Source organism: Tachypleus tridentatus, chromosome 6, assembly GCF_004210375.1.
Source record: "Tachypleus tridentatus isolate NWPU-2018 chromosome 6, ASM421037v1, whole genome shotgun sequence".
Taxonomy (NCBI): domain Eukaryota; kingdom Metazoa; phylum Arthropoda; class Merostomata; order Xiphosura; family Limulidae; genus Tachypleus; species Tachypleus tridentatus.
In genome coordinates this window covers 146,667,180-146,719,623 of record NC_134830.1, presented here as the reverse complement: position 1 = coordinate 146,719,623, position 52,444 = coordinate 146,667,180, and the positions used below count along the sequence as shown (strand labels likewise).

At 33.9% G+C, this 52,444-nt stretch overlaps 1 protein-coding gene and 1 long non-coding RNA gene across 9 annotated transcripts; one reads left to right on the top strand and one right to left on the bottom strand.

Annotated features, from left to right (window-relative positions):
- Positions 1-8,347: 8,347 nt before the first annotated feature.
- Positions 8,348-31,496, bottom strand: LOC143253974 (uncharacterized). 8 transcript variants are annotated; one of them, XM_076508648.1, is made up of 6 exons: positions 31,165-31,333; positions 30,474-30,537; positions 27,244-27,290; positions 24,033-24,152; positions 16,216-16,281; positions 8,348-8,484 (listed from the first exon to the last, which is right to left on the bottom strand). In XM_076508648.1, exons 3-6 carry the CDS (start codon positions 27,284-27,286, stop codon positions 8,348-8,350), a joined length of 366 nt encoding a protein of 121 aa, XP_076364763.1. In that variant the 5' UTR covers positions 27,287-27,290; positions 30,474-30,537; positions 31,165-31,333. The 8 variants fall into 8 exon arrangements, with proteins under 8 accessions (XP_076364763.1, XP_076364764.1, XP_076364765.1 ...); XM_076508649.1 differs by having other exon boundaries at positions 31,238-31,304; XM_076508650.1 differs by lacking the exons at positions 30,474-30,537; positions 31,165-31,333 and adding an exon at positions 31,363-31,496.
- Positions 31,497-41,071: 9,575 nt separating this feature from the next.
- Positions 41,072-49,743, top strand: LOC143253973 (uncharacterized). The gene is made up of 3 exons (XR_013029923.1): positions 41,072-41,230; positions 47,801-47,908; positions 49,314-49,743. It is a non-coding gene; the product is annotated as an uncharacterized LOC143253973 (long non-coding RNA).
- Positions 49,744-52,444: the final 2,701 nt, after the last annotated feature.

The following is a 52,444-nucleotide window of genomic DNA, read 5'->3' as shown; positions in this document are numbered from 1 at the left end:
ATTTTATATGATCCATCACCAAATCTTCCATACACTATATGCTAAGGGAAGAGAGTTTGCAAAGGACAGACTCAAAGAATGTGCCCAGAGATCCACTGACATTTCCATCTGGAAAGGTCCTTTACTGGAAAGAATGCAATGAGTGACCACAAAACCCTGTTCTTAAAAGTCAGCATGCACTAGCCTGAAAAGTGGACAGAGACACTGCTCTAGCATTGCTTTTATCATGACAGTCAACATAATGGGTATAGTCTGAATCAGATGTGAAACGTAGTGTGTATACATTATACATACACCCCAAGGAAACCTCAAGTTGTCTTGCTGAACACCCCATCTTACAGTATGCACAAGTAGAGCAAACACTGATTGTATGAGTACTTTCCATTATCTTTACTCAATGAAGAATTTTGGTAAGTATATTATAGGAGGCAACACTAGCACCTAGTAGTACCCTATTGAATGAAAGTAGAGCCCTGAAAGGGAAATGGTGTACATTGTAATCAAAGTTGGTAAAGTGAGGAAAGAATGGTGACCTGTGGTAGCCAAGAATCATCAGGAAATAAAACACTTAGAAGTTACAGAGACTGATGTGTAAAGAAAGTTCACATTATTTGTGTACAAGATAATATAGTAAGATTTTATTAAAGATCATAAGTAAGTTAGCAATAAGTCCATGTAAAGCATACAGAACTGGCTGACATAACATATTAGTCATGTCCAAATAATCCAGTAGAACATGGAAGGAAGGGAGATAGGAAAAATGTGGTTTACCTCAAGTTTGATGGAAAAGATGCAAGAAGCATCTAGAGGATAGACATTATAAATATGTTAACTGTATGATATTAGTAGGAGGAAACAAGTCAGAAGAGAAAACTAACAAAGAGAAAGAAGACTATAGCTTGAATGAGGCATGCACAAAATTGAACAAAACCCCAATATGGATTTAGACAGGAAAGGAAGCAGAACAAGTAGGAAAGAGGAAAGGAACAGAACAAAAAACATAGGGTAAGAAAAATATCTTCATAGAGAAAATAGAAAAGCTATGGATATGACTGCCTGACAACTGGGAAGAGCAGTAGCCAAGAACCCTTTGGTGTACAGCTTTGTAAGAAAGAAAAGCAGATGGAACACAGAATTATCATTTAGAGGAAACTAGAGCTGAATGAGGAAGAACAGTAAACTGTAACAAACAAGATTACTAGCAGAAGTAACACATAAATGCAAAAAAAGATTGTGTAAATAAAAAGAACCAGATGAATAATACACACATGACAAGGGAGAGGTACAGTACAAAGAAATGCACCTTGATCCAATGAGTCCCCACAGCAGGATAACAAAGCAGAATAAGGGGAACAAGTAAAATAATGAAAGAAATGAACATCTTTACACACTACCAGAAGAAAGAAGCATCACAGATAAAAGGTGGAAGTAAGAGAAAGAATATAAAAGTTCAGAGATCAAAAGACAAAAAACACAAAGATAGGAAACTAGAAAGTAAGGATCCCATGCCCAAAACTGATAAGATAAAAACCAATGACAGAGAATCAGAAAAAGAAAGACAGTTAAAGTATTAACAAAAGTAGCCACAAACATGGTGGGGACAAAGTACTCATCATGAGAAAGAAAACAGTGTAAATCCTAATGACAAGCAAAGAGAAAAAATGAAAAACCCAAGAAACAAGTTACTAACTAGGAAAATGAAAAATAATGCATAACACAGGAAAAAAGAAAAAGAACACACTTAAAAATGATATTCTGTAACAGCATAAAAAGATTAAGGTAATTTATTGAATAGTAGAGTATTACCTGAAACAGAGAGTAAGGTGAAGTACATAATAATAAATATATAATAGTGAAGTACATAATAAATCACCCCCAGTTGAGGTGATGTTAGTTTAGCACATGTACAGACATTCTTTAAACTCCTTTCTGCACATCACAATGTTTTAATGAGCTAAATTCAAATTTTAACCATTTTGACTATCAATGGATTTTAACAAAATTAGCATTATCGTGTATGCTGTAATACAAAGTTTTATAGTATACAAGTTTTAATCCCTTTATTTCAAAAGAAACCTTTAAAAAATACTTGAACTTCAGTTTTGTTGTAACATGACATACAAGCATTTAAGAATCTTAATATATTATCCAAACTGTATGAATAACAACATGTATAACAGTGTAAGGGTATTTCTAGACTGAATTCTACTTCTTTGGCCTTATTTACCTATTCAACTATCAAGTTCATTCAGGTCAATTTAGAACATAATAACATACATCTTCTCATGCCCTAATAAGTAGTCACACCCACTTTCTCTTACAAGATGCAAGTAAATATTTTAATACATGTTTATATCCACCAGAAAAAGCTAATTTTGAACCTAAACCTCTCAACAGTTATTTTAAAACTGGCACACAGTAATTCTTAAGAAATGCTTCTAACTACTCTTAGCATTTTGCAGTTTGGCTCTTGCTAGCACTCAGCTTTTTTTCCTCACCCTGAAATATATTAGTTTGATAGACTGCTAAATATGTATGTTTTAAAAATGCATATTTGAAAAGTTTAAGCTTTTTTTAATATAACCCAAACTTCACCTAAGTTTGTAAGGGTTAACTTATTACACAAATGTAAACATAGCTATTTTGTGTAAATATTAATTCCAGAATTTTTATTCTGGTTCAATCAATACAATATAGAAAATTTAACAAAATTATTTTCATAACACCATGTCCTTTTCAAACTTGAAATACCAAAATTGGCCATATCATTTGTTTGTCATGCTTTCAATGAAACATTTTGCACACAAAATCTGGTTTCTGTAAAGAGCCATAAATAGTAACTAAAAATGAAACCAGTTAATTTGATGGGTAAAACTGTTTCATACAATTTTTTTAACACAGGAATTTACAAAAAGTAGTGGCAGCATTGGGGTTTACAGGAAAAGAGGAAAAAACTACTTAGAACACAAACTACTGGAAAAATGGCAGACAGGGTATTGGTTCTAAATACAAGTAAGACTGTTTGAAAATAATTCTCAACAACACTAAACCACATGCTAATTACTAGACCATTCTGAAATCTATCCCTTGCTCTCCTTAAAGCTTTTTTTTTTAATTAATGAAAATCTTATACTTTGTCTTTTACTGCTATTATTCAGTACTTCTGATTATTATTTCTGCTGAAATAATGGTGTTTTTACAAAGTTTTTAGCAAATATGGCAACTAATCATTATCAAAGTACATTAACATGAAGAACCAGTTCAGAAATTGTATCAAAATCTGTTTAATTTTTTTGTTGTCTTGAGACTAAAAATTAGTACTACTTGACCTAATATGAATATTTATCACTATATGTTAGAGATCTTGGTATGATTATATGGTTAAGTCACATATTAATAGTGGAAAAAAGCCATTCTTGTAATATCTGGGATGACTTATCAGTATTCACACTCAGAACAGCTGAAAATGTTCTTTTCAGATTTCAAACAAACTGACATTTACTTAAGTTTAACAACAAGGAAAACAGCTTTGTGCTTTACACTGGAGCAATTTCTTGTTCTAGTATACTTCACTAAAGAATAAATTTTGATTACATATTCACAGTTGTAAATAACCTTTTTTACTTTGATATTTTATTTGAGAAGTGTATAGCCATTATATTTCAAATATGTTCAAATCTTCACATTTAAAGTAAGCAATTCTCTAACACAAAGAAATTAAATTTAAAAAAAAGTTAAATTATGTGCAAAACACCAACACAAATTTAAAATCTAAAGTTTAGAAATAACTAGCTACATGAATTTTTTTTTGTGAAAGGAACAGAGGTGTGCATACTTAATTACCCTGGCTATTTTGAAACCAGCTGAAATAAAAAACTTCAATTAATTATCAATACAAAGCTACAATTTTTCAATCAATGTTATAATTTTTCTATAGTGAAAATGTATTTTTGAAAGGTACTTCCCTCTATTCATGAGTAGCTTTTCCCATTTTGTGTTGCCTTCTATAAATTTTTTTTTTTAAATAATGCTCCCCACAAGCCTTCCAAATCATACATCATCTATTCACAAATGGTGCATGTTACTTCCTCTATGTGCCACTACCAAACAATCATTTTGAAGTTTGGCAGAAGATATAAGCACCAGAAGATTGTAAGGAGGAGGGTGGGAAGTGTGAGCAGAAGGAAGTATCTATTGGGCATTTTCAACATAGAAAATTATAACTTTCAGTACAGTACTTCTCTGTCTTTGCAAGATTAGCTGGAATCCCACTTTGAAAAAGAGGAGGGACCAGCACAAGGAAAGAACAAACATATACCCTGAAAGTGTTTGAAGGGTACTTCTGTAGAAGAGAGAAACACATTAAGAATTAGAGGAGAGGTACAGCAACACCTCTGAACCAGGTATCTCCTCACCACAACCAGCTAGAAGCAAACATGGTGAAAAAGGAAAGGAACACATCCAAATGGGAGAGAACAAGTTAGGAATGTGATTCCCACCAAGTAAATATGGACACTCAATCCCACAGACATAAAGTAGGTAACGTAGGTTGTATCCCATGGAGTAGAATGGCTAGTGAATTACAGACCATACTTGGGAAGTCAACTGCACTCAAACCTCATCACTGAGTACCAACATCTGAGCAAGGATAGGATGAGGATCATAGTAGCTTCACCTAAAGCTCTAAAATCATGAATGTAAGGAAAATTCTGACTCCAAAACATAACACAGGATTATTGTTGAGCCAGGGATTCAGAAATATGCCATCCAATATCCAAGGAAAGTCCATCATGTGCAATCGACTCCTGCAATTGTAAGACTGGTCTGAAATGTCTGAAGGTCAATAACAACCCAATTGCAAGAGAGAACAAGAAAGTACCAAGAAGAGAAACAGAAATATACCACTTATACCTTAAATGACCCATAATATAGAAGGAATAAAGTTGATTGGTTCACTCAATACCCAAAACCAGCTTGTTGAGTACTGACATCTGTATGAAAGTAGGATGAGAACACCCAATCAAAAGGATGAACTTCACCAAGACATCTCACAATATGACACGTCATTCAATCTGAAGAAGCCAAGTGTGCAATGTAATAACAAATGGCACACACTGGGCATAGAAGTTTATCTGGATCAAGAAGAGAATAGAGATGAGAATTAGAGAAAGTAAACCTATAGGGATAGATGAAACCAATAGCATGAGGAAATGTACTCAAACAAAGGTTAAGTAAGATGATGGATTACCATGTTAATATCCCAATCTGAAAGTACCAAACACCTAGTAAATCAACATATCTGCAAATACAAATCAAAACAGCAAGAACAGGGAGGGAAAAAAAAAAGAACCTGTGGTAACTAGAAAAACAAAATATGGTACAGGGCCGTCAGATAACCCAATATCGAGAAGACCAAGGACCCCTTTTCAAAAAAGACATATGAGAAACTTGGAGATACCAGTAACCATAAAACAGGAAGCTGGGATACCTCAAGCTTGGGCCCAAGTGTGAAAAACATTCCATTTCCACTGATACACAGATATGGATGAAGGACAAACAGAACGAGCTAAATGAAATGGTAAGAACAAAAGCCAAGTGTGAAGATGAAGGATATGAAGTGCAGAATGTAGAACTGACAACTGTGGTTGATAAAGAAGGTCAGGATAAAAAAGAAGAATAAGAACAATTGTAACTGAGGTAATTGAGGAAATCACAGATGAGCAGCCAGTAAGTAGTGGTATGGAAGTGGGAGACTATCTGATGAAGTAATCAAACAGGAAGATAAATGTAAAGGAACTTGATCAACCAATCCTGACTGAAGGCATTTATAACCAAAGCCCAAGGATGGGGAACTGGGGACAAAAATGCCAGCTGTCCGTGTAAAAATGTAAACTCAGGGCATGAAAGTGTAGAGTGAAGGTTTGCACCACCTGAACAGAAAACGTAAAGTGCTAAAAGCCAGTCTGAATGAACAAGTTGTAGATAAGGATGAGAATGCTCCAGTATGCAGATATAAGCACTAGAGAAGTTTATCTTGGTTATCCAAAGATCAAAAGAAAAAGGTCAGTTGAAGAGTATGGCAAGATTCCATGGTGAAGTGTGGGGGTGAACATATCAATTAAGATGGAACATGTCTTGTTGGGAACTTCAAACAGGCAGGAGTAAAACCCCTGAACCGTGTGGAGCATCTTCAATAGACCACTACATAAGGAGGCCTTGCACCTCCTTGATTAAATGCTGAGTGATGAAGAATCCAGAGGAGGATGAAAATAAAGTCACATGGAACAAGAAAAGAAGAGTAAAAAAAAAAGTATGGTGTATCCAACTGACAAAATCCAGTGAACCCAAACATCAAAGATGAAAAGACTCCATCAAAGAATGAAGGTTGCCAGATGAGCTCCCAACAGACCTGAGCTCATCAGGTAGTCAACAGAACCATTGTTGGTATAACAAGTGTCATTGTGAAAAATGATGAACAATGGCTTTACATGAAGGAGGAACAAGCAAAGGCTGGAAAGGGGAGGATCAAGAGACAGGAATAAGTGCTACACTCAAAGACAGGAATACTGGGCATTAGAAGTTTGAAAGGGAAATTTATGTTCTGCACAGATAAGTAAAGTTTGCCCTCCAATAAGAGAAAGTGGGCCAATCTGAAGCCTGCAGAAAATGAGGCAAACTAACATCTTCACCTAACTCAAATGCAAAACACCCAATGTTATCCCACATATCAGGGCACAAGGGAAAAAGAAAATAAGGTTGGGAACATAATCATGCAAGAGGAAAGGTTGTGGGTCATAAAAAACAGGAGAAACAAACAAAATATCACATACCCAAAAAATGGAATCCAACAAGGGCTTAACAGAATCCTCAGGTAGGATGTGGAAGAGTGAATGACAAGTGAAGAATACCTGAACACTCACCTACTGTTAAATTAACCTTCCACTTCATAATATCATAATTACTAAAAATAAATATACTCCAAGTTTTGAAAGTATTTCTACAGAACACTTTATGTAAAAGAATGCTTAACACATAACTTGATACAGTTACATATAACACACCTTTTTATATTAAATTAACTGGAGTACCAATAAAATAAAAACTCATTTGTAACAAAAGACATGAAATTCTGCTTTTTTCTTAACATAATAAATGTTAAAAGTGCAACAAAAATACACAAAGATACCAACAGTGAAAAGAAAGACTTTAAGAACAAACAATGGTGGTTACACAGTTCATTCTAATACTGAGGAACATACAGCATTAGGAATTTTTCTGAAAGTAAAGGAGGATCCCCATGTTCAAACCTTGCCAAGTTTGGCAGTTACTGGTCAAATTGTGCACAATGAGATAACAGACAGACAAACATACACTTGTCTTTTATTTATGTAGGTAGATGGAGCACCTAACCATTGCAGGGGTGAAATAACTTGTTTGTAAACAAAGAATAAAAAATTGTACATCAATTTTTTAATAATCATTAAGAGTGAAATAAAAATACATAAAGGTCTCAATACTTAAAAGAAAAACATTTTTCAAGAATCCTTTATTGCTGTGTTAAGTTTTGTTGGTTTGGTAGTTTTCCAAAATTAGTGCTGACTGATCAAGAAATGTGGATATGCATAAAGAACAGATATGAAATGATAAATGATATATGACTATTTTTTTCCCCATACCCACAGACTGCTTCATGTAGATAACACCAGACATAGAAGAAAATAATTAGATTATACCACATTTAGAGTATTTTGTTCAATCTTGGGCTCCTTACCTTCAGGAAAGACATTGAAATGTTGAAAAGGATTCAGAGGAGTGTTTACTAAAATAGTAACTGGAATGGATGGATTGCCATATGAGAGATTAAGATCCTTAAAACTATCCTCTCTTCGAAAACGAAATTAGGAGGAATCAGACTGAAGTCTTTAACATTGTAGAAAGGAACAATATTTTTCATACTTAATAGCAGAAGTATAGAACTAGGGAACACAAATATAAACTTAGGTTAGGAGGATGCCATCTTCAGCTACAAAAATTTTATTTTTCGAATAGGGTGATTTGGTCTGTGGAATGGGTTGCTTTCAGATGTTGTAGAAGCAGTAAATTTGAGTGAGTTTAAAAGAAAGCTTGATAGATATATGAATGATAAGGGCAGACTTTAAATTTTTTGAAAATAGTTTTAATTTGGCTTAGAGGATAGAACAGCCAAGATAGACTAACAGATCCCATATTGCCCTAAATACTATATTTTTAATTATTATCTTATTAGAAACTAAACATCATACACACACAGGGGAGAGCAAGATGAATGCCACATTTTGTGAGGCATGCTAAAATTTGGCATAAACTGTCAAGACAGCATTTTAAAAATTATACAACTTACATCAAGTTCCACTTTAGATTCTGGAAATCGTTCTTTGTCAAATGCATCAACCAGAAAAACAATTGCATCAACAGCAGGAAAATAATCCCTCCAAACTCTCCTGGCTACAATAACAAAAAAATGAGAAAGTTTAATAATATTGTATATTTATGACAAAAAATAAACAATAATGTGACACACTGCATAATCCATTGCTTACCACACACATTAAGCCATAACATCAACATATGTGCTGTAATACCTAATCTTACTGAAGATAAATGAAAATATATTTAACATTTACTAATATCAGCAGATTAAACCTTCACAACTAGGCCAAACATTTAGCAGTGTTACATTCAAAGTTTTAAAAAACAAATTATGAATACATGTCAATAAACCTTTCAATTTATAATCCAAATTTTTATATTATATTATTTCAAAAAACAAATACTTAGGAAATTCCCAATTCTTATTCTTCTGCATCACATGGTGCATTGGTTTCAATAATAGTCTTCTGCAGTATTCAACCAATTAGAAACATGAGCCATACATAATTACAGACTATAATCTAAAATTTGTACCTCCAACCTTCTTTATTTGCTTAGATACAATAAATCTGCAAAAAACAATCAGAATTTCATCCACTAACTCTCCTTCTAGATAGTTTGATAACTGATCTTACAAGACTGAAAAACATGTTTATTACTAACAAAAATAACAGATTTTCCTCTATGTAAATCTCAACAGTCCTCCTTTAGTTTCTTCACCACAAAGCAATAAACAACAAAACTATTTGGTGTTCATATCCAAGTACTCCAAGCACTTTAGATTTTTTATACTTTTTTAGTTTACTTAGAAAATGATAAACTGTACCATGTTTGGAATATTCCAGTCTTGTTATTGATATGTGTTGCATATTAAAATGCAAATTTCATGACATGAATTATTTATCAAACCTTCAAATCTGTTAGACTGCATAAGGCTTATAAAAGAATATTCACTCATATGCAAAATGCATCCAGTATGCAGCAAGTACAATAAATCCTTTTTTCTTATTATTTATTGTTATATATTTTTTAACAAATGTAACCAAAATGCAAAATGTATAACACTTCTCAGCTTAACTAAAATTAAACAGTTAAAATTACACTGGCTCCAGTGCTGGTGTGAAATATCACATGACAATATCAATAATTGTACATTAACTCCACTGGAAACAGCTAATGGGCTCCCGCAGCAGTCCCACAGTAGTCATTTCAGTGTACAGAAATAAGATAATAAATTTAAGAAAACCAGATAAGAAAATAAATTAAAACTGTTATGATAATTTGATTCTTTTGGATCAATAAGTCAGAGCAAAGGGCAAAATGGTATTATTAATTTCATTTCATATTATGGAACTTTAACTGCACTGAACATTGATGATTTTACTACAACTGATGTTATGGTTGAGAAAACAACATTTACTAAAATAAACTTTTGATATTCAATTAGAAGATCCAACAGGCTGAAAAAATGAAAAATTATATCTGTATGGTAAAAAGTAGAATTTTTGCTTTGAGCATTGAAAGGCTTCAGATTTTATACAAGTCATGAAAAATGAAACACTTTAGCTAAAATAAATAAATGGATTTCTGTGCACTTTTCATCTCCTTAACTCTTTACCCACTACCCACTGTATCCTTATACTCTGAGAACATAACAGAGCCGAAGTTAAATTTTGATTCACAAATACAATTAGCAGATAAAAATGTCTGAAACTTGACAGGAAATTTTCTAAAAGGTATGTAGTTTCAGAAAAATAAAATATCTTATTTTTGATACATTTAGTTTTTATGCATTATCAGTTTCAAAATACAGGAAAATTGCATGAGGAATGTTTTTTTCTTACACCTACTGGTGATCATGATGTCTGTTCGAGCATTCATCTGTGCTGTGCAGGCAAATTATAAGTTTAGAATGGGAAATGTTAGTCAAACCATGAAGGAGGAAAGTTTTTGAAAACCATTCAAGGTAAGTTTCTTCAACTATTAGTCAATGAGCCTACTAGAAACAATGTTGTTTGAAATTTCAAATGTTAACTTCAAATACTGAAATGATCAAGAGAGTGGAAACTGGGAATGTATTGGTGTTCGTGATCACTGCTCTATTGGTGCATCACTCCCAGATAAACGAAATTGATGAGTTAAAAAACTGTGACCAATGCATAGTCTAATTAGAACAATTTCCTCTTTCTGATCCTTATGAAAGCAAGATGGCCAAAGTCCAATAGAGGGTTTTATTTGAAAAAGCTTGTTTCCACATAGCTCACGTTGAATACAGGACCATAGTCTATGCATGGAACAGGCAGAGCAGAGATAGTGCCAGAGTAGACAGATTTAGCTGAGGTATCAGTGAGCTCATTCCAACAAATACCAATGTGGCCTAGTATCCAGAAAAACAGGATAGAAATAGAGTTTAAAGAAAAATGTGCCAGTTGGTTTTGAATATCGGCAAGAACTAACATGAAGTGATTTCAAGGCCAGTAGAGGACTAAGCAAGTCAGTATAAATAGTGCAATTTGAGTACTGCTTAGCTTCTATGTGATCCAGGTCAAGAAAAATGGTGTACAGTTCAGCAGTGAACACAGAAGCTGTAGAGAGGATTCTGTGCAGAACTGCCAAACCACAACAATCCATGGAAGAGCCCACACAGTCACACAATTTCGAACCATCTCCACAAATCAAAATGGAAGGATGGTTCGAAAGATGTTCAGCAAATAACATATAGTATTTCCAATCGTGAGTATCTGATTTTCTCAGGTGACTTAAAGATAGATCACATTTGAGGACTGTAAGAAGCCATAGTGGGATAGGCTGACCAGTGGATACAGCAATGTTACCCAAGGACAGACCCAATTCATTCAACTGCACCTGGATCCAAAGACCAAAAGAAGCAATGGTAGATAGTCTGCTCTGAAAAAGTATGGCCCACTGAGGAAGAAAAAAAAAACACAACCCCAAGTGGGATGCTTTGGTAAGGAATAAAGTTTTAAAGCACACAGTAAAGACAGTTGCAAATACCAGATGTGCAAATAAGGTTTATGAGACTATGTATAAGCTCTGAACTGGGGAAGTGCAAAAGATCCCAGTGCAAAGCCGAAGTCCTTGATGATGAACGAGGTCCAGCATCTTTAAGGGTGAGGTTCTGGAAGAGCCATAGACAAGTGATCCATAGTTGAGTTTCCATCGAATAAGAGCCGATATATCTTTAGCACAGAACATCAATTGCCCACCAAGTGGTGGAAGAGAGGGCATGGAAAATGTTCAGTGCTCTTGTACATTTGACCGTAGCTGTTTGATGTGTGGTGTAAACTTTGTCATACAGGCCCACAGGAGGCACAACTTCACTGAGACAGAGTTCAGGATCAGGGTAAATACCCGCTTGCAGCAAAAGTGCATGCAAATGGTTTTAGAGAGAGAGAAGTTCAAGCCATTTGTTGTGGTCCACTTCAGAAAACAACTGAGAGCAATCTGTAGCTGCTTTTCAATGAGCCTTATGTTCGATGGCTGACACAAGATGTGAAAGTTGTCGACATAGAGCCTGTTTGCAACAGTGAAAGGTAGTTGTTCAGTGATGACATTAATCTTTATATAGAAAAGTGTGACACTCAAAACACAGCCCTGAGGGACTCAAAGTTCCTGTAGAAAAGAATGGGAAAGTGTTGAACCTACACAGCCTTGGAATTTCCTGTCCCTTAAAGAAATTTTAATGGAAATGGGCAAATGGCCACACCTCCATGCTGTATCATAAGCCTTCTCAATGTCCAAAGAATATTGATACAAGATGTCATTTGAGTAAGGCTTCTCTGACGTTTCAATTCAAATCAGGTGGTCCATGGTAAAGCACTGTCGCCAGAACCCACACTGGTTGAGAGGATGTTGTTTGATTTAAGGGACCAAACAAGAAAAGCATTAACTATCTTCTCTAAGGTCTTAGAGACAGCTCATCAAAGCAATTGGGCAGTAGTTTGAAGGAATCTTGGCATCCTTCTATGCTTAGAGAAAGGTAGGACAACAGCCTGGTACCAGGCATCAAAAAAAATATACTCCTGCCAGATCCGGTTAAAAAAAATCAGAAGAATAACAAGAGAAGCAGGAGATAGATGGCACAGTATTTCATAGCATACATCATCAGGTCCAACTGCCAGACTGATGAAAGGCCAATTTAAGTTCCACCAGTGTAAAGGGATGATTGTAGTCATAGATATAATCAGCTCTAACGAAAAGAGGTGATTGCTCTGCCCAAGTCTTGATGGATAAGAAGCTGGAAGAAGAAGCAGAAGTGCTAGATACTTAGCAAAAGCTTTCACCTAGAGTATTGGCAATGCTCTGGGTATAAGCTACTTCCTGACCATCAAAAAACAAGATTGAGAGGGGGGGACAAAATTATATTGCCCACTGACCTTTCAAATTTTGTTCCATATGACTTTGGAATTGATGGTAGAAGATATGCCAGTTGTGAACTTAATCCAAGATTCCTTCTGGCTTTAACGTCTTACTCACTGAGCATGTGCACAAGCCTGCTGGGAAGTGATGCAGTTTGAGAGTGTGGGATATCTACAGAAAGTATCCCAGGTCCGTTTTTGAGCTTACCGTGCCATGTAGCAGGCAGGATTCCATCAAGGACAATAATATCGTGGAAAATGTGTTGAGGTTTTAGGAATACATTGAACAGATGCTTGTATAATACAGTCAGTTACTGCTGCCACATAATCGTCTATTGATGGCTTACAGCTGATGGCAGGAACAAGTTCTGTGACAGTAGTGAAAGAGGGCCAGTTTGCTTGATCCAGCTTCCACTGGAGCATGTGGGTTGGGTGACATCGACCACAGCCAGTTTCTCTCAAAATTATAGGAAAATGATCATTGTCTCATGGATTACTGTCAACCCTCCATGAAAAATAGAAGAATAATGAAGGGTAGCAAATTGAGAGATCAATAGCAGTAAAGGACTGACTAGGTACATGGAAATAAGTAAAAGAATCAGTATTGAAAATAGAAAAGTTGTGAATGAGAGAGCATACGCTCTACAGAATGACCCCTCCCGAACAATATCAGCACTTCCCCAGAGGAGATGATGTCCATTAAAGTCCCCCAGGATAAAAAAGGGAGACAGCAACTGTTCAATGAAAGCATCAAAATCTGATTGATAATACGTCGTTCCAGGCGACAGGTAGAGAGAACAAACAGTGATGGTATGACCCAAGGAAACATGGATGGCTACGGTCTCCAAGGGTGTGTCAAGTGGCAAAGATAGGGTGAGCACATGCTGATCAACCAGCAGTGCTACCCTTCCATGCACTAATCCATCACACAGCCTGTCATTTCTGTACAAAGAAAACATCTGAAAGGTGACTGTATTGGCAGGTTTCAGAAATGTTTCCTGTAAGGAAAAACATACAGGATGGTAGGAAGCAATCAGTGTTTTGATGTCATCCAGATTAGAACATAAACCTCGACAGTTCCAATGTATCAGGGTGGCCATTTTTATTTACATGTAGGCAAATTGGGTGGAGAACCCTTCTTTTTTTGACCACGTTTTATTTCTCCTTTACTGTTCTTATTCAAGGGAGGTCTATCGACCGCCATGGATTCCAATGACTGAGGACGTGAACGAATGATTGTTTTGCATCTTGGGATGGAAGAAGAAAATGTATCCGAGGAAATGCCTGTACCTGGAACCAAAGGATGTGGATCTTGGGGTTTGTTGGAATGAATGTAAGGGACAGAGATGGATGTTGAAGTTGATTCATCAACTTTTTTAACAATGGAAGTCAAGACGTTTCATTTGTTTGGAGAACAATTCTTTTGAAGACAAAGAGAGATCCGTCTCCACTCCCACTCTAGTTGTGGAACAAAGTGCAGCAGCAAACGTCCGAGATGAGGTGCTAGACAGCAATTTTCAAGCCTCAGGATAAGTAATGTTATGAATCATTTTCAAACACTGCACCTCTTTTTCTTCCAACCATTTAGGGCATAAACAAAAGTAGGATGGGTGAGAGCCATTGCAATTGATGCAATGAGGGTCTGTTTGACATTCGCAGGCATCATGGTCCTTGCCACTGCAACAAGCACACATCAAGGAACCACAACGTGACGTCTTTGAGTGACTGAATCGCTGACACTGGAAACATTGGAGAAGGTTTGGAATGAATTGTCATATTCTGCAATTAAGATAACCTGCCTTGATGGTGGCAGGCGGACGTGGTGACGTAAATATGAGAAATAGAGACATTAGTTGGCACTATAATTCCATCTTTGTGAGTAGATATATGCCTCACTGCCTTACAGCTGTACTAGTAGGGAGCAGTTTGAATATAATCTACAATTTGATTGCAAACTTCTTAACATAAATTCATAAAATAGTACTTCAATAAAATTTTCAATGCAAGTCAATAAACATAATAAAATGGCTTTTGAACTCTGACCTATTTTGAAAAGGTTAAAGTAACTCTTCTAGAATAGGCACCATCTACACTTGCAGATCATCAGTTTCAACTGCAAGTTTACATTATGTTTCCAGAAACATTATCACTATTTCTCAAAAAATGACAAGACACTATTGGAAATTATACTGTACTACAGTTTAAAACCAAAATAGTCTTAATGTTTTCTTTATGTATATTTTAAATTTCAAATAATGACTATTATTTTCTTATTATTTAATTAAAAATTCAAGTATAACTTCAATACTAATCTAAGAAAAGAACAGACACGTACTGCTACATTGAAAAATAGGTCACATTTCCAGCATCAACGTTTTTAATTCAATTTCTGCCACACCTACCTACCATTTAAACACATTTAGAAAAAAATTAGTTATTGAACATGCTCACCTTATTTAACTCTGCATTATGAAATTTGCATCTTCACATAATTTGCATAGCCCATACTTTTGTATGTCTATTAATGGGATATGTATAAAAAAAGTATATTTGTACCAAATCTCACATAAGTTGGTCAAATTGTAGAGTAATTGAGCAAAAATCCCAAAATTATGCTTTTTTGTGAGCTAAAACACAAACAGCTCAAATGGGTAAATCCAACCTTCTTTACATTAATGTATTTAGTGCATGAAAATTTATCCTGTTGCCAATTTTAATATTTAATACTGTAAATGTGACCTCATAGGAGCCAAAAATAATCATTCTTGGGTTTTACTTTTGACCCCATAAAAACATTAAAAAATGCCTAAATAAAAAAAAGAAAGATTTGGACTAATTGATTTAAAATGTTTGGAAGAAGAAAAAAAAAACAGTATGTCTCTACTTGTGTAACAATATTATGTCTGGTTATTTAAACAAATTAGGTAATTGATTCTTTAATACTATTACTGTTTTTTTGCACTGCCAAATACTTTGAAATATATGTAATTCAGTTTTGATACCTGCCAAGGTTGACTGACATTTTTTGCATTCTTCAAAATTCATAAATTTATTTATTTATTCAAAATATTTCTGTTTTAGAAATTAACCATATGACCTATTCTAATCTAAATATTACCATTAACTAATAGCTCCTGATTTTCCCACTTCTTTAAAATCAAATTTGAACTATTGCCAGTTGCATTAAATGCTGCTGTAAAACAGCAGCGAAAGCAATTTATATAGCAAATGCTAAACGTTTGTCAATATATTTTACCAAACACACAGTTACATAACTTCTTCATGCTGATTTTTCTTTAATTTTTAACAATAAAGTTAAAAATATCTAATGAATTACAAATGCTAACAAAGTATTATTTTTCTGTCAGAAAGTTTACTTCAAACTCTTCAGTCTTTATTATCATTAATTAAACCCATAAAAAATTACCTTGATGATGACCTCCTAAATCAAAAGTCGTAAACCGCATGTTTCCTATACTAAGTTCCTCAGATGCTAGGAAAAAAATAAAATAAATAAATAAAAATATCTTCAGTTTTATTATGAAAAATTCAAATTTACAGAAAAACAAAAACTTTTTTTTTATAACTGCACAATATCTAAGTAAAATTACATGAATGAAAAATAAAATTCAATCTCTTACAATGAGAGCTTGAACTTTTCAAAATGTTCAGGTACTACAGTAGTGAATCAAAAAATTTATTTGCTCTAAGGAATTTCCTGACCAAGCTAACCTGCTCAAGTGTACAACTGTCATCCATCTCCGTAGATTTTTTGTATCTTAATGGCAAATAGCTGGATGAATTATGAGAAATAAATTTGACTTGTAATTATTTTATATACAGAAACACACCAGCCACACTAGTTTCTATATGAAAGACAACCTCATGTGTTTATAACTCATGAAATTTACGTTTATAAAAACTTAAGGAACTTAAATTGAAATCTAAGACTTGTATACAACAACCACAGACTAAAATTACTTATATAAAATAAAAAATATACAAGCCATATAAAAATATCTATAAAACCTTATCTACATACATTATGATATATATGGATACAAGTCAATAAATATATAAACCTACAAATGGCATATTACTACTTTACAGTGGTACCTCGGTTCTCAAACGACTCCCTCTCGAACAATTTGGGTTTTGAACATATTGTTTGATAAAAAATGTCTCGGTTGTTGAACATAAACTCGGTTCCCAAACCAAGCTGTCGTGGCCTGAACCCCCGAAAGACCCTTCAATCATTTTCAGCCCACGCCAAGCTTGCCCAAAACATTTTACCCGCACCTGTCACTCAGTCCACACCCCCGCTAAAATCTTATGAATGTTCTCATTTTTCTTTTTTTGTTGTTGTTGTTTTTCTAAATATTCTGATTAAATAAGCCACCATGGGGTCAAAGAAGGATAAAGAAAGCAGCAAACCAAAAAGAAAATTTGTTAGAGCCACAATAGAGGTGAAAAAAGATCTCAGTGAAGTATGAGAGTAGTGTTTGTGTGTCTGACCTTGCTATGCAGTTTAGTATGGCAAAGTCTACAGTCTGTACCATACTGAAAAATTAAGAAGTCGTCAAAAAAGCTGATGATGCTAAAGGAGTGACAGTGCTTATGAAACAAAGATCACAAACAATGGAAGAGGTAGAAAAACTGTTGATTTGGGTAAATGAAAAACAGTTAGAGAGGACCTACATCACCAAGGAGGAGAAGTCACTGCTAGAACACAAGCCAATGAAGGACAGGCTAACTCAAGCCTGTCTTAAAAAACTTAAGGCCAAAACTTAAGCCTTTGATTGTGTACCATTCTGAGAACCCAAGGGTTTTAAGAAAAATAATGTCCTGAAAAGTAAACTAAATGTCATGTGGAGGGCAAATAGTAAAGCATGGGTAACCAGGCAATTTTTTTTATGGAGTGGGTCCATAAACTGTTTGCCCCAAGTGTAAAGAATTACCTCATGGAAAAACAGCTGCCACTCAAGGCCCTTCTTGTGATGGACAATGCACCTGCTCACCCACCAGGCTTGGAGGACGGGTTGCTGGAGGAGTACAGTTTCATTACGGTGAAGCTCTTGCCCCTAACACAACTCCTCTCATTCAGCCCATGGACCAGCTGGTCATATCAAACTTTAAGAAACTCTACACCAAAACACTGTTTCAAAGATGCTTTGAAGTGACCTCTGACACAGAGTTAACCCTCAGAGAGTTCTGGAAAAATCACTTTAATATCCTCCATTGCTTGAGGATCACAGACAAAGCCTGGAGGGAAGAGTCTTTGAGGACCATGAACTTAGTCTGGAAGAAATTGTGGCCAGACTCAGTAGCAGATAGAGCAGGGGTTCCCAACCTTTTGACACTCGCAACTTGAAAATGTAATTGATGAAATAAAATTAATGTTATCCCAAGCTACTTCTAACAAGGCTCTGCGACTCCCCTGCTAAGGCTTTGCGACCCCTGCCAAAGCTTCGCGAACCCCTTGGGGGTCGCGACCCACCGGTTGGGAACCCCTGAGATAAAGACTTTGAAGGCTTTGAGGCTGAGCCTGTTGTCGAGGATGTTGTCTCACTAGGCAAGTGTATGGGCTTGAATGTGAGTGGTGATGATGTGGAGGAGTTGGTAGAAGATCACAACACTGAGCTCACCATGGAAGAACTCCAAGACCTTCAGAAGGAGCAGCAACAGAAGGCAACTGAGGAAGTGTCTTCAGATGAGGAGAAGGGAAGGAAGGATGTTCCTAGTTCACTAATCAAGGAAATGTGTGGAAAATGGGGAGAGTTACAAAGTTTTGTGGAAAAATTTCACCCTGACAAAGCTGTAGCAAACTGCAGCATAAACCTTTTCAGTGACAATGTCTTACTTCAAAAACATTTTAAAATGCAGGCAGAAACAAACCTCATTAGACAAGTTTTTAGTGAGAAATAGGTCCAATGAGTCTCAAGCAGATTGCAGTAGTGCAAAGAAACAGAAAAGAAAAAACACCAGAAGGAGAGTTACCCAACATTTTTATGGAAGGTGACTCCCCTTCCAAACAATCATAACCCTCCTATACTCTCCACGTTCCTCACCACCTTTCACTTATGCCATCAGCTCTCCTCAGCACAGGTAGAGTGCAGTTAAGTTTTCATTTATTGTGTTTATAGTTTTTGTGGTTGACTTTATGCATGTAAGTATTATTATAGAGGTATAAATAAGCAATATTTTTACTTAAAATGCTTCATAATGCATATTTTTTGGAGCTCTGTAACGGATTAATTTAATTTACAGTATTTCTTATGGGAAAAATTGGTTCGGTTTCCGAACAGCCTTCTGGAACAGATTAAGTTCGAGAACCGAGGTACCACTGCACACACATTTATGTATATCCATTAAATGTTGTCAGAATTGTTTACATTTCTTCTTTTCTTGCATTTTTAGGATATTTTATAAAAAATGATACAAAATTTTGTATACAATTGTAAGAACTTACGATTGAAAGTAAAGAGGAATGTATAATGAAACCCACACTATCAGCTATACTGAATGCCAACAAGGCCCTTTGGCTATATACCTCATCAGGTCAGTTGGAATATGTAAGCACAATAATGCTTGGGATACTATATATATTATCAAACTGCAAAAACAGCTACTGTTACAGTGCAAAATAGATTAAGTATGAAATTAGAATACTTCAAGAAATTTATGCATGTATTTGTTAAAAAACATTAAAAACCTGTGCTAATGTCCCAGACATTAACAGAAATATACTTTTTACAAAGGACCCAGAAAATGACAAAAAAATCAACTGAGAATATTTCCAAAATAAGATTTTCAAAATGGTACTAGTAGAACTGAAAATTTAGATTTTGTGGTTATAGTAATAACTTCAGAGGTTTATTTCTCAATTTGAACCCTGAACAGCCTATCAAGAGATAAAATGATATCCCCCAAAATTACAAATCAATGTCCAGTATGTCATATCAATTTAATCCAGATGTGTAAATATGAATTGTATTGCTATGTTTGCAACATCACCACCCATGCTGAGTACAAAGGCAAGAAAATTCCATTTCAATCAAACAACAACAATTTCTGTACAAATCAAATATTCATAATCAACAGAATAAACTCTTTTAAAGTTATGAAAAGTACAAAGAATAACCAACATCAAACAGCAGCTATTATAGCAGGACAGGCACAAGTGTGTTTCAATATCATGACAGATTATCTTTATAGGAAGGGTTACGGTGGCAGAGAAGCTAGCTGTAAGCCACTTCTCTCTCTGCAAGCAGTATTATATGTTGACAGAAGTGGACATTACAGATGCTATCACACTGTCTATAAAAGACCATTTCTTCCTCACCAGTCCAAATTGACTCAATTTTCAAATAATTCAGAATTATAAGAAGGAAAGCAAAAATGCAGTGAACCAAATGTAAAATTAAATTTATTCTTCAAAGGACATTTTGCTAATCCAGATCAAAATATGATTTATGATGTATTGTTTACAAGTTAATGCCAATTAGAATTATGGGCAATTCAACAAGATTCAGACAGTGACTACTTAAGAATTAAATCACAAGTTACTACTATATTTAGATTAAAAAAAGAAGCAAAGAGTAACAATTTTGTATAATAACTCAGTAATGGATTTTAATATGGATAAAACTCAGTTACCTGAAGTATTAAATTATGTTAGTATTCAAATCAGCAAGAAATATTTAATTATCAACATGCACATAATAAGTGATTTTAAATAAACACTCAACTACTAATTATAATATTTATATGAAATATGTTTAAATAACAACCTTCTTAAGAGTCACAGAGAAAGTATTTTACCAATGTGGATAAGGTTGTTTTCTAAGTTAATAGTGACTTTACAACACTTACTAATGTGAGAAAATAATAGTTGAGATAACACTGGAATGTGACACACTCATAAAAAAAATCTGGTAATTACAACATAGTCACAACTGGTCTTTCATCATATTAAAAGGTGAAAAAAACAGTTAAATATAGAGTAGTGAAGCAATTATAAGGATACAATATGACAAATGTCTAAAAACGTAGGGCAGATAAAAGGAATTATTTAAAGCAACAGAACAAGAGAAACATGTATACAAAAGTTCATGTAAATAGTAATATTTGCATACCTTGCTCAGTTTTTCACAAGATAACCAACTCGCCATTCTATTCTCATGAGCAAAGTAGAAGTGCTGACAAGATGCTGATAAAGAAGCATATATGTATATTTGGATAACCCATAATACAGACATGGGCAGAACATTATAGGCCTTTATAAGAAATGTGATATGCTTCCATTATTCATAAGTTGTGGACACAGCTTCGACCAATATTAGAAACCCTCTATCAGGGTTTTGGTGAGACAAAAATGGTAAACAGTGACATTAGCTAATGATCCAACATGACATAGACAACAGCAAGACCCTTGTCCTAGTTACTAGGATTACCCTAGTTACTTGAATCTGAGATGTTGAAAAAAGATGAAATCCTGCTACATTATTTTTGTTCTTTGAAAATACTCGTGTAGTAAAACAATGTCAGGCAATTTACCAAAGAATGAAAATGGCCTGAAGACAACATATACATATGTATCCAAGTTACATTTGCAAAGATACTAGAATATTTGAAACTGAAAAATATCTACAGCTTTTCTAGAAAGCCAAGCTAGTTTAGTTCCAGATATCCAAGTAAATTTTGATAACTTATTCTTACTTGTAACAAATAATGAAATATTTCACAGTACCTAAATTGCATACATACAAGTATGTACTATAGCTCTCAAAGTTAATCATCTATTGATGAGAGAAAAGAAAATAGCACAAAATTGTCCCTCAGCATAATAGTAAGCAAAAAAAGAACAGTAAGAAAGTTAAAATATACAACAGGATATACAATACTCTCTATCTTATTATCCATGATATAGTTTTGTAATGCTATGTAGAATTACTTTTAAAAATATTTTCATAAATTCTCTGGTCAATGTGTAAAAATATGTGAAATTTCAAATTAAAATCATTCATATTTGAAATTAACTTTTGAAATCATTTCACACATAAGATCAAAGTTTTTCATACAAAACTGTAACAAACTGGAACTGAGAATTTAGCTTTTTCATAATCAAATTTGAAAAACATTTTTTCCCACATTTTTCTTCACTGGTACAAGCAATTACCCTTTCAACATGAATTTACCTTAATCTCAAGTAACCACTTTCATCCTGTACTTGGGCCAACTAAACTGTTCGTCCTGTAACAAAATAGCATATACTTTCTACATGCTGCCAGAACCTTCTACTTTTATGCCCATAGCTTTAATTATAAGCTTATAGCAGCATATTAAAATATGTTGACAAAGAAAGTAAGAAAAAAAATATTAATTTTGTTCTGAAGGTTAATAATTACTCATATAGTGAAATATAGTAAGTATCATACAAAACCACTGCCACAAGTATAATGGCACTAATGGCTGAAAATGTTTGATGAGAATATAAAGGAAAAATATCAGGAATATCCATAAAAAATTATCTATTTTAGACCAAAATATAGTGATTTAGGGAAAGATTAAAAACTAAAAGGCAATAGAGCTGGTGGCAAGTAAGCCAATTATCTGCACTCATTGTAATAAAAATCAAATTAAACCAATATATACACACAAAAAAGTTCTAATTTATCATAACTATAATGAATTTGTAATCTTATGGATGAATTACAACATCAGTAAAAAAGTTTCAGATCTCAGTCTCAAAGTATTGTTATTACTGTATTTTTTGTTATTTTCCTTTTTCCATTTGCTTGACAAGCTTCCTAAATCCTTAGGTGTAAACCTTTTATAATATTTATATGAACAACAAAGCAATTACAGCTTTCAAGCATTCTAGGTGAAAAGCTCGGGCATATTTATGATAGAATGTAGCAAAGCGACAAAGCTGTGGATCCAGCCACATCTGACGAAACATTTCTTTTTTGTTTGTATGGTAGTAGTATAATTAGAGATCATTAAATATGATTAACAATTATGAAAAATGAGAGCTTGTAATACAAACCTTTTATTGAATGTATAAAACTACATTCAATATAAAAAATGACAGTCATTAAATATAAAATACAGATTATCTAGCAGGTACTGCTCTGATAAATTCATTAAACATTTTTATTATTAAAGTATTTTAATGAAAAAAGAATCTTTCCAGTTGTTCACAAGCATACCTCATGAAAATGTTTTTATTATTATTTACTTTCTCTAAGTTAACCTAAAAAGTTTATAACATTTACATTTCACTTACTTTTATAATAATAAAGAATACACATGAAAACTAGAAATTATATACCTGAATCTTTTGACATTTTTTTATACTAATGGTACCATTGCACTAAATTTATTTAATTCAATAATGCACCAAATGTAATTCATAATTCAAATATTTTATACAATCCAAGTCTTATTTTTTTTACTTCAATTTTCATTTCACTGTCACATGATGCACCTTACTTATTAATTTTCCCCTATAGGGTTTCCTTGTACTCTAACGAGTTTCAGTACCTTCAGCCAATTACAACCTATATACACAAGGTGGCCCATAAGTCCCGACCCATCCATATGTTATGTTATATTCAATTATGCATGTATTATAAATTTGTTTCTTTTTTGTTTTTCAGAGAAATATGGCCAATGTAAGCCCATTTACACTTGAAGAGTGTATTGTGACAAGTACATGGGTACATGAGTGCAAAAATACTGGTGACACCCTGGATACACAAGATATATGGATGGGTAGTGACTTACGGGCCACCCTGTATATAGTAGCAAGCCAGCATGCAAAATTTGAACTTCTTACATGCATAATTTCTCAAGATATCAATAAATTTATTAGACTACCATAGAAGTTCCTCCCACTTTATTATAGTTTTAGGGTAATTGTCCAAAACGTGTGTATTTATTTAATGGATATCTTTACAACCAATATAAAAAAGCACATTGTACTGTACAGTATACTCTTATGGTTGTTTGTTTGTTGTTAACTGTCAGAGTCAGCAGTTCACAAGCAAAGCTTGTCATCTGAGGAAATTTTGCTCACAACGATAACAGAATTTTAACCTCATCATATAATCATCAGATTAAATGGATTAATGAAACTTCTAGTGAAACAGATAAAAATTTTCAGCACTAGTCTTATCAAACAAGTGTCAGCTTAAACATTATTCCTCAAAGATGTATATCTAGGCTGAAAGGTACACTTACTTGGATGAAGGGTGGGCACAGGCTGAGCCATTCTATCATCTTTAAGCATGTGCAGTAGTGTTGTTTTACCAGCATTATCCAGACCAAGAAACAAAAGCTTTCCACTTTTCTTCCATAATCCTGGTTTCCAAAAAAAAGATACAACTTTCCATCAATACCAGCTAAAGCTCACTCAAAAATACTAATATTATGAATCCTCATGATGTTACTAAAACAAGTAGGTTTAAAAAGTCTTGACAGAAATGAATAAAAACCCTATAACCTGAGCACTATTCAAAGGTGGACCTTTTTTACTCATTACTTTTATGAATCTATCACTGATTTAATTAAAACAAAAGTACAAGGACATCATTTATGATTATTTGTGTTACATTTTAGTTACAGTAGTTGAGTTTATCACTTCTCAGCCAATACATTACTCAAATATCATGATACTACTGTCAAAATATCGAATTTGTTTCTAAAAATTAATTTTAATTACTTCATAGAATTTCCAATCTAAATTTTTACTTGAAAAACAACCTCCAAAATAATTTTGAATCTCAATACATCAAATATTTACATACAACTATGAATTTATAATTTATGTCAAATTTAACTTTTCTTACTAAATCAGTTCTAAGTTTTCATGAAACAACACAATTTAATATGTGAAAACTAAAATTAACTTCAGTCATACTTTATACATAACCAAATCACACATTTTCTTGAAAAAAAATAATACTAACCTCATAGCTTTTAGGGATCCTATATCTACTACCCTATAATTTTGACTTTACAATTTCTTCATAACTATACATAAACTCAAGACACAAACACCACACCGATTAAATTTCTATAGCTCTAGAACATACAAAATCTACCAAAGTCTAAGATAATTTATCTTGCTCTTGAAAGACAAACTTCAAAAGTTTTAAAAATGTTATCGCTCATGGACCAGATGAAATTTTCTCAAAAGTTGAAAAGGAAATTACAAGTTTTATATGCGAGCTACTTACTACTACTTTTTGCAAGTCCTTGAATACTAAGCTAAGTGCAAGAGGATTGAAAGTTTGCTAATGTTGTTCTTCGCTACAAAATCAGTGATAAAAATTGCTATAGTAATTACAAGCCTAACAGTGAATTGACAATGATTTATCAGTATAATGAAGTTTTATTTTGGAGGGGAACTTAAGTTGATAAGTATTTAAATTATAAGGTCTGGTATGGAGTTTTTTGTTGCTGTTTATTTAAATTTAGTTTAGTGGATGAGACAGGATAGATGAATGAAGAGGTCCATTCCCATTAATTATTATTACAATGACCACATAAAAGATACAAATGCTTTCTTCATACAGAGCTATACATAGGCATTACATTCTGTTTACAACAGGTAATCAAACTGTATTTTTGAACTGTAAGTCTGTTGACTTACAACTGTCCCTCCATAAGACAGGAAACAAATTTAACTTTTAGAATGAAGCATTTATCAAATTTGGTTTAAAATGATACAATGAGGAATAACCATGAGAATTTGGTTATACTATTTACATGTCATTTTAAATTACTTTGAAATAAGTTATTACTGCTGTTTTAAAAGCAACTGAATTTAATTATGACTATACTGAATATTTTCAGTGTAATAATTTTCACTGTGATATTCTTCCTCCCTAAGAATGATTAGCTTGTCAAAAATTAATCATAAGTATTATACTTAAGTCAACAAAAAAAAATTGCATACATCATAGTTTTATTCTAGAGTATGGTAACATTACTGTGAGACACACTCTTAAGATAAAGTAAATTTTAATATCTTATATGCTGACAACTTTTTGGCAAATAATGTCACTTGTAGTGATACTGGTTTAAAAAGGTGAATTATACTTGCAATAAATATAGGCCTGTTCTCTAAGCTATTATCTATCAACTTGGAAATACAATACACTAATATTACAAAATATTGACAATTGGTAAGACAACAAAAGTAAAAGTTTATAAACCTATGGTTACGATCTTTTTTTGCCGTGATTTGACTTTGGTCAGCTATTAGGTCTAGTGGCAATTATCTCACCAGTGAATTGAGAGTGCTTATGTGGCTCTTAAATAAATGATTTCAGTGAAGTATCCAAAACATAGTATTTCTCATTTTTATAAATTTTATTTTTTTTTCAAGTGATCTCAATATTCCTTTAAATATGTCTATATGCCAATTACTAATTACAAAATAAAGTATGATAAATGCATTTACATTTATCACTTTTGTACCATTTTTTCCAATCAACTTACAAAATGCAAGACATCATTCATACTCATTTTCTGTATGCTTTATGACCCCAAATACAAAAACATATAAATACTTAATCTATTATTTATGATGCTTTCCTTTTTTTTTTTTCTCTAGAGGAAATTCTAATAATTGAGGATCACATTTGTATTTCTTAATTTAAAATAAATCATATTATGAAACCTAATAAGTGTACAGGCAGTGTATGCAGCTCTGTTCCTTGATCAGTCTACTATATTTACATATACAACACAAGATCTTAATGTTACTACAAAAACACACACCAATAACTGGATCAACAAATAAATCTCATTCTTTAGACCTGAAAACATGTCAATGTTTGTTGAAATATATAGTGTCTTCTCCCATAAATAATCACTTCAATACTACACATCAAAATGCCCACTTTTGTTTTTTTTAGAAAATTACTGAATCTTACTGAATTACTGAAAATTACTTTTCAACAATTATAAAGTTCTTTTATAAATTTTCTTTACGTCTGTTGAAATATATTGTATCTTCTCCCATAAATAATCACTTCATCATGTATATATATCATTTTTCTCAACATATTACATTAACATAATGTCGTTCCATACTTAAGTCTAACTGTATTCTGAAAAGTAAAAAATAAGTTATTGGACTCAGATAAATGCAAAGATGTAAAATATTTGTATCATTGTAAAAAATGTTTGACAAAAAATAAAACACATCTATACTCCATATTGTTGTACATACTAACCCTAATAAAGTTGCAAAGGCAAAATGATGGATAAAATAACATTTCAAAAATGTATCACCAGTGTTATTGGTACATTAACTACATTAGTTACAGTTCTGATCAATGAAAGTAGCTTGCTTTGACAGGAAGATACTGATAACTGATAAACTAATTACTAAAATAGTATCCAGATAAAATGCAATAGAGAAACATAATAAAAAACTTACCTAAGAAACTAAGTACATTTGTCATCCATTCCAGTAGAAACATTTTTCTGAAAAATTACACAAATGGTAACTATGAAACAATTTGGTTCTTCAAGACTATCACTGCATGCCCACTTTTGTTGTTTTTTAGAAAATTTTCTGAATAACCTTTTCAACAATTATAAAGTTCTTTACTAAATTTTATTTATATTTTCCATGTATATATGTGCATTATATAAATAAATATAGGCATCTTTAAAATTTTAAAACTAATTTGAAAGATACATTTAAAAGTTTTAGAAACCTGGTAAAACTTAAAAATATTAACAAAATATAATGACAACAAAAGATCACTAAGTCCTTCAAAAAAGACTGTTCCCACACAGTCACCTCCAAATGGTCCCCTTTAAGTAGGAAACATGACTTGCAAAAAACTATTAGGGAATGTCAGTTTTATTTCTCAAAACAATGGTCATAGTTAATATAGGAAATAGCTCCCCCCCCTTAAATTCAATACAGTCCCACCACCTATTTGTTTTACACATACTCTATCTCTCACAATAACAGTGATATACATCATACATATACAGTAATTCTGATATTTTTATATATAACATCTGAACATGTGTATACACGGTATTTATAGCACAGTGATGAGAACTGCCTTGAAAAATATAAGCTATTTAAGTTTTAATTATATAATAAGGAAAAGTATAGCCTAATTAAAAATAATTTATAAAACTGTTTAACACAATGCAATATAGAAAACAGCCAATATGAATTCATTAAATTAAATCTTTACTTATTAACCTATCAGCAAATAAAATCTTGAAAGTTATCTGGGTGATGAAAATTGCCCATATTTGGCTAAGAAAACTACATCAGTATGGATTAAAGAAAGACTATCAATTTAATTGCAGAGTAGCAGACTGAGCTAAAGCAAAACGTTATTAATGTAATCTAGTCAAAACAGACCCAAGTACTAGAGGGGTGCCTCTAGAATCAATGCTTTGGTTTTTTGATATTTATTATTTAATCACATTTACAAAAGCATCACTTGTAAATGAGTAATGTTTTCTGATACTTTTTGGTTACTTACCTGTACTAAAAATGTTAAAATACTACAGAGTGATAAAGACTAAGACAAATTGCTTGCAAATGGGCTTCAATTATAACAAGTGTAAGATAATGCATTTAGATTCTCATAATTCTGGTTACATATTTAACATGCATGTGGGCCAGATTAATACCATAAACACTGAAAAGATTATGGTGTCCCATCTATGTAATTTAAAATAATAGCAATTCTAAACCATAAAATACATTTTTATCTTTCAAAATGAAACAAACTTAGAAGTATGTTGAAATCAAAATAGCTTCTTTCTTGATTTTCTAATTGTAAAATTTTGGATAATTTCATCAAAGCTGAGTCAACGAAACACATCTGCTTCTACACACAGTAAGGAAAGTGAATCAAGTCTGTCCTGACACACTGTTGTTCTCTAAGGGTTGTTTATTCTTTACAGATGAGAAAAAGTGCAGTTAGTAATCATCAGTGTAAGCAAAATACATAGTGCGATATCTGTGTTTGTAAATGTACGTTGTACCGTCTATCACTAGGATGTCATGAAGATCAGGTTGATTGAATTTTCTTTTTCCTGTTTCATTAAACTTTGCATGCATTTCACAGTGAAACTGACGTAGAGAACAAAAATGGGGAAAGTGTGCGTTGTGGAGTATAAGAAAGCCTAACAAAGTTTTGATTTTTCCCATGATGACTACTTCCATGCTTTCTTTCAAATATCAAATTCTTTCAAAAAAACAAAAAGATTTCTCATTTTTTGGTGCTTGTTCTTTGCTCATGCTCCACACACGTTTAGTGTGCTCACTAGATAATCCAGGACTGCATACACAGAACCCAGTTACTAGCATGACTGGAGAAAAGGATATTGGCACAGTGGTAAATTAGTCACTTAAACCATTGAGGCAGTGTTTTATTGTTATTAGTAAAGCTAATAAAAATTTAGATTTTATTGATAAACATACTGACTACAAATAAAAAGAGGTAATTTTCTTAATATCACAAGTTAGGCCTCACTTGGAATGCTGTATTATTTCCTTGTCCAAAAATGGATATTGAATATTAGGGTAAAGTTCTGGAAAGGGCTACAGCATGATTCCAGAGATCAAAAAGTTATCTTTTAGAGACAAGATCTCTTAACATATTTTCTTTTGAGAAAAGGAGGTAAGAGTGATCTTAAATTCAGAAAATTATACTGGAAATCAAAAGGATTAAAGTCCCCAATTTCTTTCTTTCTACTTTATTTTTAAAAGAATAAAGCAAAATGACATACATTTAAATATTGTAAACTGTAAGGCAGACTTCAGTTATGAGTTTTATTTTTCTAACAGGATGATTGACTTAATGAATAACATGCTATCAGCAGTAGCATAAAATAGCACTTTACAGGAATTTATGAGGCAAATAAATCATTTTTTAAATGGTCAGTGATTCCAAATTTTATTTTGCTAACAGTAGGTGTTCAAGGATAACTCAAAAACAAATGGTCCCTTGTTGACCATATGTTAATAGGATGATGACTACCATATTACTGTTCAAACCACTAATAGTATAGTATAAATTTTAAAATGTATCTGATAACAAAGGGAAAAACAATGTGATTAACAAGTTATTTGGATAACCTGATTGTACTGCTAAAAAAAATCAAACAGCAATTCTTATTATCAAATAAGCTGCTATTTGCAACTGAACTGTTGATCATGAAAATAATGCATAAGACTGAAATGTATAATAATAAGTAACAATAATTACCACAGTTAGGTGTCATAGGGTTTCTAAATAGTTGCAACTGACATATCATGTACACACATTTTTGTAACAAAGTATTAATATCTTTAATACTGAACACTAGAGTTAATTACATACATACTGGTAGAAAAATTAGTTGTTGCCACTGTTTTCAGGCAGAAAAGTTTTGATATCATATGATTGTGTTAACTGATGAATATTTGCTTATAAATGTTTAAAACAAAAGGTATTAGTCTGTGCTCGTTTACAAGCATTACAATACAGACAACAAGGAATTGCTTGGTTCATCAATAGCAATGACAAGCCTGTCGCTGTACACCTATAAACACAAATGAAAAGGGACCAACCAATCCTTAAAGATTGTAGTTGCATAAACATTAACTTATTAAAACAAAAAGTTAAAATTTAAATCTACCCTTACTTTTCAGAAAATATATAATCTTCTATAAAGTGTTGGCGTCCACTACCGCTGATAACATATCTGCCTTAAAGTAAACGCAGTATTGTTAAATACTAAGTGTTATAATATCAGAGCTAACACTAAATAGCTCAATACTATCACTACTACAACAGAACTACAAGTACCACCATTGCAACAAGTCACAATAAAAGAATAACTGCTTCTTTTTTTCCATAAAATTTATCATCGTGTTCTTTTTTAACTGTCGTAAAAATTATATTAGTTTTAAAAAATTACTGTTTAAGATGTTTGTCTTTTCTACTACTTTCTGTGGACCTTCTTGAGTAATACTAATTATAATTAACAGTAACAACATAAATGTTAAGTTAATATTGGTAGTTATAGTCCGGCTATTATTAAAACTATTATTTATGTACTATTATAGTAATTTGTACTGCACTCTGTAGAAATTGCACTTTTCAGTGCTATCACAGTCTAGCAGTATAATTAACAACGATCAGTTTGCGAAGATGAGCATACTTCGTGTCGTAGTTAATTGCCTCACCTACGCCACAGTCGCACTCACAATGTGAACTTTTACTTAAATTGAAACCATAAACCAACGTGTAGATATCTTAACTATTACTAAATTCCCCTATCCATTCTTTTAAGTTTCACATTTATATATAACATCAATACATTCCTCACTTACATTTAATAATAATAAATTACGATATAACTGACGTTAAACGTTACAGCAAAAGCTATAATACAGTTTTCTATACCACATTCAAATGTACGTAATACATCAAAACAACAGCTGTGATGTACGTCAACAACGTTGCATACAATTTCTCTTGTTCATCAAAAACACTTTGCTCTAACTGAACAGATTGTGGCATAGACTTACTTGATTGGTTTACCTGTATGGTAGAGGGCCAGACATAAATTGTTTGAAATATTTCAATGTGATTTAGCATGTGATTTTTTGAATATTGGTGTGACAGTTTGAAAACAGCGGAGAAACATGAGAGAGGATTATGTCATGCTTTTCAGATGAGATGTTGACAAAGTAGTTGTCGTATAAATATAGTTCAATTCTCATTTTCCGTTTCTAACCATTATTGTTGTTTTAATACAAGTAATAAACGACCATATAACCCCAAAATTATTTTTTCATTTAAATTAAACCTTTCCCTTTACAGCTCATTCAAGAGCATTACACTAAAACACAGACTGTATGTAACTAATAGTGCTGAACTTCAACTGATTCAAAAATACCACAGTAACTTTTACAAAATAAACTTCTAATTTTAATTATCTTAACGTTTCTACACATAGTGGCCCAGCATGACCAGGTGGTTAGACACTCAACTCGTTATCCGAGGGTTCAAATTCCTGTCACACCAAACATGCTTGCCAATTCAGCCGTGGAGGCAGTATTATGTAACGGTAATCCCCAATTCGTTTGTAAAAGAGTAGCCCAAGAGTTGGGATGGGAGGTAATGACTGGCTGCCTTCCCTATAGTCTTACACTGCTAAATTAGGGACGGTTAGCGCAGATAACCCTCGTGTAGCTTTGCGCGAAATTCAAAACAAACCAAACCAATTCTACCCATAGCATCTGGCCATCATCTGAGAAGAGTTAGATTAAAATCAAAACTTGTGTGCTGTATAGCTTAGTTGTTGTATTTTTCAATTAATTATTCGGTTTAATATTTTTTTCGCTAAATATGAGAGCTTCGTTTGTTTGTTTCGAATTTCGCGCAAAGCTACTCAAGACGAGGGCTATCTGCGCTAACCGTCCCTGATTTATCAGTGTAAGACTAGAGGGAAAGCAGCTAGTCATCACCACCCACCGCTAACTCTTGGGCTACTCTTTTACCAACGAACAATGGGATTGACCGTGACATTATAACGCCCTTAAGGCTGAAAGGCCGAGCATGTTTGGTGAGACAGGGATTCGAACCCGCGGCCCTCGGATTACGAGTCGAACGCCTTAACACGCTTGGCCATGCCGGGCCCCTGAAAGTTTCAATTGGCTAATAAATTATAATCGATTTCAACAGTTAGTGTTGCTACTAATTAGTGATGTCGAGAAAACTCACTTGTAGAGAAATATATATGCAAAAACGGCTCTTTTGGATTGAGAAAATATTTTACGTAGAAGAGCGAACAACGTTTCGACCTTCTTCGATCATCTTCAGGTTCACCTACAGGTTTCAACCCAAACGAGCCGTTTTTGCATATATAGTGTTGCTACTAGTTATCTCAAACGACTTTATAGAATTCATCTACAGCAATTGAAGGCTTTTACTGTCAGTACAGCTTAAAAAAGCTGTAAAGCGAAATGTTTTACACTCCAATATGCATTACATAAATCAAATAAGCTTTCAAACGTCGCAAAGGAGCTACGCTCACATTCATTAAACTCACAAAACCTACAGCTCAAATTGATTTCCTGATAAATATTTCCATTATAAGATTATTTTTTTAAAAGTATCTGGAACCATTTCAAATTAAAGTTTCGTATAAAACCACACAAACGGTCAGTTAGATCTTTCTTTTTTATTGTGAGTGACTTAATACAACATTATTTACAGCTTGTTTGTTCATTTTTAAAGTTACATTGGGCAATCTGCTTTTTCTACCTCGGGAATCGAACAGCGAATTTTAGCGTTGTAAGTCCGTATACTACCACTTTTCCATTAGGTTTGTTTGTTTTGAATTTCGCGTAAAGTTACTCGAGGGCTATCTGTGCTATCCGTCCCTAATTTAGCAGTGTAAGACTAGAGGGAAGGCAGCTAGTCATCACTACCCACCGCCAACTCTTGGGCTACTCTTTTACCAACGAACAATGGGATTGACCGTGACATTATAACGCCCTTAAGGCTGAAAGGGCGATCATGTTTGGTGTGACCGGGATTCAAACCCGTGACTTCCAGATTACGAGTGAACGCTTTAACCCACCTGGCCATGCCGGGCCTTTTAAAGACAAAGGTGGAACATTACAATATTTCCCCTACGTTTAAAATATTTCTTCATGCTCCACAAATGATCAATTAAATAAATTTTTTGTTTATTTAACTTAATTTGCTACGCACAACTTATTAAGTAATTTAAACCATGAAATGCTTTGTAGTTTATTATATTTCTTTATAGCAAATATTATTAAGGAATTATGAACTATTAATACAAATTATGACGATTTATTTGATAATGGATTACTTAATCTTGCGCCTAATAGCTCGATGACAAATCCGAGAACTTATAATAGTAAAAAGTGGGTTTCGATACCCATAGTTAGCTGAGAATAGATAGCCTATTGTGTACGTTCGTGCTTAACAGCAAACAAACATTTAATAATTGATATCAGGTAAATAATGAAATAACATTTGTTAGAATTTGATACTAGCATATTTTATTCATTTTAACAACAATTTTTCATTCCAGGAACATTTTCTATAAATGCTAATTTTCTTTTGCTGGTAATATCAAGATTATTTGTATTTAAGATCACTATCTATAATTTTGAACTACTGATTAGATGGAAGACAACCAGTCAATAGCACATTACCTTCCATTATCCACATTAAGAAATTGATTGCCACTCTTATAGCTCATCCGTAAGTTAAAGTGCAGCGGGGAGGAGAAATTTCGTAGTATCACATGAATTCGAAACCGACTCACCAATACCAAAATCCATCGCGCTAACATAGGGCTAACCCGTTTTCAATATCAATAGAGAGGAATATTTTGCTTATTTTGTTGCTGAGCATAACCTACTTGCTGCCACTAATGAATTTCTTTCCAAACTTTCTAAGGCAGCTTTCCCAAAGATACAATTGGTTTCTGACTGTACCAATATAAATAAAACAAAGCTTTTAAAGAATTCTCTTACACCAAGCTAAAACAACAGGATGCAGACCACTGTCAGACAAACCTTTCAAACTTGTCATAGATAAAAACAAACAAAAAACAGAGGCTAATTGTAGGGGTGAAATATATAAGTAAAAACGGCTGGTATGGATAGAGAAAGCTCTTTTGTAGTGGAGCGAACAACGTTTGCTCTTCTTCAATCGTCAGGGGTGAAATACTTTGCAGATCGGTAGCCAACAGCCATATAGAAATAAGTACATGTATTTTCTTAACTGCGTTGATTAGAGTAAATTTGGGAATTTATTGAATAGGAGTATTTTTAAGATGTAAAAATGTCGGGATGACATTTCGTCTCATTGTAATTTACAAGTTTGTTTGTTTTTGGAATTTCGCACAAAGCTACTCGAGGGCTATCTATGCTAGCCGTCCCTAATTTAGCAGTGTAAGACTAGAGGGAAGGCAGCTATCACCACCCACCGCCAACTCTTGGGCTACTCTTTTGCCAACGAATAGTGGGATTGACCGTCACATTATACGCCCCCACGGCTGAGAGGGCGAGCATGTTTAGCGCGACGCGGGCGTGAACCCGCAACCCTCGGATTACGAGTCGCATGCCTTACGCGCTTGGCCATGCCAGGCCTGTAATTCACAAGAGTTGATAAGTTATGACTAGCATGCCATCACTTGGTGTTTCTTCGCAACTGTTTGAACCTTCTTTAATTAATTACTCTGATATTTGAAAAAACTTCTTGAATCTATTAGTGAGAAGTTTTTTTTGTTTTATCATTGTTGGTTGAGGAAGTACATGATTTTTTATTGTTTTGAAATATTTGTTTGTTTGTTTTGGAATTTCGCACAAAGCTACTCGAGGGCTATCTGTGCTAGCCGTCCCTAATTTAGCAGTGTAAGACTAGAGGGAAGGCAGCTAGTCATCACCACCCACCGCCAACTCTTGGGCTACTCTTTTACCAACGAATAGTGGGATTGACCGTAACATTATAACGCCCCCACGGCTGGGAGGGCGAGCATGTTTTGGCGCGACTCGAGCGCGAAACCGCGACCCTCAGATTACGAAGCGCACGCCTTAACGCGCTAGGCCACGCCAGGCCTTTTTCTGAAATAACAGATATTAACTATTATTATCGCTTTTCTCTTGTAGTAAGTCATCAAATATCTGGGTACTCAACATTATAGGATTATTTTAAGTTTGTAAAACTATTGTATATAGATCATTATTTATAATAACTAGTTGTAATAACCATTATTATGAATTATTTTGTTGTGTTCAAAATCAAATCAAAATATATTTGTGTTAAAAAAGAAGTGTGTATATCAATCTTGTTAGCTAATATCATAAATTTGATACATATTGACGTTTAATGCACTTTTAATTTTAATTCCTGGTTATTTGAAATCATAAGATTTCTACTCTGTTTCTTTTAAATAACCATGTATTTTAAACACATTTATGTCATCAAAATCATCTATTAATACATCTATATAAAACTATCTTTCAGTTATACTGTTTTATATTTAAAACAGTATTAAAAAAAATTAATAATCCAGCCATCTCATAACTGTGAGATACTAGCCTTCCTTCATCATTGCTCTAGGATCCTACCCCTGTTCTAACGTTTTGTTTTCATTTAATGTATTTCAATAAATCCTTGCTGTTAATTTTTACATTTTCAGCCAGTTTTTCTCATACATCCTTTTGATGTCCAAAATCCTGTTAACAACTTGCTTGAGTTTCTAAGACCTCCTAAATCTTCTGTCATACCAATATCTTTCTTATATTTATGATGCTTTTCTTTAATTTCATCACTTATATTATTTGTGAGCTAATTTGGTGTTTTACTTGTAGCTACCATTTTCTTTCTGTAAGGAATATATTTGTTTTCAGTATTGAAATTTGTTTCTTTATACATTTTTTACATTTGCTCAGCTGCCCAATTCACAACAAATAATTTTTGTTGCATTCCTTCAAACTTTGCTTTTTTGAAATTTGGAATCAAAATATCATTATTCCTGATTTTCATATGCAGCAAAACATCAAACCTAATACAACAGTGATCACTTGTACTTATCTCTTTTCCAATTTTCACCCTCTCAACCATTTCTGTATCAGAAATTAATAAGGAATCTAAAATATCATTATTTCTAGTAGATTCATTGACCAACTGGTGACGAAATCCATCTTGAATAGTTTCCAGAAACTTTTCTCCTTCATGGTTTGACTCTAGCATTTCCCAGTTAATAAGTTTGAAACAAAAATCACTCATAATTATGACTTCAATAACAGCTGAAATCTTAATCTCACTAATTTTATCAGTTTTATCTGATGGTCTGTAACAAATTCTTACTAAGAGCTTTTTCCCTTGATATACACTAACAGAAACCCAAATAGATTCAATATCCTTGGTGTTACCCTTAATATTCTCAATTTCAACAAGATTTTACACATACATTACATAAAGAGCCACTTCTCTCTTACTCTTTACTACTCTGTTTCTTTTAAATAACCATATATTTTAAACACATTTATGTCATCAAAATCATCTATTGATATATCTATATAAAACTATGTTTCACTTATCCCCTTAAATCAAAATTTTCTATTTCTACCAGTACCCCAAAGTAATCTATTTTATTTCTTATACTTCTATCATTATGATAGTAACAATTAAGCCTATCCTTCTAACTACTTTTATACTCATTTCCTATGCTAAACTTTTATCTGCTTCTTATTCTTTTTGCACTTTGTTTTCCCTCGTCCTCACCACTGTTTAATCCCTGTTCAAAACTTCGCTTTTGGTTGAGTTAATAACCTTAGCAAACAAGACAGTCCCTGCCCTCTTTAAATGTAAACCATCCCTTCCAAAATGTTTTCTTCCACTGAACTAATTCCACAAGTCCTACCTGCCTGTCTGCTCATCCTTACATATTAACCTAAATCTATCATTTAGCCCTACTTACCTATTTATAGCTTCATTCTCACTTATTTCTGAATGATATTTCTAACAAAATTAAGTTACAACCTTTATTTTTAATGCCTTTATCAACCTTTTGTAATTACCAATTAGCTACTCTTACTTTTCTCAACATCAGTATTCCATACATGCACCACAAACATTGAATTTATGCTAGCCTCATTTATTATATCTCATGCTATATTAATTATATCCTCCACCTGTGCCCATGGGTAGCATAATCTAATTTTCTCCCTATTTACCCCACAGACTATTCTATTCACATGTCTTGTAAAAGATTCGCCTATAACTGTAATCTTCTTATCATCTGTATCCTTTTCTGACTCTTTTGTTTTCCTTCCTTCCAATAGTTCCTTCCAATAATAAAATTCACTACTTTTTACTCTAACAGTACTCTTTCTACCTTTTCTGAATGTGTTTATCAACAAATGTATTCTTTGCACATACATGCTTAAACTCTGAAATCTTGATGACATTTCTCACAGTATATGTTTCTCTTTATATGTTGCCTTTACTTTGGTTAGGAAAACCTCCAACTTCTTCTCCAACCTACAAACTCTACATAAAAAATTGCACCTCTTCAGTTCTAGCTTCCTTAAAAGCACATGCCAGTCCCGAATTCCCAAATAAAACCAAATGATCACACCAATTACACCTAAAAACTGTAAGCACTTAACTTCTACATTAGTCTTAACCACTGTATTTATGTTTGTTTTTGAATTTCGCACAAAGCTACTCGAGGGCTATCTGTGCTAGCCGTCCCTAATTTAGCAGTGTAAGACTAGAGGGAAGGCAGCTAGTCATCACCACCCACCGCCAACTCTTGGGCTACTCTTTTACCAACGAATAGTGGGATTGACCGTAACATTATAACGCCCCCACGGCTGAAAGGGCGAGCATGTTTGGCGCGACAGGGATGCGAACCCGCGACCCTCGGATTACGAGTTGCACGCCTTAACACGCTTGGTCATGCCGGGCCACCACTGTATTTATACTTACAGACTGGAAATAAATACTTAATGTTAAATACCAGTAGCCTATTGTTAACACTGTTAATCCTAACGTTTAAAAAACTATTATTCTTTGCTCACTACTTTGTCCCCCCCCCCTTCGTGGCACAGGTGTATGTTTGTGGGCTCGCACCGCTAAAAACCGGGTTTAGATAACCATTGTGGGCAGAGCACTGTATAGCTTTGTGCTTAATTCTAAACAAAGAAACTCTACTTCGTCCTCACACAAAAAGTAATAAATGTTATCATTAATTATTTAAAACTTAGAAATGGAACTTTATGATTTATTGGAACTAACAAATTACGTAACGTTAATAATAAAATGTATTTAGTCGGATTTATAACCTACCTTAAGTCTATAACAGTATAAGATAAAGTTAAACTAATGGATCTTAGTTCAAGTAAACAAGTTGATTCTTCAAACACCAAGAAGCAATAAATTAGTTTTTAGATTGTATGTTTAATAAAACAGTGCATGTATCCTGTTTTACGATTTATCAGTTAGTTGAAATATACTTAAGCCTAAAGTACCGTTACTCCTATTAAGCTTACTTTGCAGAAAAGCCCGACTAGTAAGTAATCCGAGGGTCGTGAATTCGAATCCTCGCCACAAAAACATGCTCACCCTTTCAGCCGTGGGGACGTTATAATGTGATGGTCAATTTTACTATTCGTTGGTAAAACAGTAGCCCAAGGGTTGGCGGTGGGTGGTGATGAATAGCTGTCTTCCCTTTAGTCTTATACTGCTAAATTAGGGATGGCTAGCGCAGATAGCTCTCGTTTAACTTTCTGTGAAATCCAAAACAAAGCAAACAAACTTTGCAGTAAAATTTACACCACTGAACTCTACGAACTTAACAGATAGCCCGATGTGGCTTTGCTGTAACAAAACACGTGTGCACACACACTGAACTCGAAGCTAAAGCATTTACCGTGTTACTTTCATTTATCAAAATTTCTATAACTAATTATTATTGTATTACTTAACCTAAGTACTATAATTTGCTAATGCAAATATTAAACAAATTTTATAAATCTGTGAGAACTTAAATTTTTAACGTCCTCTCTCTCTCAATTGTATCCTCATATTTTGTAGGGCTTGGCATGGCCAGGTAGGTTAAGGCGTTCGACTCGTAATGCGAGGATCACGGGTTCGAATCCCTGTCGCACCAAACATGCTCGCCCGTTCAGCCGTGAGAGCATTGTAACGTGACGGTCAATCCCACTATTTGTTGGTAAAAGAGTAACCCAAGACTTGGCGGTGGGTGGTGATGATTAGCTGCCTTTCCTCTAGTCTTACACTGCTAAATTAGGGACGGCTAGCGCAGATAACCCTCGAGTAGCTTTGTGCGAAATTCATAAGCGAACAAACAAACAACCATAATTTGTAAAACTACGAGGGCTGTTCAAAAAAATAATACGCGGACTGTTTGAATTGCGCGGCTCCAGTTGGTTCCAGGGGAATCCGCTTGGTGTCGCTAGGTTCGCATAGATCAGCTGATTACGACGCCATTTCCCGATTGCAGATATCTTCATTTGTGTATTAGCTACGCGGTTTTAAGTGAAGTGCGATTCTTTTCGTTTGGCGGATTTCAGAATGAATGACCTGAAGGAGCAACGACTTGCTGTGAAATTTTGTGTTAAACTTGGAAAATATGCGACTGAAACTTTTGCTATGCTTAACACGGCTTACGGTGATGTTGCTATGAAGCGTACGGCATGTTTCAAGTGGCATGAACGTTTTAAGGATGGTCGACAGTCCATTGAAGATGATGAGCGTCCTGAACGTCCTTCCACGTCAACTGACGACCCACACGTCGACAAAATCAATTCTCTGGTGCAAGCAAATCGACGTCTGACTGTCAGGAAGCTTGCTGAAGAGTGTGGGATATCAGTTGGATCTTGTTACGAGATTTTGACCGAAAAATTGAAGATGCACCGCGTTGCTGCGAAATTCAGCCCTCAGAACTCGTGAGTTTTTGGCCAAACACTCGATCACTGTTCTTCCCCACCCCTACTCACCTGACCTTGCTCCTTGCGATTTTTTCTTGTTCCCCAAACTCAAAAGACCCTTGAAAGGAAGAAGATTTGAGACGATTCCCGAAATCAAGGCAAATGCGACGAAGGAGCTGGAGGACATTACAAAAGAAGCGTACCAGGACTGTTTCAACAAGTGGAAACGCCGTTGGGATAAGTGTGTGCGTTGGGGAGGAGAGTACTTTGAAGGGGTCCCAGACCTGTAACTTCTAAATAAAGTACATTTTGTTTTATGACGTCAGTCCGCGTATTTTTTTAACAGACCTCGTATGTAGCATATCTTCGGTTATTTTCCAGAAATTACGATATGGGGCCCAAATCTATCTTTATTTTCTTTATAGTGGTTTATGTCATTAAGCTGGTAATTAACTTCTTAGAGGTTTGACCTACAACATTTTTATTTTGTCTTATTAAGTTGTCGATAAGCTTCGTTGAAGTAATCGGACTTATCTTGAATTGAGATAAATTAATTTATATTAAGACATCTTAAGTTGTTCGTTCGTGAAAATACAGGGTGATCAAATTGAAATATCTAAAATCTTAAATAAAATTGATACAATCGATATTTTCTAAAATATATAGAAAAGGTAACTATATTTTTCTTTCAATTTCAACGCATATCTGTTAGTGGAAATTTTCAGTTATTTATTAATTTCAAATCCGTTTTCATAGATAGCGCGTCGACAGTCTTAGATACCATTCGTTGGAAATGAGTTTGTTTACATGTTGTGAATTCTTCATGGGAAGATTGGCGTTATTTTCATAACTCAGTTCCCATACTTCTCGTTAGGGTTATACTTGTTAATGTACTTTTGTCGGCAATACAATCTTACATGATTTTAGGAAATGTATTATTTCAGTAGTAAGTTATGCTTGTCGTCAAGTGGGAAAATATAGTAAGGTTTTAAATTTAAGTTTAAAACGTTCGATATAAGAATGATTTCATAAAAATAATACAGTGTTAGTAATCATGAATGTAACAGTCAAACTTTTTAGGCTTACCGTTTCTGATTTATTTTAACTGGTTAGCCATACCTAAGTGATGTGTAATCCGGTTAATTTATGTAAATTAAAGTAAGTTGCTAAATAACTATGAGAAGTGTATGTAGTCGTTACTTTAGTATAGATTAAGGTATAATGTAATATAAAATTAAACCAGCAGACCCCATCACATTTCTCCTCCTTAAGAACCTCGCAGGGGTTTTCTCTTTCCTGTCTGTGGTGATCTTGTTACTATATAATTTCCGTCACTTCTAAAGAAATATCACACATCCTGAAAGTTACTTGTTTCAAGAGCTGTTCCAGTCAAGTAGGTGCCTGTCTCTCCCATTTTGCATGTCTGTAGACTTAACTTTACCAAAGACCATTGAATTAAACAGTCTTTTCCTGATTTTCCATTCTCAAATTCAATGGAACTTGGATGTCTTCTTCTGTACCCTTACACTTCATCTCTTCAAGCCTGTGTTATCCTGTTCCTTATATTATCTCTCCTTAAAGATATTTTTCCCTTTTCCTTTTGGCTTGTGGATATTGATATTCAGATTTGTTTGCTTTTGGTGTTTCTCATATATCTTATCACAGAACTTATGTCACCTCTACCAAGATCAATCTTTTCTGCCCAAATTATTGTCTACACATGAAGATGATTTTCCTCCCTTTCATGTCTCACCTTTATTTTTGTTCCAAACTGGATCACCTCTAATGTTCTGTCATGGCTTTACTGCAACATGGCTCTCACTTCACCTTTCTGTGATTCACATTTGTTCATTCATTGGAATTATTTCCTTTCTTTATACATTTATTGTACATTACCTTTATTGTTTTGCCACTTCCTGTTTTAAAAGTTATTGTCTATCTACCCTTGCCAGTGTAAATTTTGTGGTTTCTCTATGAGTAGGTAGGTGCTGTTTTTCTAGTTTTTTTTCTTTAAAGGGGCCTTTCTCACATTTATGGATCCTGCTCTGTACAAGTGTTGCCTGACCAGGTGTACTTATTCTTAAACCCACACTATATGGCCATTTAGGTCAATAATGTCCACTGTTGAGATGGGATATTCATCAAGACTGCTTGTAGGTTTTTCCTTCCAGTGTTTTGCATCATAAATATGTTTGTCCTAGACCGTACATTCATGGACTCACATGGATAAAGAAGGTGATTGCTCCCCATCCCTGATGCTCCTTTGTTTGTCTGATCCAGAAGTTGCTTGCTTTACAAAATAAAGTTTCATGGTCATCTGTTGCACTATTTCTGGTGCTGCATTCCACCAGACTCTCTTGTGCATTTTATCCCCTTCTTCTGGTGCGATTTTGTACCACTTCCCAGCTCTTAGCTGCTGGGATGGTGGACCATGAAAGTTTCTTCTTTAGTATTTTCAGTTCTACTCATTTGAGAGTAGGGTAGTGGCATTCTGCTAGTGTAGATAGCATACTTTTCCAGATGGTGTCTCATTATGGACTGAATTATTTCTGTCAAGATGCAGTTCATTCTTCTAGGTGGTCATCATCCTTCTTACCATTGCTCAGATATTGGTTCTATAGGGTTTACTGGTGTTGGATGGTACTTGACCAGACACACAAGTCTCCTCATATGAGTGGCTCAGGTACTCTCGTACTAATTCTGACTGGATGGATCATTCCCAACACTGCCTGTTTGATTCCAGACTGAATTTGAACTGCCACATTACTGTCCATCTTTCTACCATTGAACGGATGTCAGTTGCTAAGAGGTACTAGTATTAGCTATGTTGGACATGCCCATATAAGTATGCAGGTCCTTGAAATGAATGATCTTCTTCCCTTCCAGTTCCTGTGTCTGAGGTTAATGGTAGAGGACCCTCTTCCATATATGGACTTGATATTGTTATGACAGTTTTGCCAATGTTGGTTGAGGTTGGACTCTGCTGTGCAGTCTGTGATGCCACAGCCACTTTACACCAGGGGTCCCTCCATGTGCTTCTACTCTTATTATGACACTTCAGTTTCATAAGTGGAGTATATCTGGCTCAAAAGTGATGCAGTCTTCCATGGATACCTTACATATTCTTTAATCACACGTCCCATGGGCTTTCTTTGTAAGTTTTTTGAAGGGAGATTTTCAAGGTACTATTATACTAGTCCCACTATGGGTTAGTGTGGGGTTCTAGCTATTCAGTTAGAGAAGGTAAGATATCATATAGGAAGTTAGCATTTTCTTCCATTAAGAATGTATTTCTCCACACTTCTAGTGTATGTTCTTTTGCTCAATCGCAAAGTGAATTTGGCTAAGCTGCACAAAGTGGGTCAGTTATCCTACAAGCTGTCTCACATTTCTGTTGGTGGAGAGTTGTTGCATGCTTTCATGCAGCTCTCTCACATGAAAACATGTGAAGGTAGGTTAGAGTCTGAAGGCTAATGGCCAGCAAAACTTTGTGCATATTGAGTGCAGCAGAAGTCAGACAAAACTGTTGTGTGAGTAGAGGTAAGGCTCTATCAAAATACATTTTTTGAAGGGAGATTTTCAAGGTACTATTATACTAGTCCCACTATGGGTTAGTGTGGGGTTCTAGCTATTCAGTTAGAGAAGGTAAGATATCATATAGGAAGTTAGCATTTTCCTCCATTAAGAATGTATTTCTCCACACTTCTGGTGTATGTTCTTTTGCTCAATCGCAAAGTGAATTTGGCTAAGCTGCACAAAGTGGGTCAGTTAACCTACAAGCTGTCTCACATTTCTGTTGGTGGAGAGTTGTTGCATGCTTTCATGCAGCTCTCTCACATGAAAACATGTGAAGGTAGGTTAGAGTGTGAAGGCTAATGGCAAGCAAAACTTTGTGCATATTGAGTGCAGCAGAAGTCAGACAAAACTGTTGTGTGAGTAGAGGTAAGACTCTATCAAAATACATTTTCAGTGTAAAAAATGTTAATTTTTACTTCTTGTCTTGTTTCTAACCATTGATATCTTCTTAATGAGATCTTGAAGATTAGAGATGCATATGACCCCTTTAACTTGTGTTCTATTATTTACTTGACATTTAGTTTTCACCTGCCTCTTTGTTTTTTAGCTTTACAATAGCTGTTCTCCAATCTTTCCAGAGGTTGTGGTACAAAGAGACTGATCAAATGCTTTTATAGATATTTCATCACTATTATTATACCTCTGTGAATATATATATTGAAAATTATGGAACCCACTATGTGGCTAGTGATGCCTAGCAGGGACTATTTCCTTTTCTTCTGACATTCATACTGAATGGGGGATAACAGATAGTGTTAAGCCAATCTTCCCTTTTTCATTGCTCATAGTTGAGATGGGGTTTTCTGCAAGACTGGATTTGTAAAGTAAGTACCTTACCTTTCAGGTCATACTTCAGGAAAGAAAAAAAAAGAACCAGGTGTAACCTTGCTTTCAGAACTGACTAGAGCTTGGTGTAGTCTATTGCACAGTCTCAGTGTTGGACATTATGCAAATGATAGAAAATTCTTGTTTTCTCAGACACCTTGAAGGTCAGTGGTAATTTTATGGATTTATAATGCTAAAATCTGGTATTATATTCCCTTTGGTAGCAAAAGAACAGATATTCTGATGTGTAGAACTACAATAAAACAACAAACAGTTGTTTGATCAACACTTCTTCACTGTCCTCCTCTATGCCAATTTCTCCTTTCCATTTTCCTCTAGTGAAATAAAGGAATAACCCTTTTTTTCCCATTCCCCAGCCTTTTGGAAGGTTGATTTGGATAGATCCCCTTTGAGTCAGTGTAATCTCATTGGTATGTGACCAAGTGACACAGCCCTTGATTGAAAGTAGGGTGAGGTGTAACCTGAAATTATAGTACAGGCTACTCTCAACACTGTGAACCAAGCCATTCTTGGTGGTTAAGCCAGTTGGATGGGTTTTGAGCTCACTTTGAGGGACATGTCTGTGATATTTATTTTTGTATCTTCTTATTTTAGTATTTTTTCAGGTACTATACAGTCTGAATTATTTATTACCCTGCTGCACTACACACTAGTGCTCAGCTGATCGACTAAGACATTAAGACATATTGGCCATCTGAACAATTAAAATTCTCCCACCTGTGTGACACTTTAGCACCATGCAAATGGTGTGTCTGACAAACCATTGATGGGTGAAGAGTATTCTGTGCATGTAAATAATGTGATTTCTCACAAAATGATGTCCCATTAGGTGTTCCCATTATAGAAGTTGACATACACCATGAATTTTTACAATTTGATGCTACAGTTTTAGAAAGGAGCTCAAATTTTTAATTTCTTTATATACACAGGACCCTTAGTTATCAGAGCTGTTCTGTGGTTAGATGGGTAATGCTTCTGAAGTTAATATTTTCCTTACTTAAACATATCAGATATGTATTCATTTCTTTGTAGAATGTCCCACCCCACTTCCAATGTGTTTCTTCTACCTTGTCAACAGTGAGATTTTGTTGAAATGTTAGTGTTACAGGGTTTACTGTTCTTGGAGGACATGTTGCCCTCCAGCTGAGAGAGGGCAGTGTTCAAATGTTGATTACATCATAGGTTGGTGCAATACACATTAATAAATATAGGGGTTGGAGTTTCTTTCGAGGCTTGCACTTGTACATACACTAGTATTTTTCAGTAGTGAGGTGAGGTGATTACTCTCAGTTCTCAAGAGAGGTAAATGTCTATGAGAAATATATTTTCATATAAAGAAAATGTTAATTTTGCAAATTGGGAGAATACAATGAGTGGTCTGTCTGTCTGTTAGAGATATATTTTTAGTTTTTGTTTTGTTTTTTTCTCTGCAATTTGAATAGCTCCTTGGACATCAATATTTCCCAATTTTTTGTTATTTTGAGATAATGGAGGAACTCATTCTATTGAAAATGTCTCATTTAAACTAGCTTTGACAGTCTTAATGACTGGGTCAGACGATGAAATACAAGTGTCAATATTATAAAATATGTATGTAAAGTTAGCAGAGAAGAAATAGTAACTTGTAAGAGACTTATTCCATGAGTATGTGGAGTGGTCGCATTGTAGTTAGGTAAAACTGTAAAGCATTTATCTAAGTGTTTAGCTGTAGTAAAAGGATGTTGAAACTAAGTTTAGGTCTAAAACTTTGATACAGTATGAACACCCTCATACTCGATAGTCTTCAGTGGTCATGTTGTGATTGAAATTCTTTCATATATATTGGACAATTCAAGAGCAAAGTCCTTGCAAATCCTGTACTTATTCACTTTGTGTGTGAACTTGTTTATTTGTCCTCAAACTCATCTCATGGATTTGAGTTGCAAGACTGAACTTGGCATTCAGAAATGGAGTGACCAAGGAGTTTCCTTGTCTGTATGATGTAGCCCCATACCATGAAGGGCTAAAATGGATCCACATTATTATCAAGGCATGATGAGGATCTAGGAGTAGGTTTTCAAGGTCAATGTAATCAAAGCTGGCATCAAGAAATTTCTATTTCTTGCTCTTCTCCAGAATGTTGAGGGTGCCATTTTTAAAATTTATCATACACCATTTACAAGCTAGTGAGACCAAATATATCGCATATGCTTAAGTGTCATTGGTGAGTATACTAATAGGGTTTGTTTTGAGATACAGACCCTTTGGAGGTAATAACAGAAGTAGTTGGAAATAATGGAAGAGGCTGATCATTACATTGAGGCATCTGTAAATTGTAATGAGCATTTGAACCCAGCAGTAGATTACAGATATTTTTATGCTTGTGGTTTATCTTGCATCCTAAACAGATTAAACTGTTTACTAGAGTGACCTGAAATATATGAAAATTTTGAGGTAAAAGCATGTACTTAAAACAGTTTTGTAATGTAATAAATGTCATATTTGGATTAACCAAAACTAATTTCTTTTTTGTTTTCTGGACATGTTGAAACTTTTGTTCATTAATTCAAAAATTAAAAATAATTTTTTTTCCAAAACAAAATGTTTCTATAGCGTAAGGACATTCTATGAATATGAGAACTTACAGTAAAGTAAATCTAACAGTTAAATCATATTTATTATCCATTGTGATAAAATATGTTTTATGTTTCATGTTTTTTAGGATTAGGTGTGAGATACTAAAATAATTTGAATTGAGGTGTTTAGGTTAGTAAACAGCATCACTTCAACTTTGGGAAAAGCCACAATGTAAATTTTAATTACTACTAGTTCTGTAGATTCTGAAACTTGGAAGCGTATCACAAAAGCAAGCATCTGCAAGTATAACTTATCTGAAATCACACATTAATTACTGTCATGCTCATCACTAAACAGGATAGACCAGTAAACAAAATGCTGTTCAGAAAAGTATCAATGCAGAAATTTATTGTTTTATACAGTAGTTTTAGTTTCCAAGTGAACTACATTTTTTACTGTAAAGTATGTCATAGTTAGAGAAATTGAAAGAGGTAATGAGAAATTTATGTTAAGCTCTTTTTTTAATTTTTTTTTTCAGGCTGTGATGCAGTAAAAGTATTTTGCTTTTATGCAGCACATGAAATTGAAGTAGTTGAGTAAAAAAAAGTTGTTTATTCATCTGGAAAAAGAAAGAAAATGGAATTTGGTAAGGTTTATATAAAATATATATATGCACGTACACTAATGACTTCTGTTTCTCAGTAACCTTTCAAGGAGTGTGAGATGTTCCCTCAATGTACATTATCATTAAAATCAAGGTTCAGATATTTCCCTGTTGATATTATACAAGTAGATAGAATGATTGGGTCATGTACTGAATAGTTGAATTATGTTGTTTGTAATGATTACTCCATTTTTGTGAAACTGTGTGTGTCATTTAGTAGGCAGACAAACATGTACATCTAATAATGTGCTTTCTACAATACCTATTATGACTATGCTTTTGGAATATTTTGGTTGAAAATTTTTACAAAAGAAATATATTCTTTTCTTGGAACAGAATTTCTCAATGAGAAGAATTTGGAATGAATATCTTTCTTTTGTAAAAAATTTTCAATGAAAGATTGATAAAACTCATGCATTATTTATTCTGCATGGAGGCTTGTGAATTGTACTTTCTGTTATGGTACATTACCTCGATTCACATAAATAACTATTCTTGTTCAATGCTGTCCTCTGTATGCAAAAATGGTAATGCATACCACAAACCTTTTATTCCTCCTCCATGGGAATTAACTGATTTCAATGATTATCCCTTCTTCATGGGAATTAACTGATTTCAATGAGTAAGTGTCTTGTAAACATCATCATGAATCCACTTGTCACCAGTCAAAATGTGATATAATCTCATGATGCACGTGTCTCTGTTCAATTTTAGTGAAGTATCTTTTTTGTTTGGCAGTTCTTGTGTTCAGGTGTTTTTTTCTTTTGGTGCTCTTTACGTGAACTGTTTTTGTGATTTCAATAATTTAATTACCAAAATGAAATTTCTTTATTACTTTTTTCTTTACATTGAAAAAAATTTTTACTTTAACTTAATCTCCCCATGCTTCTTGTTTTACTTTTCCTTTATGTCTTCTTTCCTTCTCTTATTTACTAGTGGATATTGGTGGTTTGTTTATTTGCTATCAGTGTTTCATATACTCTATATCCTTCTACACTTATTGTCCTTTCTTTGGATCATTTTTTTCCTCCCTAATTCTTCATCAGCTGTAGAAAACTCCTCCATTTCACCACATTCCCTTCCTCTTAATTTTCACCTTTATCCTTTGCCTGCTCTTGACATACTTCTCTATCCTGTATTTGGTCTTCTGTGTTATATCACTCACACGGATTCCTTCTGTGGTGCCCATTCCTGCCTCTTTCTTTCTTGACAGCCATGCTCTGTTTGTGATTCTTCACCTTTCATCTTTGCCATTTGGATTCAGTTATTATTTCAATTGGATTACTCTTCTCTATTATCTTCATCCCACACTTAGTTTTGGGTGCCTTCTCGTCCTATTTGAAACCTTACCTTTTCATTGATGTTTCATTTTCATTATCTCTTGGAGGTACTTCTTCAATTGGCCATGTGGACAACCTATAATATATTCGTCTCTCTATATTTGAACTGGATTGTGGCTCCTCCTCTTTGAACTGTTGTCTTCCTTCTGTAGCCGTTCTTCAGAATTTAATGAAGCTCTGATTGGGTAAGTTATTTTTTTCTTATTCTTTCCTGTTCAGGGGTCATTTTCCTTTTTGTTATTGCTCAACACTTGGATCATTCTCTGTGGCAAATGGTGCCTGACCAGGTAGTTTTTAACTCTTTTTAACACAGGCTTGGTTAATTTGACCAACCACAACCTATTTGTATTCATTTGAAGTTTGACTTTCTGTTGGTAAAACGTAATATATAGATAAATGTGAGGTAGAACTATTAACAACTTCTGAAAGAAAGGATGTGACAGATGGGTGTGTAACCAAATAGAATTGAAGGCTTTAAAATTTGTGATTTATCAGAGCAATGACAATTTTATTGTGAGTAATTTGTTTAATTTTGTACTTTTTTGAAGGGGTAGTGGATAAAGTAATGAATAGAAAAATGTGCTACATGTATCATACTAGAGGAAACTCAGAATTTTTGTGAATATTTTCTTCTAGAAATAAAAACTTAAAATTTAAATACTATTAAAATATGAAATATTAGCTAAAATTTTATATTATACTAACTGGTATAACATAAAAAAAAAGTAGTTTAATAAAATGTTGAATGTAAGGCACTAAACCTTTGTTTATCCCTTATTTCAATTCCATGTGGATGTTGGTTCCCAGTTGTGGGTTTTGGATTTATTACTGAACCAGTCAACATAAATTCCCACACATATATTACAGATATCTATATTCCTTAACTTATACTCTTGTTACTATATCCATGTTGTGGGTCACGGTGGAGATATTTGTAAATTATTACACTTCTGTCCCTTCTGCTATTCCTCAATGCTTATTATCCTGAAGATCTTACTATACTTGGGGCATTGTGGTCAATTTCACATTTGAGGAAGATGTTTGTATTATGTAGACATCTTTTTTATATCAAATGTCAGGATTCAGAATCAGTCTCTCAATTTTCTATATTAACATGAGTATGTGAAGTGGTAGCATTATAGTTAGATAAAACTGTAAAGCATTCATCTAAGTGTTTAGATGAATTTTGTACTTCACAAACTGTGGCTATAAATATATAGCTTTGGGTATATATGGGTGTATGGCTGTTGCTTCCCTCCAGTCTCGTGAACTTGAGATGAAGATGATATGATCCTCTTTCTTACCTCCACTATCTGGCTAGGTTTCGGAATGTAGTTGACTAACCTGTAAAATCCTCTTTCCTAATTCATAGTTGGTATGATCACCTTAACAGATCTTAGAATCTGAGTGTCATCTCATAAACAATGGCCTTCAGACACTTTTGGAGGATACTTCTTTCTTTCTCTTGCACTGGTCCATCCATCTAGTCGGTGTGGGATTCTAGCTATTTATGTAAGAAAATATAATGTATTGTATTGGGAGGTATACTTTTCATATATTGAAAACGTATCTTTGATAGGTATTTACCTTCACTCACACTCCTTCCCACTGAAAACTGGTGCTTTCATTTTTTGCTAAAACTCAAAGCGATAGTTCAGTAGAATTGAGTAGAGAGAGTAACATGCATCATGAAATATGTTGCATTCTTATTGGTGGAGGGCTGACACATAATCATTTCCATGAAAGACTCATTGGAATCAGTCATTTCCAATGGAGAAGAGATAAAAAGCTTGTGGGGTGCATTAAAACTGAAATAGAATAGTTGTTTGTATGTGATGAAGTAAGTCCCTCTAAGAAATTTTTAAGTTTCAAACAGTATTACTTGAGTGTACTTTAATGTCTAAAATAGCTTGTAATAGAACTTAATAGCAATTTGTTGTGAGAATATACTGTATAGCATAAGAAAACATTTTATTTGAAATGAAATATAACATTGTATATTAGTTAGTAGATGTACATCTTTTTCTGTTAATATATAGAAACTCTGTAAACTGAGATATGTTGTTATTGGGAATAGCGTTTGCTCCAGCAGCCATGTTTAATTTGACAATGACTCAGACAAGCATAATTTAAAACATGACTGCTAACTGACTGGCTTGGGTGTGAAGAATAAAGAGAGGTAGGAAATAATAAAAAAGTGACATCTGAGTATGCAAAAATATGTAATTGCAAGAAAAGTACTGAGACTGTCACATGCAGAACAATACAAAATACTTGTTGTACTGGCAAGGAGAATAGTTTTTGATAAGATGTGCTAAGCTTAGAACATGTGGCTGAAAAGACTATGGATATCTGAGAGAAAAGATGAAAATAAACTACTAACACATTTGAAGTGTGCTTCTGAATAAATATTTGTATATGTTTTTAAAACTTTGATCTTTTTTCTGTATTTAGGTTGTGTAGTTAAATTAGTTGCGTACCTCAGTATTACAATCACCTAATTTAATTAACTTGAAAAAATTATTTGCAGTGTTGCTGTATGGTTAGGTATTGTGCATTTAATTAATGCTTTAAATGCACAAATAATTTTCAGGCTAGTTCACAAAATTTTTAGTTGACCTCAAAATTAAAAGTATGAATTTGACCATTTGTATTACTTATTAAACATTGAAAGAAATTGTATTTTCTATATCTGACAATGATATTGAAAACTGTATTGGATAGTGAAAAATAATGATTTAAGCAAAAAAGAGAAAAATTAGAAGAAAAGTGTTCTTCCAGTAAATAGCATAAATCTAGGCAAAATTAAGTATTGAAATAAGATGTCAAAATTGTTACAAAATATAATCCAAATTATTTAAATAACAATGTTAAAGATACAGATACTATTTGTGTTCCTGCAAAGTTAACAATTTTGTAACAAGAAATATAAACATCCAGGTTTCACAGTGCAGAACATAGATGGCAGCATATATGCAGGTTTGATAGATGTTTCAAGTATAGGGGACATTCCCTCATGTTGCAGTTGAAAGAAACGTTTTCGATATCTTTGGGATGAATCCAAATTTTACAGTTAGTGGGTGTAAATGTTTGTTTGGATATATACAAACTATAGGCCGGCATGGCCAAGGGTGTTAAAGCGTCGACTTCGTAATCTGAGGGTGGCGGTTGCATCCCC

Excerpts from the sequence above, each read along its gene's own strand:
- LOC143253974 (XM_076508650.1), bottom strand. The coding sequence starts at position 27,286 with ATGTTTCTACTGGAATGGATGACAAATGTACTTAGTTTCTTAG. Across the intron at positions 24,153-27,243 it reads AAATGTACTTAGTTTCTTAG|GATTATGGAAGAAAAGTGGA; the intron begins GTAAGTTTTTTA and ends TTTGGAAACCAG. Across the intron at positions 8,485-16,215 it reads TTTAGGAGGTCATCATCAAG|CCAGGAGAGTTTGGAGGGAT; the intron begins GTAATTTTTTAT and ends TTGTTATTGTAG.